The sequence below is a fragment of the Gymnoscopelus microlampas genome, assembly GCF_963454915.1.
Source record: "Gymnoscopelus microlampas genome assembly, chromosome: 3".
NCBI classification, from domain to species: domain Eukaryota; kingdom Metazoa; phylum Chordata; class Actinopteri; order Myctophiformes; family Myctophidae; genus Gymnoscopelus; species Gymnoscopelus microlampas.
In genome coordinates, this window is record NC_139940.1 from 57495082 (window position 1) to 57567170 (window position 72089).

Here is a 72089-nt window from a genome sequence, read left to right on the forward strand (position 1 = left end):
GCAATTCATGCTCATCCCTATTGGTGGTCTAAGTCCACATACCAAATTTGGACTTGGTGGCATGCTGCAAACTGGAGTTATAGCTGTTTAAAATCCCGTGCTCATCCCGTGCTCATACGGGCGGACGTACATAACATACGCTGGGGGTCCCTGGAACCCTGGGTCGGGGCTTCAGCAATTCATGCTCGTCCCTATTGGTGGTCTAAGTCCACATACCAAATGTGGACTTGGTGGCATGCTGCAAACTGGAGTTATAGCTGTTTAAAATCCCGTGCTCATCCCGTGCTCATACGGGCGGACAGACAGAACAAACGCTGGGGGTCCCTGGACCCCTCTTTGATAACTTCAGCAATTCATGCTCGTCCCTATTGATGGTCTAAGTCCACATACCAAATTTGGACTTGGTGGCATGCTGCACACTGGAGTTATAGCTGTTTAAAATGGGTCCCTGGACCCCTCTTTGATAACCAGTGGTACGTGTGGGCAATGAGAGGAGAGATGGCATAGGCAGTGTCCACGTCCGTGTGTGTGTGTGTGTGTGTGTGTGTGTGTGTGTGTGTGTGTGTGTGTGTGTGCGCGCGTGTGCGTGTATGTGTTTCTTCTTTGCCGTGCTCATCCCGGGCTCATACGGACGACGGACGGACATACGGACAGAGTCAAACGTAGAGCGGTTGGCACCGCTAAAAAGTGGAAAAAGGAAAATTAGGAAAAATGTGTAATGAAATATAAAATAAAAAACGCACCAAAAAGAGAAGTGTATTTGAACATTCCCATATGTTTGCAAACGGTCTCACCAACAGAATGCGTCCCGATATAAGGGTGCATATCCTTTTATAGCAATGTCAGAGTGGAGAACAAAGAAGATAAGGAAAACTAAGTACAGGATGAAACATGGTTATACTGCTCTTATTACACAGCCATAAACTATAGGCGGACCCGATCAAAATACTGAGTATGAATGAAGTTCTTTCAAACATACATTGAATTACACAAATTACATTTTAAAATGTGGTGTTTGTTATACAGTATTAACCTAATATAAATAAAGACCATTCAACACCAATCTATTATGTAAATGCCTCAGTGATTATTTCACTCCACATAATCCACAGAGTAACTCGTTTTCAAGCGTTCAAATAATTGCAGTGGCGTAGGAGTACTAAGTACTTAAAAACATTGACATACTCAATTACAGTAAAAGTCCCTCAAAATTGTTGATGCTATAGTTCTTGGTTTACCTGTGATCCTACTAGTTACTGAGGAACTACTACACTGTCTCTCTGCATTTGATGTGTTTACCTTCCTTATTGTAAGTCACTCTGGGTAAGAGCGTCTGCTAAATGCCTGAATTATAAATTATTTGAATTGCAGTTTTTTTTTAAAGGTAGGCTACACATGTAGCAAACATTTTATAACTTTCGGTCTCACTTTAGACTCTCACACTGTTAGTTCAATTATAAGTAATTAAAACCACATTTTTGTACAGAAATATAAACTGACTATGTTCCTCACAATTTTGTGAACCCCTGCAGTACTGGCAACTACCCCTAGGGGTTCATGAACCCCTGGATGAGAACCCCTGTCTTAGCCAGTCCAAAGTGCAGACGTCATGACTGTTTCTCAATCATCAGTGTGTATATGAGGTGATGTGTGTTCCATCTATTCACTGTGTGCTGGAGGCTCTACAACACACTGCTGTCACTCACTGAACATTCATTTTCATTGGTGTTTAATGCAGAAAAACATGAAACCATACAGCGTTCTGCTTTTCATACTTGTATGGATGCAAACTGGCAACTTAGTGAGAGCACAAGGTAGGACCATTCTGTTTACATATCCTTTATTTTAACTTGTCTGTTTGTGATATATCGTCAGTGTCGGTTGGAAAACGTGTTATTTTTTTAAGGAAATGGATCTCTCTTTGTTCTCTTTTTTTATTGTTCAGATTGTCATCTTGCATCGTTTGTATCCAGCGATCATTATGACTCAAAGTTCGACACAACTGGTCTGAAGGACTCCTATACTGGGGTCACAAGTCAGCGTGCCTTGTCATGTCAGCTATGTGGGCTTCTTTAGATTACTGTGTTTTAGTGACTTGGGGGTGAGATGGGTACTTCAAGGTTCTAAATGTGAAAAACGTTTCCACCAATTCTACTACAGTTTGTGTAGAAAATACTATGAATAATGATGTGCTGCTTCACATGTTTACCTATTTAGACCTGGAAAACCTCAATGAATCAATCCGGGAACCCCCTTTTGTAACATTAGCTGTTCCTATATGTATAGCAACATACATATATATGTTTTAATTTGTGAATGAAAATGTGAAGTTTTTCAGAATAACTCAAATCTGACTTCCCTCCCCTTCTGAAAATGTATGTTAGGGCATTTACTAACTATGCTGAAAGTTTCATGCTTCTTACAAAAAGTGCACAATTTGATTGCTAACCGCTGCACTATATGTAGCCTACATTGGCAATATGGAAAATAGCAGATGTACAATCTCACAAGTTGTCGCATTGCGGCACATTGTGAAATTATGGATCTTTTATTTTCAGAAAATGTTGAAAATATTTTCAGATGGGGGTCCGTGGACAAATACACATTCATTTGGGCGTCCTTGACATGAAAATGTTTCAGAACCACTGGTTTAAATAATAATCAAAAATATAATTTGAAGCAAGCCCAAATAAGCAACTACACTTTAAAAACAAGCCCAAAAAACACAACCAATATTTACAAGCAATTTTACAGAAAAACAAGCCCAAAGTCGCTTATATTAAGCAGACATGGCAACACAGGACCACATCACCCCAGTCCTGGCTACTCTTCACTGGCTTCCAGTTTCTTTTAGAATTGATTTTAAAATCCTTTTATTAACTTTTAAGGCGTGAAAGGGTCTTGAACCCCAATATCTTGTTGAGCTCCTGCCCCCCTACAACCCTCCCCGTGCCCTCAGGTCCTCAGATGGGGCTCTCTTAGAGGTCCCCAAAAGAAATCACCTCGTAACCAAGAGAGAACGAGCCTTTTCCGTCCATGCCCCAAAAATGTGGAATGCCCAACCCAAGAGTATTCCACAAGTGGATACCATCACATCCTTTAAATCGCTTCTTGAAACATATTTGCTCACAAAAGCAGTCTTGTAAAGCACCCTATGCAGCCTTATGCCCCTCTTTTACTGTTGAGTGTTTGTGTCAGTTTTAGCCGTTAGATCTCTAAGTTGTTGATTTTCTATGTTGCTATGTTGATTTTCTTTCGTTGCTCTTCTTTAATGCGTAGATTGTATGTGCAGCACTTTGTGACATCAGCAAATACAGCTCATCCCTATGGGTGGTCTAAATCCACAAACCAAGTTTGGTAACTGGAGTTGTGGCTGTTTAAAGCCCAGACAAGAAAGACAGAGGGGGACCCCTGGGGGCTTGTATATATAGGCCTGTGACAAACAGCCAATAAGGGCTTTAGTTTTCGAGATACCCCTCCCGGAGGTAGGACCAAACACAACATAGTTTTTCCTCATCTCTAAGGCCTCCCATACATGAAATGGATTGTTGTATAAAAATATTTTACTGCAAAAGTGGTGAAATTGATATATAAAGTTATATACTGTTATAGTTATAAACTGTCATTTTGTGGGTGAACTATTTCTTTAAAGTTCCATTTAGTGTAACAGAGCCTGTCCAGTGGCCTACATTGGCAATAGCAGCACCCTGACTTTGTTTCACCAGAATGGAACAGAGCCTTAATTAGTATCACTGGCAACAATATGGTTACTGTAGAGCCTAACAGTAACTTTTTTCTAACTTTTGGGTTTTTACAGAATGTAGTGTGATGAACAAACGTTGGATCCAAATTGTTGTATCATCTGTGGTAAACATTTAGACAAAGTAAAGAAGCAAGATGCATAATGTCAAAAAGCCCATAGCAGAAGACCTTCAATTCTTACTAAATGTTGCTCAACAAAATGCAGCTGCCAGACAAAAATAGAATAAAATAATCAGAACACCAGACCAGTATCTTTGACAAAGTTTTTATTAAGCTCACTGAAGTCATTGACAAAACTGTTTTCTCTGAAGAAATTAAAGTGATGACACAAAACTTCTTGACTGAGAGTTATGATGAAGTACTAAACACACTGGTCCATGCTTTTTCTCAACATACTGTATCTGCAGCTCTTGTAATATTTACCTCTCAAAGAGATCTTGACTTGGCTGTTGTGTTTCACAGTCTTTTGTCTATTCTGTTTTTTCTTGGAGATGTGCAGCTTCTCTCATTGCATACTGTACCATGGGCACACCTTCAGAGCACATACCACATAAGACTTTCCAGCTCGTTCTACAAATTGGAATGCTGTATGAGCTTTTCCTTCAGTTGCCAGGATCTTCATTTTGTGTGTTGGCACATCTCATCTTCTACCTCAGACCTCAGTGTCTTCAGTATGTCACCATAACTCTTAGTTTAGTGTCATCACTTTAATTATTTTAGAGAAAACATTTTTGTCAATGACTTCAGTGAGCTTAATAAAGGCTTTGTTATAGATACTGGTCTGCTGTTCTTTTTCTTTTATCATCTGGAAGCTGCTATATTTCGTTTAGAGATGTAGTGTTTAAGGCAGGTTTTATGATATTTGGCATCATACTCAAAGAGACCTGCATACGAGAGCACCCGATGATGTACAACTGCATCAATCATTCTGATGCTACATGATGGACCTTGTCTCTGGTACCCTTACCTGTACCAGTCATAATGGTTGTCAGATGTTCTGGTCTTGTACTGGCCTATTTCCACAAACGAAACAATCTTTTTGTATGTTAAACAATGTTGTATCAACCCTACTCAGTCGTCTTGAGGAGACTGGTGCAGGTATGCTCTCACTATCAACATTTGCAACTGCTCATTATTGTTGGTCTTGCTGGAGTAGTTTGCTCTATCATGATACATGATAAGATATACTACCTTTATTTTGAAGGAAAGTTTATCTTCTGTATATGGAGACAGGGTTGTATGAACATCATCATCTCTGTTGAGCAATATTATTGAAGGCCTTCTGCTGTGTGCTTTTTGACATATAGATCTTGTTTCTTTCCTTTTTATAAATGTTTACCACAGATGATACAAAGATTTGGATCCAATGTTTGTACATCACACTCCATTCCGGTAAAATAAAAAAGATACACTTCAGAATTTGCACAGTATCTATGTTGTACGTACACTACTGTCTGTTAGGCTCTATGTACAGTAACCGTATTGTTGCCAGTGATACTAATTAAGGCTCTATTCCAGGGGTGGGCAGCATTTATTTCCAGAGGGCCATACTGACTTCGATAAAATGAGTGAAGGGCCACACATTGCACAATTGAATTGAAACTTGAAACACATTGTGCTGAATGATGTTAAAACTGCATGAATTTGGTAGACATGCCAGACTACTTTAGAATAAGGTCCTTGCTTTCACAACAAGAATGTTCATCAACAAAATGTTGATCTTTCATTATCTTTTTGTATCACTCTGGTGTACTCTGTACGAGGTTACAATGAAAAGATTACATAAAACAATCCACGTCAATGCCGTATCTTATCTTATATGATATGCACCACTCCATAGGTCACTGATAAAACACATTGCATTCACATTGCATTCATTATATACTGTATGGACTCACGGCAGACTGTTTCACTGTTACATTAAAAATCACACCCTGTGTGAAGGAAGCGGTGCCTTTGGGGCGGGGCTTAACTCATTTCAGTTCGTCCCTATTGGTGGTCTGAGTCGACTTACCAAATTTGTACTTGGTAGCATGCTGCAAACTGGAATGATGGCTTTTTAAAGCCCAGCCAATGGGCAGACAGAGGGGGCGGGGCTTAAGTAATTACAGTTCGTCCCTATTGCTGGTTTTAGTCCATGTACAAAATTTGTACTCCGTAGCATGCTGCGAACTTGAGTTATGGCTGTTTGAAGGCCAGCCAATGGGAAGACAGAGGGGGCGGGGCTTCAGCAATTCATGCTGGTCCCTATTGGTGGTCTAAGTCCACATACCAAATGTGGACTTAGTGGCATGCTGCAAAATGGAGTTATAGCTGTTTAAAATCCCGTGCTCATCCCGTGCTCATACGGGCGCTGGGGGTCCCTGGACCCCTCTTTGATAACGTCAGCAAGTCATGCGCCTCGCTATTGGTGGTGTAAGTCCACATACCAAATTTGGACTTGGTGGCAGGCTTCAAACTGGAGTTATAGCTGTTTAAAATCCCGTGCCCTAAACGGGCGGACTGACATAGCATACGCGGGGGGTCCCTGGACCCCGCTTTGATAACTTCAGCAATTCATGCCCGTCCCTATTGGTGGTGTAAGTCCACATACCAAATTTGGACTTGGTGGCAGGCTTCAAACTGGAGTTATAGCTGTTTAAAATCCTGTGCCCTAAACGGGCGGACTGACATAGCATACGCGGGGGGTCCCTGGACCCCGCTTTGATAACTTCAGCAATTCATGCTCGTCCCTATTGGTGGTGTAAGTCCACATACCAAATTTGGACTTGGTGGCAGGCTTCAAACTGGAGTTATAGCTGTTTAAAATCCCGTGCCCTAAACGGGCGGACGGACATAACATACGCGGGGGGTCCCTGGACCCCTCTTTGCTAACTTCAGCAAGTCATGCTCGTCCCTATTGGTGGTCTAAGTCCACATACCATATTTGGACTTGGTGGCATGCTGCAATCTGGAGTTATAGCTGTGTAAAATCCCGTGCTCATCATCCCGTGCTGATACGGACGGACATACGGACAAAGTCAAGCTTAGAGCGGTTGGCACCGCTAAAAATCGCACCCTGTGTGAAGGAAGCGGTGCCTTTGATGAGTGGCCTCCTGGTGGCGCTATAATAGAGCGGGGCGGGGCTTCAGCAAGTCCACATACCAAATTTGGACTTGCTGGCATGCTGCGAACTGGAGTTATAGCTATTTAAAGCCCGTGCTCAAACGGACATCCGTGCTGAAACGGACGGACGGACGGACGGACATACGGACGGACATAGTCAAATATAGAGCGGCTGGCACCGCTAAAAACATAAAACATTTGAGTACATACGGATGGAGGAATGCAGATGTTCTCAAATGGCAAATATGAATTACTATTAATTGGAGTTAAATTAATTTGTCTCAAAACCATTAACATATGGCATATGACTTGGCGGGCCGGATTGCGATTGTCAAAGGGCCGGGTCCGGCCCCCGGGCCTTATGTTGCCCATGTGTGCTCTATTCCATTCTTGTGAAACAGAGTCAGGGTTCTGCTATTGTCAATGTTCATGTGTCAATGACATGCTCTGTAACACTAAATGAAACTTTAAGCTAGGTCACTCTTCAGCTACCTGATTAAGTGATATTTTTTTGCATTTTTCTTTTTGTATTTTTTTGTTAAAAGGTTAAAATACTATATTCTGATAGTAATCATTGCTACAGAGCATTTGTTCGGTCACAGGGGTCTCTCCAGCTCTTTAGTATACACAATATAGTACATTTTCAGGTAGGTGACAACATTTGAGCCAATCAGGAGAGAGCACTGGAAATGCATTTTCTGTTTAATAAAGAGCTGGAGAGACATGGGAGACTCCTTATATGGACAGCACGCTCTATAGTAACGAGTACTATCAGAACATAGACCCATTTTGCAATTATTTGAATAATTGCAAATCACTTACCCTACCTTTTAACTACTTGATTTGGCAAGGTCCTTCTCATCTTTTCACATTCCAAAATATTTGCAATGATTTACCTGTCAGTTTATGAAGAAGCCCATGTAGGCAATAAGATAGAGCAGGTGGAACCCAATACTGTAGTATAACTTTACTGTAACCAAATATGTTAAATTGTATAAACTTTACATAACTGAATGACTTGCTGTTATGAGGATAACTTTGAGCATCAAATAAATTAAACTAATCGGTGTAGATTATAGATAGTTTCATGTTTTCCCCATTTGGGACACCATATACATTTAGTGGCATAGCTCCATGAGTATTAAAGCTACTTTGGTATTGCTGGATTCAATAGAACCACACCTTTCCAACAAGACATATGTCTTGCTATGACTATCCATGTCAGATTCACTACAGAGTAAAGAAAACAATTCTTTAGATTTACATTTCCGCCTATTGTAAGTATGTGTTCAAATGACTGTATCTCCTATTTACATTCAGATATTGACATTTGATCTTTTCTAGAATGTAGAAGGAAGTCCTGGCTTCAAGTATGCCAAGTTTTAAACATATCAGAGCTTCCATTGTGAATCTACATGAGCTTCTATGCCTCAACCCCCAGACGGACAGGCTTTATTTTTAGTTTGGGGTGTATAACTTTATAAAATCAATTTCACCACTTTTGCAGTAAAATATTTTTATACAACAATCCATTTCATGTATGGGAGGCCTTATAGATGAAGAAAAAACATGTTGTGTTTGGTCCTACCTCCGGGACTCGGGGTACCCCAATTTTTTGAAGCCATTGTCACTAGCCTAATATTGCACTGCACTTTGATAACAAGTGGGATGTCTGGCCAATGAGAGGAGAGATGGAATAGCCAATCTACAGCTCACAAGGTTTCACAAAGCAACTCGTTGTGAGCTTGTGTAGATCATCAATTTTAGTGTGTGTGCGTGCGTCCCAAAATACTGAACTTAACCATTTTGTTGTGATCACGTGATCTTTGCTCTTCATCATCATCATCATCATCATGATTCACATGCTTGTAGATATTTTAAATACAATATCTGCTGGGTCGGAGCCCACTGGTGCTGGCTCTGGGGGTCTGGGACTGCTTCGCTTCCTTACGAGGTGTCGTATAGAGTTCCATACACACAACAAAACCATGCAAGGCACCAACCTGCTCATCGGGGGCAGTTAGGGGTTTAGTGTCTTGTTCAAGGACAATTCAAAACTAACTCGGGGGTGTGTCTGGGATTGAACTACCAGCCGCTCTACCTCCTGAGTCACTATATAACTCTCTCTATATATATATATATATATATATATATATGTGTATGTATGTATGTATGTATGTATGTATGTATGTATGTATGTATGTATGTATGTATGTATATATATATATATATATATATATATATATATATATATATATATATATATATATATGTATATATGTATATATATATATATATATACTATATCACTATATCACTATATCACTATATAACCCTATATAACAAGTTCATTAATGAATAATTATTTTGTCCCTCCGACCACAATGTAATCTCATGCTGTGTCTCCATCTTGTCCAGACATGTTCTCCCAGTGCGGCAGACCTGATCCTCCTGATACAATCAAGATCGCCGGAGGCAGTGAGTCTCCTCCTGGGGATCATCCATGGCAGGTGTCTCTGCAGCGCAGAACCACTGGATCATCAGAACCGTTCACCCATGGATGTGGAGGAGTCCTCATTGCATCCTGTTGGGTCCTCACTGCTGCTCACTGCATGTAAGCTGCTATAAATTATATTTTATAGTAATATGCAATGACAGAAAACTGAACTCTAGTAATCTTACTGAACCCCCCAAGCTGCATGCAGTGATCATGCAATTTTGGAACCCCCTTCGACTAATGATCAATACCTAATGTAAGTCAATAGAACAATTGGCATGGCGGCCTCATTTAATCAAGTACTGTATATCCTACTCACCCTAAAGGACTCAGTTAATCAAGTATATATTCTACTCACCTTAAAGGCAGTACTAGATAGAAATATCGCCCTTTTCACGTTGGCCTATTATAATGCCATCAGCAGGCCAAACTTTGCAAAACACATGCATCAAATCATGAACGCAGAGATTCCACTCACCTGTATAATGACTTAATTCCGAATATTGCTGGCCCACAATAACCTGCCTGGCCTTGTCTTTGTGTTTTGGAGCTTCACTTGTATTTCATGAAACTGGACAATGCTGTTGACATGTGATGACTCTTTTGGCAGTTGTTGATGACGTAGAGGGCAGAGGAAAAGAAGATACAAAATTATATGTGGTGATAATAATGATTATTTACCTTTTTCTTAACGGCCAGCTTCTGAATTGAAAGAAGAAGAAGAAGCTAAAAAAATATATATATACATATAATTATAAATATATAATTATCAACATTATCAGACATTGTTTCGTTAATCCAGTCCACGTATCTGTGGACATTGGCGTAGACACCAGGCTTGGTCCACCTGAATCACCCTGCAAGGACAAACAACCAGTATGGATGTTTAATACAGAGAGGTGACGTAAAGAAACCATGGGTTGACAAGTCCATCTGCGCAGCTCTGAAGGTGTACGGTTTATAACCGTACACCTTCCGTAGAAGCTACTCTATAATTTATTAGATACACTCTCTGGATAAATGACTGACTGGTTGTTTCTTCAGTAACAGTTCCATGGACATGCAGGTGGTCTTAATGACTGACTGGTTGTTTCTTCAGTGACAGTTCCATGGACATGCAGGTGGTCTTAATGACTGACTGGTTGTTTCTTCAGTGACAGGGACAAGGACATGCAGGTGGTCTTGGGGGGAGTGGACCTTGAGAAACATGAAGACTATGACCAGGTCATCACTGTGAGGAAATCCTACGTTCATGAGGATTACAGGGAATCAAAGTCCTCTGATGGTAGTCTCAACGCTCTTCATAATGATGTTGGTAAGGCCGTGAATTTACATACTGTACGTCACTGACACAACATGATTAACTGTCAAGCCAGTTAGCATTGACATAACTATGAAGAAAGTATGCAACGTTGTTCAACATAGGCTCAGGCAGTGAGGTAACCTATTGCAGAATGCGTTTCAGGCCAAATGGTTGAGCTTTGAGATTTGAGGTGTTTTTGTCTCCTTTTTTAATGACGTTAACAAACGTCTCTCTTGGAGGTACTATAGAACAGTTAACTATTACTATGCTACTGTATAGAACAGTATAATAAACAATATAATATAATATAAACAGTATAATAAACAGTATAATAAACAATCCAATTGTAATGTAATGATTTAATTTCATGCATGACATGTATGTTCATCAGAGATGCTAATAATGTACCATTCTGTGTGTCAGCTTTACTTCAGTTGAAAGTCACCTACAGCCCTCTCTGTGCCAGGGAAACCCGCTATGTTAAAACTGCCTGTCTGCCAAAGCAACCCTTCCCTGATGGCGAGGAGTGTGTGATCTCTGGATGGGGCCGCACTAACGAAGGTATGTATACAACTACACATTACCTCTGAATCAACCTCATACATACCACAGACAGTTTAGAGAAGGTTCATACTTCTCTAAACTGAAAACCGTTTATGTGCTATTGATGCACTTGGGCTCATCTATTCCTGTCTATTCTATATGCTATTCATTCATATACCAATGGAAAGTGAAACTTTAGGTTGACATGTGTTTTGTAAGTAACATAATTATTTCAGTGTGTGTCAACTCTTTATGTCTCTATCTGTGTTCTTGACCCTCAGGAGAAAGGAAGCCTTCAAGAAAGCTGTTGGAAGGCCAGGTTCCCTTGATCTCTAAGCAGAGCTGCATGGATGTCTATGGAGACCGACTGGATGACACCATGATCTGTGCAGGAGACGGAGGAGTTGATGCCTGCAGAGTGAGTGTGTGCATGTGTGTGTGTGTGTGTGTGTGTGTGTGTGTGTGTGTGTGTGTGTGTGTTTGTGTGTGTGTGTGTGTGTGGTGTGTGTGTGTGTGTGTGTGTGTGTGTGTGTGTGTGTGTGTGCGTGCGTGCGTGCGTGCGTGCGTGCGTGCGTGCGTGCGTGTGAGCGTTCGTTCAAATTATACAGGTGTGTATTCATGTGTTGATATATGTGAGTGCATTCACGTGCACGTGCATGTGCGTTGCATACCCACACACACGTGCACGTGTTGGGGGGGAGCTAGTCCAACATTTTAAACATGTTGCACAAAATCATAACTTGTTTTCTTCCCCTTCAAACCTGGCAGCACTATTTTGGGCATGTCAAGGGGGGAAATAGTGACACCTGCTGCCCTGGGCCATTAATGAGAACTGCAAGGAATTCGGCATTCACCTTCAGAGCTGGTTATAAACCGCAGTACACCTTCAGAGCTGGTTATAAACAGCAGTACACCTTCAGATACTGGTTATAAACAGCAGTACACCTTCAGAGCTGGTTATAAGCAGCAGTACACCTTCAGAGCTGGTTATAAACAGCAGTACACCTTCAGAGCTGGTTACAGCAGTACACCTTCAGAGCTGGTTATAAACAGCAGTACACCTTCAGAGCTGCGCAGATGGACTTGTCAACCCATGGTTTCTTGCCGTCACCTCTCTGTATTAAACATCCATACTGGTTGTTTGTCCTTGCAGGGTGATTCAGGTGGACCTCTGATGTGTGAACAGGATGGGGTTCACTACGTCACTGGTTTGGTGAGCTGGGGGTCTGGATGTGGTCAGAGACAGAGGACCAAGCCTGGTGTCTACGCCAATGTTCACAGATATGTGGACTGGATTAACGAAACAATGTCTGATGATGGTGATAATGTTGATTACGGTACGGTACTGTAACTCTCTGTACACTTATCTCTCAAAAAAGTCCATCCACAGTCTCCAATTGGTTCAGAATGCTGCGGCCTGCCTTTGAACTAGTTCATTCTTTTTTCATATCTCACCTATTTTAGCATCCCTGCACCCAATGGAGCTCAGAATTGATTTTTAAAATGTTACTCACAACATATAAGGTCGGGTCATATATATATATATATATATATATATATATATATATATATATATATATATATATATATATATATATATATATATATATATATATATATATATATATATATATATATATATATATATATATACACAGGCACACTTAACAAATTGTTTCTCTTATTTTGACGATCCACGGAGACCCACGGTCTTTCTGGGGGGAGGGGGAGGGTCTTTTCTATCCACCGGAACAAAAACATTTTAACCGCGATCGTCTTTGTTCGTTTTCACCAAAAACACAGTCTGGGAGAAGAAACCCAAGCTAGATGTGTTTTTCTAAATCTTACAACATAGGAGTGGACAGAGTTATATTTTGGGGAAAATGTGATTTCCGGTTCTATCGTTCTCTCGCAGTAAAGGGATCATTCATAAGTTGGCAAAGAGCGCCCTCTAGCGTAATCACTAAAAACAAGATTTAAAAAAAATTGACGCAGAACTCCTGTAATGGCAGTCAAGAGTTGGATTTGAAATGGCAGGGAATGTGTTAATTAAGAATTTCAATAGGGCTTTGCACTGTGCAGTGCTTGGGCCCTAATTAAAGCTGCAAGCAACGATGACCGGGCCCTCGCACCTCTGTCCATGTCAGAATTCGGGGCGGGGCTAAGTAACTCAGATGAAGGACAAGCACTCTCAACCAATTCAAGTGACGCAACTCACAAGTCTGTATGACAAACCGTTCAAAAGTTAAGGCAAAAAATAGGACCTATCAAATATCGACCAATCAGAAGAGGGGGCGGAGCTAAGTAGAACCAATGAGGAACTGTGATCTGAGTCCAATGACATCACCCGCAAGTCTGTATGGTAATCAGCTCAAACGTTACATAGAAATAAAAGAAAAATTCACCTTGTAGATCGTCTATTTTCACTTACGGTTTGGCGGTGAAACAAGGACGTTTGATGCTTCGCCACGGTCACGCCATTTTATGAAAACTCAGGTTTTTGATAACTTTTCATCGTTAAGGTCTCTTTTGTACGCTGAGTGAGTTTGAGGTGATTCTGACCATTCTCCGAGGAGGAGTTTGTTAGAGTAGCCCTATCTATCACTTGTGGTTGTTTTGTTACCATAATGATCTTATGCTACTTTTGTTGGTCTGTAGAGACACCATCAACGATGCCTGATGTCACTGCAACCCCTAACACCAATGCAGGTGAGCCAATGTCAGCAGGTGCACACTGTAAACCCTCAGTGTTCAATTAACTCATAGAGCGTACAACTGTAACCTGACATCAGAATCAGAACACTCGCTTTGGATAAAAGCGTCTGCTAAATGACCGTAATGTAATGTAATGTAATGTAATGTAATGTTGATTTGTTACCATAATGATCTTATGCTACTTTTGTTGGTCCGTAGGGTCACCATCGCTGCCTGTCGGGGGCAATACAAGTGAGTCAATGTCAGCAGGTGCACACTGTAAAACCCTCAGTGTTCAAATAACTCATAGAGCGTACAACTGTAACCTGACATCAGAATCAGAAACGGAAACAGGAATCAGAAATAAGAAATCGGAATCACTCTTTTTGGCTAAATAAGTTTGCACTCACAAGGAGTTGAAGTTGGCAGAGTGTTTACATAGGATACACTATTTACAAAAAAAATAAATATATGTTAAAGCTGCAAGCAGCAATTACCGGGCCCTCGGTCCACATTGGGGGCAAATATGGAACATTCAAAACAGGGAGCAGAGCTAAGTAACTCTGATAAAGGACAAGGATTTTCAACCAAGTCCAGTGAGACGACTCATGACTCTGTACGACAAATTGTTCAAAAGTTAAGGCAAAACATAGGAACTGTCAAATATTGACCAATCAGAAGAGGGGGCGGAGTTATGTAACACCAATGAAGGAACAGGACTTTAAACCAAGTCCAATGAGGCTACCATAATGATCTTATGCCCCGGCGTCTGCCATCAGACCTCTGGAGCTTGTTCAGAAAGCTGCAGCTCGTCTAGTGTTCAACCGCCCCAAGTTCTCCCACACAACTATCCTTCTCAGTTCTCTACACTGGCTCCCCGTAGCGGCTCGCATCCAGTTTAAGACCCTGGTGCTAGCCTATAGGGCAGTGAAAGGAACAGTTCCTTCTTACCTCCAGGCTATGGTCGAGGCTTACACCCCTGCCCGACCACTTCGGCCTGCTGCCTCGGGGCGACTGATTGCCTCGTCGCTCAGGGGTCCTTCTGGCCGATCTACACGGTCGCGGCTTTTTTTCTGTTCTGGCCCCACAGTGGTGGAATGAACTCCCCACTGATGTCAGGACAGCAGAGTCACTGCCCATCTTTCGCCGCAGGCTGAAAACCCACCTCTTCAGGAAACACTACCCTTCCTCTCTGCCTTGCCTACTTGTCGTACGAGCTCTTGTCTTATTGGATCTTGTTTATTCAATACACTTATTTGTTTTAGCTCTTGCTCATTTGATTTTCCTATTTTTCTCATCTGTTTAAGAAAGTAGGTAGCTGATATATTGCTCTTTTACCTTAGCGCTAGGTATACTCTTAGTTGCTTGTTTTAGAAGAGAATGCACTTAATACTTCTGGGGATTAGTAGTTTCCTTGCCTACCTACAATGTTGAATGCACTTATTGTAAGTCGCTATGGATGAAAGCGTCTGCTAAATGACCGTAATGTAATGTAATGTATTGTTGATTTGTTACCATAATGATCTTATGCTACTTTTGTTGGTCCGTAGGTTCACCATCGCTGCCTGTTGCCACTGCACCTTGTGTGAACATTAGAAGTGAGTCAATGTCAGCAGGTGTACACTGTAAAACCCTCAGTGTTCAAATAACTCATAGAGCGTATAGCTGTAACCTGACATCAGAATCAGAAACGGAAACAGCCCTATCTATCACTTGTGGTTGTTTTGTTACCATAATGATCTTATGCTACTTTTGTTGGTCTGTAGAGACACCATCAACGATGCCTGATGTCACTGCAACCCCTAACACCAATGCAGGTGAGCCAATGTCAGCAGGTGCACACTGTAAACCCTCAGTGTTCAATTAACTCATAGAGCGTACAACTGTAACCTGACATCAGAATCAGAACACTCGCTTTGGATAAAAGCGTCTGCTAAATGACCGTAATGTAATGTAATGTAATGTAATGTTGATTTGTTACCATAATGATCTTATGCTACTTTTGTTGGTCCGTAGGGTCACCATCGCTGCCTGTCGGGGGCAATACAAGTGAGTCAATGTCAGCAGGTGCACACTGTAAAACCCTCAGTGTTCAAATAACTCATAGAGCGTACAACTGTAACCTGACATCAGAATCAGAAACGGAAACAGGAATCAGAAATAAGAAATCGGAATCACTCTTTTTGGCTAAATAAGTTTGCACTCACAAGGAGTTGAAGTTGGCAGAGTGTTTACATAGGATACACTATTTACAAAAAAAATAAATATATGTTAAACCCTACTCACTTTCAAAAATGCCCTAAAGATACACCTTCATGCGGCCAGAGCTGTCCCCCGTCGCGAACACACAAAAATGTGGTAATAGAGGATATGCGTGTGACATCATCATCAAACCCGGAAGTTATGCAGGAATGCCTACTGAGTGTCAAAAAAATACTTTCTGGCCTTGACAGCCCATGCATCCAAACAGAAAAGTCATATCTGATTGCATTAAACAACATTAAACAATGTTAAACTCATTTTGCATGTTGCTTTGCCACTCGCTTTGCCACTCGATGTGCCATTCACTTTAAGCATGCGCATATCCTCTATAAGGGCGAGTTAAGAAATTGTGTCTTTAAACATCTTTTTGCCAAATGATAAATAAATGAACATGAGTCACAATGGAGGAGTCTGATGGAACTCCTGTCGCTCAGAAGGCTGTAGATCACATTCTGTACGTCTCTGTGCTTTGGTAGTCACATTGTGTGAAAGAAGAGAAGTGTGGCTACATAATGTCCAAAGTGAGCAAAAAACAAATATTTTGGCCAGGAGGACGATTTGTTTGGAAGATTTGCGGATTGAGTTCAGGCTCAGGCTTCCCTTTACTGCCTCTACTTCCTCGTCTGCCGCACTCTAGATTCGAAAGTTGGCTTAAACCACCCAAACTTTGAACTGTGATTGCGGAACAACCGTGTGACATATTCGAATACCATTTGAACCACGATAAAGTCCCTGTTAGCGTGTGCTGTTTCACTTTAAATCATGTTTCTACGTAACAGTATGCCAGAGCAATGTGGTTCCAAAGTGAGATGAGGTTTTCTCATTTGTCTGAACAAACACCATAGTAAGTCAATGATGTTTTTGTGTGCATTACGTTGCCGTGGTAACGCTTAACGGCAAGAAAAGTAATAGATAAGAGTAGAGGGACAAATTTCATGGGAATAAATATTAACTTGAATATTTGTAAGTCTGGGAAATTGCAAGTGTGGTTGCGACGACACCAATCGCGGGTTGCGGACACTGTGGAAATGCTTTTGGGGATTCGTTGAGTAAAAACGCTATTCATTATCGGTAAAATAATAATCTACAATTTATAATAGGGCTTCAAGCTGGTGCAGTGCTCGGGCCCTAACAAGAATGAAATTCGTTTTGTCTCTGAAAAAGTGTTCAAAGTAGTTGCATATGTTATTTAAAACTGCAGTTTTTATCAAAAGCCTAGTAAGCAGTTTATCGTGCCACAAGCTGGTATAAATTAGGACTGTGTCATTTATTTCTTGTTTCATTATTATTTATTTTTTTCATTTTCCCCAAAAATGATATGTTATATTATGTTATTATTATGTTATAATGGATTTGTATAGGAAGGGGGCGTGTCTGTTAAAATGAATAGCAGATATCTAAATACTGAATAAAGCAACTTAAACACTGTCTGGGGTTCTCACAAAAGCCATAGTAGACCTCAAAATGACCCCAAATATAGTTTGAAAGTGAAATATCCCTTTAAAATGTAAGAGACTGATAAACTGAAAATATGTGTTCTCCTATTGTTTTTAGTTTGCGTAGTGGGCTAACTCAGGTGATTGATTGATTGATTGATTGATTGATTGATTGATTGAATACTTTTTTTGTAAAAAAAATAGCATGAAGGTACAGCAAAACATTTAGGCTAAAAGGATAACACAAACAAAGTCTGCGTCGCAAGCGCAGCTCAACCGCGGCCATCTTGCGACGGTCATTCATAACATTATGTCTATGGTGCATGTACTTTGAAATAACCATAGTGTGCTCAATTTTCATCCGATTTTCAAACGGTTTGGTGTGTTGTAAACACCAAAGATGTAGTTATGATACTGCATACTCATAATTATAATCATGTTTTTTTTTTTAAATAACATTAAGTATGCAGTATCATAACTACATCTTTGGTGTTTACAACACACCAAACCGTTTGAAAATCGGATGAAAATTGAGCATGCTATGGTTATTTCAAAGTACATGCACCATAGACATAATGTTATGAATGACCGTCGCAAGATGGCCGCCATGTGGTAACGTCGTACTCCATTGGCCAGCAGCCCGGGTGAGTTATAGCCTTTATATATATCTATGGTCTTAGGGACATGTTTCCATTATGTTCCTATGTATTCAATTAATTAACCAAAGCATATAATATTAACACATTAATACGGATGTCATCAACAAATACAAACTATATTTAGGAGGAGAAAAAAGAGTAATGGCTGCAGTGTATGACACTTCATTTAAATGGGGATTAATTACCCTTCTAGTCTTCTGATAGACGCTTTTTCAGGCCAGTTCTAAAAGAAACCAGTGACACATCATGGTGGCAGAGTAGTAGAATCAGAATTGTCCCATGTTTGTTCTAAATGTGTGGGGTGCCAGATCGTGGTCGCTCCCTCTGGTGTTGTGGCTGTGGGTGTCACTCACTTTGGGTATAGTTTGACATGGACTGTCCCTTTGAGTATGTTAAATACAAGGTATTCAAGGTAATGCCTTGAAACAGAGCACATTTTGATTCATTTATTTAACTCAACTTTGAGATCAATCAATTAATAATACTAACATCAACTACCGCTTAGGTATAGAGGCATACGTTGTATAAGCATAAGTTATATTCTTCAATTTTAAATAATAGACTTACAAATAATTTTCTGAATCTCACAGATCAATAGATCTAGAATATCTTGACAAATGCAAGTAACTGGAAAGTGTTTGGCCCGATCAAGTGTTCATAACACTTACATTACTGTATCATTTTTTTTCATACAGATGGGCAGCACAACTGTTGTTTTTCTTACTACCCAAAACCAGCTGGAATTAACCGCTTCATCGAGCGCTTGAAGTCTTATTACTGTACTGATGCCAGATGCCCCAAGCCAGGAGTCCTGTAAGTGTTGGACTATGTGTGTGTGTGTGTGTGTGTGTGTGTGTGTGTGTGTGTGTGTGTGTGTGTGTGTGTGTGTGTGTGTGTGTGTGTGTGTGTGTGTGTGTGTGTGTGTGTGTGTGTGTGTGTGTGTGTGTGTGTGTGTGTGTGTGTGTGCGCGCGCGTGTGCGTGCCTTTATAGGTCACAAAGCACCACCTATCATTATAGTACAATATTTAGTAAAATAGTTTCTTGTTTCTTGCACAGTATTGCCACAAAGCGGGATAAGAACATCTGTATGGATCCTACTCTCCCTTGGGTCCAGAAGATCATGGAGGCTCTGGATGAGCGTAGATTTTAGAAGCAATCTGCCCATTGATTGATTGATTGATTGAATACTTTATTAGTCAAACATGTAACCAGCATGAGGTACAGTCACACATTAAGGCTAAAAGGATTTTAAAAAATACATTGATTTTATTCAATTTTTCCTCCCCATCTGGTTGATGTACTGAGGAAAATGTTGGTTTCATATTTTAGTATTAGGATTTTTTTTCTGATAATTGAATGTAATCGGTCAATGACACAAATGCAAATTTTGTGTGAATTGGCGGCTTCATTTGATTTCTCCTTTACCTTTTTCTGTTTTAATGTTTATATAACCTATACTGTACTGCACATGCACTATGGGGCATATTAAATACAAATGTTTAGTCCAATATGTTTGTTGTTCTTGATTCTTGATCTTGAACCCCCTATAGACATGCAATACATTACAGCTGAAAACAGGCTGATAACACAAGGGCAATTTGGGAACATATGATGGTAATTGTCTAACTAATGCAGTTGTGTATCTTTTCCCACTTTGTCTCTCCTATTTATTCTTTGTTTCTCTTATTTGTGTGTGTGTGTGTGTGTGTGTGTGTGTGTGTGTGTGTGTGTGTGTGTGTGTGTGTGTGTGTGTGTGTGTGTGTGTGTGTGCGCGTGCCTGCCTGCCTGCCTGCCTGCCTGCCTGCCTGCCTGCGTGCGTGCGTGCGTGCGTGCGTGCGTGTTAACCCAACCCATCGGATTGGCCGAGCTTTGCTTTGTTTATGCACCAATATAAGTGGTAGCGTGCACAATAGAACTCCATTATTTTACATACATGAAATGTCTGTATCTGTCTGTCTGTCTGTCTGTCTGTCTGTCTGTCTGTCTGTCTGTCTGACGGACGTCCGTCCGTCCGTCCGTCCGTCCGTCTGTCTCCCATTTCTGCCAATGTATGTCATCAACACGACGTCAGCAGTTTCTGACCACATCAGGGATCCCAAGATCTGCATATGTGGTCGACTCTGATTTTGGGCAAAGCTTCATGATTGTTCTATCATAGCCTAGCACTGTTTATATGCTGCTGCAATGTCCAAGAAGCTGAACAAAAGTCCATTTTACTGTTATTTACCTTGAACCTTGATCGTTGTGTAGTTCAGGTCATTTGTACTGATTGCTTTCTGTCCCTTCCTCTGTACTCATCCACAAACTAAAGGTCTCACATGTACAGCTCCTAAACTAAAGAACACTGCTGCCCTCTGGAGGAAGAGTAGGGGCGTACACACAATCACATGGAACAGAGAGATCATATTCAGTGGTGGAGAAAGTACTCACATGCTTCTGGGGGGGTCCCCAGATGACAGTAAAGTGACAATTTAAGGACTTTTAAGAGCTTTTTAATACCTAATTAATACCGGTCCCCAGTTCCAATATGATTATTTTGGGCCCCCAGTTCAAATATGATTATTTTGGGGGTCACGGCCTGAAAAGGTTGAGAACCACTGAACTACAACTGAATATTGGTGGCAAATTTAAATTACAAATCACATGTCAACTGCCATTGCATCTCTGTATACAGTATCATATTTATTATTGTAGTCTACAGATGGCACGGGTGGGCCCTAAATGTCTCGGGGCCCGCAAAAAATTACGCAACTGCGTAATTAAATCTTCTCAACATATAGTACAAAAATGCCTTCAAAATTGTATGAAAACTGAACACAAAAATCAGAAGCAGATAGCTTCATTCCGCAAATCTAAATGACATGACAATTCAGCCAAAAACCAGAGATCTGCATCTCTTGGATCTGCAGCCTCATGGCGGCGCTATAACAGGCCGATTCGTGTTTTTACCTACAGTATAACTGCACCGATCTGTGTAGAACTTTTTATGTCCACTCCCTTGAGGCCAAGAAAAAACCTTTGCCCTGCATTTTTCACATCTGCCTTTTATAGCGCCACCAGGAGGCCGACTTATGTAAAAAACATGTTTGGATATTACTCCTTCAGATTGTATCCAAATGACACGCAAGTCGGTACACATGATCTCTATAGACATGTGATCAAGACGGATCTGGATGATTTTTCATATTCCATCCTGATTGGCTAAGATTGGCTAAAGTTTGTAGGAGTGGCCCCTTTTGAACAAAATGATGCAAATCATAAATGCAGCGTCCAATTGCGGTGAAACTTTGCACGCACATTCGCACTACGTTGAGGAACAAATGCCACCCTTTCAACATTGCCCTATTATAGCGCCACCAGGAGGCCAATTTTTGCTAAACAATTATTTTATATTATTCCTACAAATGTTGTCCAAACATCACGCAAATCGGTACATATTATCTCTTTGGTCAAGTGGATCAAGACTGATCCGTCCGATCCGTCCGATGTTTCACTTACCGGACTGATGGCGAATTCCGAACATTGGCCCACACTAACCTATCTGACCTTTTTTTTTACAGTATTCATTCTGTTTAAACATACTGAATACAGTTTATACAGGGTCAATAACCTTAAAGTGTTAGTTCGGATTTGTTGAGTATTTTCTGTAGGAAATACTTACCATTAATGTAGTGGTTGCAAAGGTATTAGTTAATTGCCCGAGTCCCGTGGTCATAGTTCTGGTCGGGTTCTGATGAATATTAGGTAGTTCCGTGGTTTGGTGGGGGCCACTCATTCAAAATAAATTCATCCAAAAAACTAGCGTCATTTGTATTGTTGACCTATTTGCTATTTCTACCATATAGCACAGATTTGGTTCAACTTTGACCCGTCTGTCACATGGTACTATTTTTTGTGTCCAAAATCACTGCCTACTCTCCCAAAACAAGGTGCACTGCTAGTGTTGCCAGATTGTGATAGACTTAAGCAGCCAGGTCTATGAAAACAAGCCCAAAACAATATATATGTGTGTGTGTGTGTGTGTGTGTGTGTGTGTGTGTGTGTGTGTGTGTGTGTGTGTGTGTGTGTGTGTGTGTGTGTGTGTGTGTGTGTGTGTGTGTGTGTGTGTGTGTGTGTGTGGTCAATTAAGGCTTAACTAGACTGCGGGTTACCAGGCCTAGCTGCTTAAAGGAAGAAGAGAAGAGACGTCCGGACCATGTTCATGATCATTCAGTGGTTTATTCAACAACAAACAAACAGCATCATATCAGAGAACCAGGGGCAGGGAGCCCCTGAGCTCCCCCAGCCTCATGGCGTGGTCAGTACTCTCTCACAAGTCACATTTTACAGTCAACCCTCAATACTCTAGGTAGCTCACATTACAATACAGGCGGGGGTCAGTGAGAATCCCCCCACCAGTTGATCAATTCCTTTGATCAGTGTCGCTATCTGTCTGTATCCTGCCTGTCAGGAAGCTAGGCTGATGTCTTCCGGTTAACAATGGAGATGTAAATCACACTTCACAGCTATGCAGACGCTTCTCTTCAAACAGGGAGCATGTGTAGACAGTAAGATTTCCCTTAATGAACTCAAAGATGGCAACAGCTAGACTGGGTCACAACACATGATTCTTCTTACTTAGTAAAATAACTTAAAGGGATTGTAGGCAAGTTCAGAGATTAAAAAAAAAGAAAAAAACTGTTGTCAAACACCGCACCTCCACCTCTCAATTTTTATTTTTAAATAGGCTCTTTCATGATGAATTGACCACATATATGAAGTTAAACAACTAAATTCTATCCAAACGATATCTTAAAAGTAAATTCCGTTCCTCAAAAAATAAGTTTCAGAGCGTTTTAAAACCGAAAGTAAGAAGTATAAACTGCCTATACAGAAAACAATGGCGGCTCGTTCCATTTTTGTCGGCTGCACTCGGTCCCATTCGGTTTCACCCAAACAGTTCACACGGGCACGGACGCGCACGGACGCGTACATGCGCGTCCATGCATTTACGTCCCGGACAAACATAAATAGTAGGGAAAATACGGATTTCAGAAAGAGGACTGTGTTTCAATGCAGGAAAACACCCCAGCATCATTATTTAGTGGCTGATAGAGGGGAAAAAATGCAAATATATATATATATATATATATATATATATATATATATATATATATATATATATATATATATAAATATTCTAAAAATGTAGGCTTAATGTTGCCTACAATCCCTTTAACATTTCTCACTGGTTTTGACTTGCATACTGTTCATAAAATATAAGCAGATAAGGGCCAATATACGACATCTCTCTCTGTCTCTTCTCTATATCTCTCCCTCTCTCTCTCTTCTTTCCCCCCCGACACGGTCGAGGCAGAAGACCGCCCACCCTAGAGCCTAGTCTCTGCCTGACGTTTCTTCCAGTTAACTTTAAACCTAATAAGTTATGTAGTGCAGGCATTTTCTTTTTAAAAATGTAAATATTGGAGGTCATGGTGCCGTTTATAATGATAAAAGACATGATTCCAACAGGGGAAACCACTTTTCTGCTCGACCCAGCCGAGGTGGTCATATATAGCACGCAGGGGATCACTCCGGGGTTGGGAAACTCACTCACGGACACCTCAACCCATGGCCATAGACAGGAATCGAACCCTCAACCCCTCAGACTCACAGGCTGTCACTCTAGTGATTAAGTTAAGGCTTCATCCAGGCTAATGGTGTCTGTTGAAGATCATAGACTCTTGCCTTCTGCCATGAACCGAGCCCCTGTTTCACTAACACTAAGATCAGTGGTTCACAAAGAATTTACCAATAAAGAAATGTGATGTCTCCTCGGAACCAAAACTAGTGAAAGTAGCCTACAAGCTCACAAAGCGTTGCTATCCTAAAGTGGTGACCTTGTAGATCGGCTATTTTCCCAAGGAAGTAGGGTATACATTGAAAATAACTACTCTCAAAAAGGCATTTCATGCTATCTTTAAAAATTGCATATGCATTAATTAACATGGTCATGTTTTGTGCAATGCCCCCCCCCCCCCCTCACCCACCCTCACTAACCTTAACCTCAGTAAAACAACGCCTAAACCAAACCTCAAGAAACACTATTTGTAAAACTAAGAATTCCAAATCATGATCACCTCAACATGTTGTCGGGGACAGGGATCGAACCAGCGCCTTTTGGACTCACAGGCTGCCTCTCTTCTCATTGAGCTAGAAATATGGCCTCCCTGATGGTGTCTGTTGATATCTATTCCGTCTATATATATATAAAAAGTTAGCGCACGGTTAGGCTGTGACAGAAACAAAGGCGGAAGAATAATGAAAGTGTAGAGATACAAAGAGGGTCCATGGCCCTTTGGCCTTGGCCCCTCAAAAAGTAAAGAAAAGAATAAAGACAGTAACCTAATTTCTTTAAAAAACATAATGATTCTCTTAGCACATGATTTGTTCCTCTCGTTTTCTGTTTTATTTTTCATGGTTTCCCCAACAAACCTGGCAAGACAGAAACTACAAAACTGACAACTACAAACTATTAACTTTATCGTTTCTATGCTTCTTGCCTTCAGATGTGAAGAAGCTGTGATCTCCTTGAATCCAGCAGGTGGCATCCAAACCTTTCAGTTTAAAGCAGTGGTTTTCAACCTTTTTCATATCAAGGTCCATTATGCATTCGATGATATTTAGACTGTCAGACCCAACACTTTAAATATTTCTTCTACATTCTCTAATTATGTAGATTCTTGTAAATTAAGTCATGCCACTCTTGAGAGTTAAATGAGACCAAATGGACACTTACGGGTCCATTTGGTCTCATTTTACGCTCTCAAGAGTTAAAGATCTATAAGGGTCCATTTGGTCTCATTTTACGCTCTCAATCATTTAGCATGGGGACCACCTGGAACCCCCTCAAGGACCACTGATGGTCCCCGGACCACTGGTTGAGAACCACTGGTGTAAAGGACTAGAGGGTGGTTTAGTCAATATTTTCATTCCTGGTAAAGTAGAAGTATATTGAGATCGTTGAAACATAATCATTGTTAGTGCTATTATGCTTAGGGTTTTGATGGTTGTCTCCAATGAGTTTAAAATGTTCTAAATTCTATCTAAAGAAGAAAGCATAAGCAACCATAAAACATGTTTTTGTGTGAGTAAATGATGTCCTTCCTCGTGTTCTGGTAGATTTCAGATTGCATGTCTCCTTATTGCTGTAGGAGTTCTGACTTTTCTTCAACTATTATGACATAATTTTAAATTGTTATGTAATATCGGTATCAATTATTACTTAATGCATTATTTATGCGTTAATTAAGCATTAATTCATCATGTATTAAATAACTTAACTAATGATTAACTAATGATGTTAATAATGATGAATTACAAGGAATTCATGATGAATTAATGCTTCATTAATGCTTAATTAACACTTAATAAATGCTTAAATAATGTATTAAGTAATTATAAATGAAGCATTAATTGCGGGTACCTTATGAGCAAGTGTTACTAATGTGGTATAAAACTCCCCGAAGTCTGATTTAAACAAACTAATAATAATGTCACATCAGGCGTTGACTCGTCCTGTTTCTAAATACATATTTGACACGTGTCATGTCCGTTTGTTATGTCAAAATCCTCACCATTTTCTGTTGATCCATAAGCAAGTATGATTGTGTCTCTGTAGGAAAGACTTGAACCGTACGTAGCTGAATAAAACACAGGGAGGTTTCACTTGAGAGAGAGAGAGAGAGAGAGAGAGAGAGAGAGAGAGAGAGAGAGAGAGAGAGAGCGAGAGAGAGAGAGAGAGAGAGAGTCTCTGTTTATTCACACTGGAAATGCTGCCATAGGCATATGGCACATGATGGTACAGGTTATGCATACTGTATGTCTAAGATTCTGAAGGTTAAATCAGTGGTTCTCAAACTTTTTCATGTCAAGGACCCCCAAAATGATACTTTTTTGTCCACGGACCCCCATCTCAAAATGTTTTGTTCCAGAGACCCCCCAGATGCAAAGATTTGAATTACAAATGTTCGCTTTAAAGATATATACATTCAAAGGTCTGCACACATTTTCACGATTTTTCAAAAATAGCAGATCTACAAGCTCATAGTGCGGCACTCAGTGCCGTACTATGAGCTTGTATATCTGCTGTTTTTGGATAGCCAAAGTATAAAAGGTTAAAGTGGTTAAAATGATTGTGATGCTATATTAACACATTTTGCCCCCCAAGGACCCCTGGGGGTCCCTAGACCCCACTTTGAGAACCACTGTTTTAAATGGCCTTTCAATATACCATGAACACATGACTTTATATCCAATGACAATGATCCAATGACTTTTATTCTCTCTCACACACGCAAGCGCGCGCGCACACACACACACACACACACACACACACACACGCAAGCGCGCGCGCACACACACACACACACACACACACACACACGCGCGCGCGCGCGCGCGCGCGCACACACACACACACACACACACACACACACACACACACACACACACACACACACACACACACACACACACACACACACACACAGTATAAATGATAGGCTTAATACAGCCTATTTAAAAACCAACAAAAATAAAACTGTTACTTGTATTAATAACTGCAAGGCACTATACTTGTAATTAGCTACACTACTCATTACTGGGGAATGCAGTAATAGTACAGCAATAAATTAGTAACACGTACAGTACAGTATTGTACAGCCCAAAGTCTTGTTATAAGCGTGTTTGTGTGGCACCAATGGATGCACAGTAGTGTGTTAGCTAGGTAATGAAGACCATGCTAACATTAGACACTGCCCTCATCTGACAACAACGCCTTTATCTGTAAACAGTTAAAGTCCTGCAATAAAACCACAGACTACTAGTAGGACTGCAAAATCTAGTGTTTGGTGATCTAATGGTATCGTTGTTGTTTAATGGCGCTCAATTTACCCAATATATTTGCGGCAAACACAAACTCACTAAACATTGCAATTTGTGCAATTTATGCTCTTTGAAAAACATTAATTACAAGAGTTATTATCCTACTATAATTCTAGTAACCTCTGTAGTGGTGTAGTGGTGTCACAACCCGGTTCTCCTGGACCAATTGCTCTGATTTTGCACACAGCCATTGACCATTACCATCTGAACGCAACTGTGAAGCCCGTTTTTCAATTTCATCAAATCTCAGCTTCTTATTAGCGTTTATGTGTCAAACAATGTCGCCTCCCGGGTTGCCAGATCATGTGCGCATATCCCCCGACGGATGCGTCGACCGGGTATGGTCTAGTTATTATTAATCACCCTTGCCCGGAAAAAAAAAATTGTACTTTGAAGGTACAGTAAGCACATAGCTAACCTGTATTTTCCATATCTTCCCTAAACTATTTACAGCACATAAGCTCTTATCTTAACACATTCACTACCAGGTATTATTTAATTAATGCATCCGCTGCTGCCAGTGTGTTTCACCTTGTTTTGACGATCTTTGGAGAGCAGCAAAAGCCACGACGTGCACACGGATGTAAACAAAAAGTGTTTGTCGATCGCGCACTTTACCGCGATCGGCAATTTTGTTTGTTGCCTGTTGAATATGGCTCATTTTCACCCACAAAAAAATTATCCGAGCTAGTTTTTTTCTACAAATCCTAATATAGGAGTGGGCGGAAGGGACGTTCTTTGTGATGACGTCACATCCGCCCATTCCTTCTAACAGAGTGGCGGGATCATTCCCAAGTTCCTATTTTTTTTTTCTTTCTTTTTTTTTAAGACGGAGATCTACGTCCTTGGCAGTGAATGTGTTAACAATACTGATCCAGAACACATTACAGATGTGCCATTTCAAAACTTCAAATGTCCTGCCATCGGCAAGACAGTAAATTTTCAGGGGATTCCCAGGGCAAAAAGAGGGACAAAGAAGGGCATTTAAAATGCTGAATTATTTTGATGATCACTGCTTTTATGATGCTAATTAATTTGAGCAACTGGTCAAGGACCAGTTATAATGAGTCTGACACCTTCTTCAACACACATTCTTTTGTTCTCATGTATATGGATGTCTGTTGAAGGGAAAAACGGGGGTGTGTAGTGACAACTTCTTTTCAGGGGCAAAACAGTGCATTTTTAAGGGCAGAACAGGGAGGAAAAAAATGCATTTTCAGGGCACTTTCAGGGAAAGAACAGTAACGTGTGAAGTTTTGAAGTGGCACATCTGTATGTTTAAACAGTAAGTAAGTAGTAAGTAGCACAGTAAACGAGTGCATCCAAACCAATGTTAATGCATACAATAGGCTCTATGCACAGCAGCCATATTGGAAAGAAATTGGGCCTCTTCTTACTTCCTTCACAGGTGTTACCAATGATACTAATGAAGGCTCTGTTCCATTCTGGTCAGGGTGCTGATATCGTGCATGTTGGCTCACTAGAAACACTCCATTTTGGTTCCCAAATGGCCCCTTATGGTGGGTGTGTAACTCTGAGAGTGTACAAATGGAACCAAATGGACCTGTAAGGGTCCATTTGGTTCCATTTGTACACTCTCAGAGTTATGGAAAATAAGACTTGATAAGTAAAAATAAGACAACCACTATGCCACACTAAATGGAAGCCTTAATTAGTATCATTGGTAACACCTGTGAAGGAAGTAAGGAAGGGGCCCAATTCATTCCCAATATGGCTGCTGTGTTTAGAGCCTATTGTATTATGTTCCACATCTGAATGGGCTTGGAATGCTGCCATGACTCAAAACAACTCAAATAGTGCTGTGTCTCTCCATATCCTCTTTGTTGTTGATGATGTTAGCAGGTGCTTTGCTCATTTCAGTGGCTTCCACTGCATTTTCCGTGGCCTGGTTCCTCAGGGCTAGCTTCTTTTGCCTCTTCAATATTTTCAAGTTGAGGAGTGCCCAAATTGCCCAAGTCGCAGAAAAGATCCCGTATATCAAACCAAGGAATGTGAATCTAAAGTGGAAACACCGATTTAGTGACGTGTGTGGTCATTAGTCATTAGTGACACACTTCATTGGCAGCCAAAGCCAACACATCGCATCGTGACGCGTTGTGAGTTTGTAAATCTGCTATTTTCAAACATTTTGGTACTTTTACTTTTGGTACTTTAAGTACATTTTGATGCCAATACTTTTGTACTTTTACTCAAGTAGCATTTTGAACAAAGGCCTTTTACTTGTAACAGAGTAATATTTTTACATTGTGGTATTGTTACTTTTACTTAAATAAAATATCCAAGTACTTCTTCCACCACTGAAGCATTGCAGAATGACAGAGGTGTATAGTACCTGAATGCATTGGCGTCGTAGAACCTGCAGGCCCCGCGGCCTCCACACGGCTTGGTCCCCCACTTCAAACACGTCAGGTCAATCAGTGCCCCAAAGTAGATAGGAGGAGGGATCCCACCTGAACACACACACGCACGCACGCACGCACGCACGCACGCACGCACGCACGCACGCACGCACGCACACACACACACACACACACACACACACACACACACACACACACACACACACACACACACACACACACACACACACACACACACACACACACACAAACGTATGCACCCACATATATAATAGGCTGTATGCACAGCAACCATATTATGAAGACATTCACAGGTGTTACCAATGATACTAATGAAGGCTCTGTTCCATTTTGGTCAAACAGAGTCAGGGTGCTAATATTGTGCATGTTGGCCCACTGGACACACCAGTAGGTCTACAGTTGGGGTCCAGGGACCCTCATGGGCTTCCAAATGGCCCCTTACAGGTGTGTAACTCTGAGAGTGTACAAATGGAACCAAATGGACCCGTTAAGGGTCCATTTGGTTCCATTTGTACACTCTCAGAGTTATGGGGGTCGTGGAAACCACTGTGCTACACTAAATGGAACAGAGCCTTCATTAGTATCATTGGTAACACCTGGGAATGTCTTCATAATATGGCTGCTGGGAATACAGCCTATTAGTATCAATTCTTGTATGGGGGACCTTGGCACAAAATATGTTCAGATGGGGCTCCACAGTCAAATACATTTTAATACGATCCAAATGGTTTCTCTTTGGAGCAACCTTTTTAGTCTGTCGCCTCCCCTGCTGTCACTGGGGATAACTTCTATAGCTGTAGCTTTTAGAGAGGAAGGGCTCCCATGTCCTTTTTCATGGTGATTACTGTGATCTTGTTTTGGGCTTACAGTGTAAACATGTACTACATTAAGAATATATTTACTCTTCTTCTTCTTTTTTTTCCCAGTATGGTATTTGAATTGTTTATTTGATGTTGGTCACTCTGGGTGTTGCCTTGTTTCCTTTTTGATTGTTTTGATTTATTTGGGGCGTTTGTGCTCACTTTGAACTGTTATTTAAATGTCATAATGACATAATAACATACAGACATGATTGGAACATCACCCAAGGCTGTATTTAAGTGTGACTGATTAGCCAAAATGTTAGACAGACCCTGATAAAGACCTTCTAGGTCGATACGCGTTGGTCATAATTTGTTGCCTTGCTCTAGTCTAAATAAATCTATTTTTTTTTCACTTAAGACAGAGTGCCTTGGAATTATTTTCTTTGCAAGAGTGAAGTTCACACCTTTTTGGAATCAAGCAGTAGTTCTTTGGAACCCCCTTTTTTGTTCATATATTACCTGTGTCACCTATCTGTCAGAGCCACTGAAGGATCCCGGCAGCGCTTCTCTTTTCTCTTTTTAAACATTTTCAAGATTTCTCTGGCTATTCAAAAATAGCAGACGAGCAAGGTATGTCCAATAGTTGTTCCATCGATTAGAAATTGACAATTCATAATACTCTCCTCATTGACTTATATTGCACAGTGAAGCAGCTATCAAAGTCACTCATTTAATAGCACATAAAGAAAGCTGATTAAGACAATGTTTGACATCACAAAACACAGCATGTCTTCCCCCCTCCCTCCTTTGTATGTATTTGTCTTGTATGGATTTAAATTTTTAATCAACGGAGCAAGATATGTGGCCAATATGTGGGGTTACATCATGACAAGGTAACCACACAACCCAAACACAACCCACAATGGATAGCAGCTAGAAAAGGTTTTCTCTTTCATACAGACTTTCAACTTTGTTGTTTCATTGAGTTTGCCACATTGTTGTTGACCAAATCAATTATCTGTTACTGCCAATAGTTTTTTTTCCCCCTTCAAAATAACACACTAACACAACTCTGTCTTCAATGGCTCAATACATAATAATAAATAGCACATGCACGCACGTGCACACATACACACAGGTGGACACATACACGCACGTGCACACATACATGCACACCATCTTGCCTGCTTGTGTACTCACCCAAAGTTCTCACTACCAAGGTCTGCATTCCCAATGCCAGTGACTTCAGGTCGGGCTGTATGCACCTAACATTGTACACAAACATTCACACATGGCTTTGTAACAACGGCACCATGTCAAAACACTAGGCGTGTAGCCATTTATCGTAAATCGATTCGATTTTAAATCGATTTAATACAAAATGAATCGCCATGCAAAAAATAGCCAGAAGAAAAATGTGGACAGGTGAAAACTTTGGTTAAACTTGTCCCTGCGCCCTGTGCCCTGTGCGGATGGCAGCGATAGGCTCTATGCACAGCAGCCATATTATCACTTCCTTAGGTGTTACCAATGATACTAATGAAGGCTCTGTTCCATTTAGTCTAACACAGTGGTTTCCACGACCCCCATAACTCTGAGAGTGTACAAATGGAACCACATGGACCCGTACGGGTCCATTTGGTTCCATTTGTACACTCTCAGGAGTTACACACCTGTAAGGGGCCATTTGGAAGCCCATGAGGGTCCCTGGATCCCAACTGTAGACCCACTGGTGTAACAGAGTGTTTCCAGTGAGCCAACATGCACAATATCAGCACCCTGAATCTGTTTGACCAGAATGGAACAGAGCCTTCATTAGTATCATTGGTAACACCTGTGAATGTCTTCATAATATGGCTGCTGTGAATAAAGCCTATCCAGGAGTCCCGAGTTGGTGCTGGCTAGTCTGCAATATCGCATCGCATAATAATTGTGTCTATCACTAATAATTACAATTATGTTATAATTGTGACAGGCCTATTAGGCACAAGCAAGATATTTATGTCTGTACCTGAGCAGGATGATGTATGCGGGCGTGGCACCGCATGCGTTGATGAAGGACGCCAGCACAGCCAGGGCCATGTAGAACTTAAACATGTGGTCACAGTCACTCTTCCTGGGACACTGGCCCAGCACTGCTGACATGTTCACACCTGGACTCATCATCTCCCTCACGCACGTACAGTTACCATACATCTGAAACCAGTGGTGTAAAGTGACAAAGAACATTTACTTAAGATTTAACTTAACGATTTTGAGGTATTTTTACTTTACTTAAAGACGGGGTGCCGTGATTTTCAGTGATTTTTTCCCCTCCTAGAACATAATCATCAGGTATTATGGTGATACTAGGAGGAAGATTTTTTTCCAAAAAAGTGCACAGAAATGGTTAAAATTATGTTTTTATGTGGACACGCCTCCAGTTCATTAAGTATACCTGGTTCTCACCTTAGCACCTCCTCCACCACCTTAGCACCACCCACATGTCCTAGTCCCTCCTCCTTTTCATGCCCACACCTGTTGTGTTGTGATAATGAGGGGGAGGGTATGTTTTTACTATGTCACTAAAGGGCTGTTTTTCTATTGGCACGTTTGACCCACAAGGTTTCAGCCTCCAGGTAAAAACTCAAAATAGTCAGAGAAGACATAAAACACCATAAAAACACCAGGGGGCTTAATGAAGTTCTATCAACCTCATAGACATGAAAAACAGAAAAAGTGCAAAACCGTGGCACCACCTCTTTAAGTACAAAATGTAAGTACTTTTTCCACCACTGGTACCATACATCTGAAACACGCACGTACAGTTACAACACAGGCAGTGGTGGGAGACGGACACACACACACACACGCACACGCACACGCACACACACACACACACACACACACACACACACACACACACACACACACACACACACACACACACACACAAGAGTGCTACAGATTGTGGAGATATGTATAGGAACCAATGTGTGTAGCTACGGGGGAACACATTAGGTGAGACACCCATTCATTCAGACTTGTGAGTCATTCCAGTTGTCAATAAAGCTACCTAAAAGGATACACGACCGTCTCATCTATATTAGTTATAAAGTATACTAATAGAGCTTGTTGCATGGTGTCAGAAGCGGGAAATGTGCCATTTCAAAACTTCAAATGTCCTGCCATCGCCAAGACAGTACATTTTCAGGGGATTCCCAGGGCAATAAGAGGGACAAAGAAGGGCATTTAAAATGCTGAATTATTTTGATGATCACTGCTTTTATGATGCTAATTAATTTGAGCAACTGGTCAAGGACCTCTTCAAATCACCTTTCGCCTCATAATGAGTCTGACACCTTCTTCAACACACATTCTAAATTTGTTCTCATGTATATGGATGTCTGTTGAAGGGAAAAACGGGGGTGTGTAGTGACAACTTCTTTTTAGGGGCAAAACAGTGCATTTTTAAGGGCAGAAAAGGGAGGGAAAAATGCGTTTTCAGGGCACTTTCAGGGAAAGAACAGTAACGTGTGAAGTTTTGAAGTGGCACATCTGTACTTTTACATAAGTCAAAGTAGCAGTACCACAATGCAGAAATACCCTGTTACCAGTGAAAGTCCTGTAATCAGAATTCTTTAAGTATTGGCACCAAAATAGTACCCAAGTGAAAGCACTAAAACTTGTCAAAATGTGTACAAAAAAAATCCGATCTACAAGCTCACAACGCGATGCGACTCGTGAGCTTGTAGATCGGCTATTTTTGAAGCATAAAAGAGGGCTTCATTGGTTAACACTCGCGTGACTAAGCAATCAATGGGACCGATTTTGAGAATTGAAAGTGGCTTAACTTCTCTCAGGAAGCTCTGAGAGAGTTCCCCTTTCATGACTTTTCCTAAATATATGTTTCAAACCATCTCCGTTTTTTTTTTTTTTTTTAACTCATTATAAATATGAAATACATACCATGTATCCCATCCCAGCCGTTTTATTTCGGCTAAATTGATCGCTCTCCCCCTCTCTCCCCCTCCCTAGAGCACTTTACACCTCGAGACCCCCCACAGAGCGGCCCGCAGCGCACCAGAGAACTGATGCGCTGCGGGTCTATGTTGCCATGTCTGCTTATTATAAGCGACTTTGGGCTTGTTTTTCACGTCTTTCTATTATTATTATTATTATTATTACCCATATAATTACATTATAATGGTAATAATGTTCTACTCCACTACACCTCAGAGGCAAATCTTGTACTTTTACTCCACTACAATTATTTGAAAACTTTAGTTACTATACTCTTTTTCGAATTCAGTCATTGTAAAGTCACTTTATAAACAAGGTCGGCTATAGTAACTTTAGTTACTAGTTAGTTTGCAGATATAAATAAAATATATAAAGCAGTCAATAATAAAACCAATCACATCACTTTATAAACAAGCACTGAAAATAACGAATGAAAAAACGATTAATGTACTTTATTTAATAAGACAAAAAAACTGAAAAACAGTACATGGAAGTAGTTTGTAGATCAGATATTTAGCGCAGGAGTAGAGCATGAATGAGCATATTTGTGGAACATAGCGATGTGTTCACTTGTTACGCTGAGAGGAGAGGAACAGAGAGGGACAGAGAGGAGACGTTTCTGTCAGCGTGGACAGCTGATAGAATGAGAGCTTTACGCTCAGACAATTATGTGAATATTATATAATATAATATAGGTTTGTCAAGAGATATCCATGTGTTTTGGACAATGGAGATAGTCACGTAATTAGACCGTGGCTTCAGCGTTCATATAGGCTCCATGTTTCACGTTAGTGAGTTCTCTCTAACGCTCTGGAAGACCCCTCGCTCTGCGCTTGTACAAGGAATTCCACTGCCCTGCCAGCGCTCAAGTGTAGTGAAAATAAACTAAACCATTTCGCTACTCACCGAAGCAAAGGCTGTTTTGTGTTGTTGAAAGTTTATTCTCGGAGGTGGGAAGCCTCTCAGCACCCCACCTACTCTGTAAAATACACTTTTTGGGCAGAAAATAAAATATGTCAGCGAGACGGAAATTTATTTTATTTACTCCACAGTGCCCTCTACAGATCTGGAGTATTTGACTTACCATTAACCAAAATCTGTAGAGGGCACTGTGGAGTAAATACAAATAATTTCCGTCTCGCTGACATATTTTATTTTCTGCCCATAAAGTGTATTTTACAGTGGGTGCTGAGAGGCTTCCCACCTCCGAGAATAAACTTTCAACAACACAAAACAGCCTTTGCTTCGGTGAGTAGCGAAATGGTTTAGTTTATTTTCACTACTCTTGAACGCTGGCAGGGCACTGGAATTCCTTGTACAAGCGCAGAGCGAGGGCTCTTCCAGTAACATTTTCATAGACCTGCCTGCTTATTTCTCTCTCAAGATTTGGCAACCCATTTCAACTTTCACAGTGGCTTCAGCGTGCATATAGGCTCCATGTTTCCCTCAAGAGTTTAATGTGACGCTACAGATTGCACTGTTTTATACGCTTTTTTATAAACATTTTACAGAATCTGCAGTTACCATGACTACTAAATTATTATTTTATAATGTTTCTGCCTGCAACAACATGTGAGTGAGTGAGCTAACTGACTGAGCAGAGTGGAGTTGAATGGCTATTTAAAAGACAATGGGGGCCCCCACTGGGTGGGTGAGAAGGTGTCAGTCAGTCTGGTGCAAAGAGGTGAGACAGTAACCAATCGTAGAGCTTGATTTCTAGATCAAATTGATCGTTTAGCAGGCTGTGTGTAGGATAATGAAACCCCAGTCATGCCAGTGTTAATGGATGTTTTGTAAGAACATAACCAGTGGTGGAAAAAGTACTCAAATGTTTAACTTAAGTAAAGTTACAAGTAAAAGTCCGGAATTCAAAATGTACTTGAGTAAAAGTACAAAAGTATTGGTATCAAAATATACTTAAAGTACAAAAACTAAAAGTACGAAAATATTTCAAAATAGCCGATCTACAAGCTCACAACGCGTCGCGATGCGACACGTTGTGAGCTTGTATCGGCTATTTTCAAATAGCCTAGGTACAAAATAGGGCTAAAGTGGTTAATGTATGTTTTATAATATAAACATTTATATCTGAAAAGTAACTAAAGTTTTCAAATAATTGTGGTGGAGTAGAAGTAAAAGTATTGGAAATTGGAAATACTCAACTAAAGTACACAAATACCTCAAAATTGTACTTAAGTACGGTACTTAAAGGGGCTACACCATGAATTTCATTTTTTTTTAGGTTTTTTGTATTTTTTGGGCTCCCCAGTGTCTCTTGTACCCCAAAAAATATTTTTTTTTAACATTCAGTCATTCATGCTCATTTCATGGATTTCTTGAATGGGCGTGTCTGAACAGGCCATTTCAGAATGGCAGGGCAAGTGATGTCACTTGCCCTGATTTTGCATTGATGATGGCCAGACAGAATTGCTCAGTAGCTCCCCCCTGCCCAATAGGACGTTTTGGTATTGCAGCTGAAAAAGCTTGGAATGACAGACAGTCAGATTGTGAGAAAAAAATATCTGGATGTTTTTTAGGCTTACAACCTGTTTAAAACGTATTAGGGGGCAATATTTATATATAATATATTTTTTTTTAATTCATGGTGTAGCCCCTTTAAGTAAATGCACTTAGTTACTTTCCACCACTGAACGTGACTCACCGTGTCCTTGCCGGCGCCTGTGATGGTCTGGCATCCCGCCAGGCAGGGGGAGGCGTAGGTCAGCCCGTTGTAAGAACACACCGGATCCCACTGGCTTACCGAGCACGAGCACCGGGCGTTACACTGAGACACCATGGTCTCCGGCTGGTGCGACACATGTGGCTCCCTGATGTGCACACGCGCACACACGCATGCACGCACACACACGCACGCACACACACACACACCCACACATGCGCATGTGCACGCACACACACACACACACACACACACACACGCACACACACACATGCGCACACACACACACACACACACACACACACACACACACACACACACACACACACACACACGCACACACGCACACACGCACACACGCGCGCACGCACACGCACACACGCACACGCACACACAAAAGGGACACAGTGATGAAGTATAATGAGCTATTTTGTTTATGTATTTATAGATAGTTGACCCCCCGCAAAAAAACGTTTTTTCCTATCTATTAGTCACCCCCATGGAGCACTTTAGGCCATGCTGCTCCCTAATCGAATCGAAATCGAATTGAATCGAGTCAGGGGGTCTGCCATGAGAACATGGTCACACCAGAGACACAGTAAACTGGGTTGTTCAACATGGCCCTTGGTGTGACTATCATCATGGCAGACCCCCGTGTTTGTTAGCCTGGCGTAGCTAGACTATATCACTGCGTGGATATGAGTCTGGTGCTTCCATGAGGACGTTTTGTTTTCCAAGGGGCGGGATCAAAACAATGTCCCTCGACGCAATTGGTTAGACCTACAACCAACTACCAATTACAGTCGCCCATATTCGAATACTGGGCCCTGATTGGTGCCCCACGTCTTCTGGGACAGGAAATGGATTCTCTATGGAGCGGTGCCAGACCCAAATCCCAGAGTGCAATTTTTTTTTGCACTCGCAGATTCGTCTGGTCCCAGGCTACGTGTTTGTACCAAGTTTGGTGTGAATCTGAACAAAACGGTGCGCCTCCTAAGTTCAGATGTTACGTTTGTGACGTCCACCAACCATCTAGGTCATTTTTATATAATAAATCATTTTTCAGTATAGGAGCCCGGAACTCCCTCTTTCTTTGGTGTTTCACCCTGGTGGGCGTGGTTATATGCCTAAACCTAACCATAACCTCACATAAATATATGCCTTAACTCAATGGTTCCCAAACGTGTTTTTTTTTTAGCAAAAGAGAAATGTTATCTTCCCGGGATCCAAACTAGTGAAGAAGAAAAATAAAAATAAAAATCCGTCCAACCACAACCGCTCACCCCTGGTAGGTGACGGTGAGCCCTGCCACCTGGGTGTTGTCACAGTAGAGGAAGAGCTGGACCAAGTAGAGGCAGGATGCCAGGAAGGTGGCGCCGACGCAGATCCTGGATGCTCCCAGCATGCCCAGCTTGAAGCGCTTCAGTACAATACCCCCTGTGATGAAGCCCGCCGCCATGGCAGGCAGGGTCATCGTGCCTGCAGTGACAGAGCGTGACACACAGATCCATGTTGTCAGGTTTATAATAGGATTTAAAGGAGTAGTTCACCCACAAAATGACTTGTTTTCTATCAATCGCACACCCCATGAAGTCTTGAATTCATGGATTTTGTTTTTGTTTTTGTTGCATTCCTAAGACAATAATTTGATTATTGTCTTAGGAATGCAACAAAAACAAAAACAAATCTCCTTTGTGTCTCCTACCGGAAATACACCCGGTCATCAAATTATTGGCTTAGGAATGCGACAAAAACAAAAAAATCTCAATGAATTCAATGCTTCATGGGGTGTGTAATTGATAGAAAATAAGTCATTTTTTGGGTGAAGTACTCCTTTAACTTAAAAAAAAAATGTTTATATGTATCTCATGGTCACATTTTAAATAGCATTTTAAATAGCAGATATACAAGCTCATAGCACGGCAGAGAGTGCCGCACTATGGGCTTGTAGATCTGCTATTTTTGAAAAATCGTGAAAGATTTGTTCAAAAACATTTTTTAAAGCGAACATTTGTAACTCAAATATTTGCTTTGGAACAACATATTTTGAGATGGGGGATTTAGACGACATTTGTAGAATCCCCCAGAAGCAAATTGAGTTACAAATGTTCATGATTCAAAAAATAGCAGATCTACAAGCTCATAGCGCTATGAGCTTGTAGATCTGCTATTTTTGAATATCCGAAGTATAGGTTAAAGTGGTTAAAATCTAAATCGTGAAAATGTGTGCAAATCTTTAGTTCGAATATATATATATACTTTTTTAAAACAAAAGTTTTTAAAGGCATTGTAGGGAACATTAAGCCTAAATTAAAAAAAATATTCATATATATATTTTTAGCATTTTTCCCCTCTATCAGCCACTATATAATGATGCTGGGGTGTTTTCCTGCATTGAAACACAGGCCTCTTTCTGAAAACCCTATTTTCCCTATTGTTGTTGTTGTTGTTATATTTGTCTGGTACGTAAGGAAGTCTATGGAAGTCTATGGAGGCATCACCCCCTGGTGGCCGGGAAACGAACTGCACAAACAATAACAACGCAGGGAAAATAGGGTTTTCAGAAAGAGTACTGTGTTTCAATGCAGGAAAACACCCCAGCATCATTATATAGTGGCTGATAGAGGGAAAAAAATGCAAAAAATATATATATAAATATTTTTTAAATTTAGGCTTAATGTTCCCTACAATGCCTTTAACTCAAATCTTTGCTTCTGGGGATTTTACAAATGTCTTCTATTTTTTATTTGACTTATGTTGCTATATTATCAATGGTTTTCAAACTTTTTTCATTTCAAGGACCCCCAAAATAATATGTATTTTGTCCACGGACCCCCTCCCATCTAAACATATTTTGTTCCAGGGACCCCCAGAAGCAAAGGTTTGAGTTAAAAATGTATACACAAATTTGACTAAAGAATAGCCAAAGACATCTCGAAATGACACACATGCGTTCCCTTCCCGGCCTTAACATGGGTTAACATGATAAAGCTGGTGCTACACTGTTAACCGTAGCCTACCTATCAACATGATGGTCTTGGAGGAAGGCTGGCCATAGACTTGCTCCATGAACTTGGGTTCGTACGTGAGCAGGCCGATGAAGCTGTTCAGAGCCACCAGGGACACCAGGAGCACCAGCCTGTACACGCCGTTACTGAACAGCCTCTTCAGAGACGGAAGGAAGTCTATAATGAGAGACAACAGCACACCACGACAGTCAACACCAATGGGCTCTATTCACAGCAACCATATTGGACCTTTTCCTTAATTCCTTCAGAGGTGTTACCAATGATACTAATGAAGGCTCTGTTCCATTTCGTGTAGCACAGTGGTTCTCAAACCTTTTAATTTCTAGGAACCCCATAACTCTGAGAGTGTACAAATTTGTACACTCTCAGAGTTACACACCCGCAAGGGGCCATTTGTAACCCCCTCAAGTGTTTCCAGTGAGCCAACATGCACAATGTCAGCACAGTTTCCGTTTGACCAGAATGGGACAGAGCCTTAATTAGTATCATAGGTAACACCTGTGAAGGGAGTAAGAAGAGGCCCAATTTCTTTCCAATATGGCTTCTGTGCATAGAGCCTATTCTACTTAAGAAGAATCAAGATAACATTTTTGGGTGTCAAAAGGATTAGCAAAGTTTCATTACATTTGCTTGTTTTGGATTGAACTCTTACGCCTCATTGCTGTGTCACTTTAAAGAACTCCACATGTAGCAAAGTGCTGTGGGTGCTGTGGGTGTGGATTGCATGGATATATACACGTTTGGACTCTGCTCTGTTACAAAGGTTACAGAAGTTCACTCTTCTAGGACCTTCCAGGACAATGATTTGCAAACACTTGCTGTAAAGCATGTCACTTGTTTAGTCTGAACTGAGCCTTTATGTTACTTTTTTCTCTTCTAGAGAGAGAGAGGGAGAGAGAGAGAGAGAGAGAGAGAGAGAGAGAGAGAGAGAGAGAGAGAGAGAGAGAGAGAGAGAGAGAGAGACACACACACACACACACACACACACACACACACACACACACACACACACACACACACACACACACACACACACACACACACACACACACACACACACACAGACAGGCAGGCAGGCAGGCAGGCAGGCAGACAGACAGACAGACAGACAGACAGACAGACAGACAGACAGACAGACCGAAAGCTAGACATAAAGCTAGAGACAGACAGAAAACTAGACATAAAGCTAGAGAGACAGACAGAAAACTAGACATAAAGCTAGAGACAGACAGAAAACTAGACATAAAGCTAGAGAGACAGACAGAAAACTAGACATAAAGCTAGAGAGACAGACAGAAAACTAGACATAAAGCTAGAGAGACAGAGATATGTTTTATCAACAAAAAAGCAGATCTACAAGCTCACACAGCGTCGAATCGTGACATGTTGTGAGCTAGTAGATCGGCTATTTTCGTTACCTTTGCCACTTGGGAAAAAAAAAACTTTCGTTACTTTTACAAAATCACTTCCGCTCTATTTAAACTTTGGCAATTTGAAAATAGCCGATCTACAAGCTCACAACTGAGCTTGTAGATCGGCTATTTTCAAGTAACACATCTTAGTACTTTTTTTTCCAGATATAAAACGTTTATATGACTGACAAAATTGAACTCAAGCACCTTTAGCCAGGTCAGCAAAAGTGACAGGCTTGTCCTTGTCCTTGTGTGTGGGCTGGTCGTCTGGTAGGAAGTCCTCCTGCTCGGGCTCCTTGGTGGACGGCTCCACATTGGGACTCTCCTGGCCCTGCTTGGGAAGAGACTTTGGGAGGAACCAGAATGGGATTCCGGCCACCAGCATGAGAATGCTCGTCAGCAGGAAGCCCAGCCACCAGGCTCCCACCCAGCGGTAGTCCTTATGGTTGATGGTGATACTGTCTGGGAGAAGGACACACATTAGGAGGGGTTAGCGAGAGCAGGAGTGAGCTGGGCGATATCCCAGTGGTGGACAGTAACAGGGTAAATGTACTTGAGTACTGTACTTAAGAACAGATTCTGAGGGTCTGTACTTTACTTGCGTTGCTATTAGAGTGTTTTGATACTTATTACTTTTACTCGAGTAGCCTACATTTCCAAGACAAATATTCTACTTTTACTCAAGTACATTTCTAGGAAGGCTTTTTTTTAGTAGGTAACTAACTAGTTACCTTTTGAGAGCAGTAGCCTAACTAGTAACTAGAAATAACTATTGTTACTTTTGTAAAGTAACTTGGCCAACACTGTTTGTAAAGTTATGAGTTATGAGTGAAATATTTGTCGCCACTTCTCCAGTTGACCCCTTGCTTTGTTAGGACACTGACACAGGTCCTTAGTTAATCCATTGTTAGGACACTGACACAGGTTCTTAGTTAATCCATTGTTAGGACACTGACACAGGTCCTTAGTTAATCCATTGTTAGGACACTGACACATGTTCTTAGTTAATCAATTGTTAGGACACTGACACATGTTCTTTGTTAATCAATTGTTAGGACACTGACACAATGCTCTTAATCCATTGTTAGGACACTGACACAGATCCTTAGTTAATCCATTGCCATATTACTGAGAAATGCTGTTAAAATAGGACCAGATCCAAGGTGAAGGCAGCTCTGGTGCGTGCGTGCGTGCGTGCGTGCGTGCGTGCGTGTGTGTGTGTGTGTGTGTGCTGTTTGTGTGTTTTGCTGGTGTCCATGTTTGTTGAAATAAAGTTATAAATATCATATGTTTGTTGTCACTGTATATTTTTCATCCTAGGAGCAGTGAGCAGCTGTTGGTTGTAGCGGCTCGGGGAACAGTTAGGGCTTTAAGTGTCTGGCTCAGTCTGACGCTTTGACACATTTCTGAGGCCTGGAATCGAACCTGGGACCTTTACCTTCCCAGGCGGGCTCTCTAACGATTCAGTTATGGCCGCCCCATGTTGCCATGGTTACCTGATGTGTCACACACGCTGAGGAAGGCCTTTGAGGCCGAAAGTCTGGTTATTGAGTTGCTGATGGGGGCGATAAGACAAGATAAAAACAAGATCCTAAACGGATGAAAGTGAGTGCTGGTATTCTTTTCAAAGTACCTGATGTGTCCAATCACAGTATGTTGATACCGGTCTGGAGTCACGTGGAACTCATTTTTTGGGAAAATTACGTCATATTTGATGAGTCGAGGTTTGAGGAGCTGGCTTTAAAGGCTGATTCCACACAGTGTGAGGACAATAGTGAAAGAGATGCAAACGTTACATCCTCGTATTGAAACCAGTAGAGCGCCGAGTGAAAGTCAAAACTGACCATTCCTGGAATCGTAACTTGAGACGTTACTGTTTGGGTTCTTAGACATCACTGGGACAGTTCTAGACAGCCGGAGAAGACACTCCGGCTGTCTTGTGATGCTGAGATGAGGAGGATCCAGCAATATGTGGGAACCGTAATGGTACAAACTCTGCTCCTCTGATCATCTCTCCTGTCATTCACACTGATTGACAGGATAAATCCTTACATTTACAATGAGGGTTGCATTAACAATAGAATGTGTAAATAACACAGTATAATTGTAACGCTTAACAACCCTGCTTATCTGCAGCAGTTAGGGCTTCAGTGCCTTGCTCAAGGGCGCTTCATCCAGTTCAAAACACTGGTGACGACCCACAAGGCAGTCAAGGTCACGTCACCTCCTGACCTTCAGGACATGATCCACCCCTACACCCCTTCAAAAACACTTGCAAAAAAACAATAAGTGTTTTTGTTTTTTTTGCATCAGATATCTTTTTTTTTTTTTTTTTTTACCAAATTAGTTAGAAACGGTGTCGTGAGTCATCAAATGAGCATCAAACAGGGTTCTGATACTCCATACTGTTTGACCGTAATTGGATTCATAAATGTGTGGTCGGGCTGGGACCTATTTCTTAACCAAGAAATCATTTTCACGACGGAAAGAAATAGCATGAGTCCCAAACCCACTTATAGGAGCGGCTACACCGCTCAAAAAACTAAACATATCACGAACACTACATCCAATCAACCCCACATTAGAATCACATAGAGCACACCTCCAAAAAGCTAATTTCAATGTTTTTATAGGTGTTTCTGCAGGCTTTTTATAACATAGTGGTTCTGCAAGTACAGCAGTGCATGCGGTGCAGGTGATTTCAGAGAGTTACTTCGTCCACCACTGACAATATCAGTGATTCTCTTCTTGTCTCTCTTGTTGAGGGTGGCCGCCCACCGGGGCGGAGCTCTGACATCACACTCATGTCACCATAACTCATCCATAACCAGAATAAGGAGTTCTCGATGCAGCTACGCCCAAATATGGAGTGTGTTGTCTAACCTCAATGTGTCGTCAAGGCATCGGGCGCAAACAAATCGGTCAGCTCCATATATGGCCACAATAGGGGCCATGCCCATATATGGGCATCTACTGATGACATCAGGGATCTCCATACATGGGCATGAAAGGGACAAGGACTGACAGATTCAGAGATCTCCATATATGGGCATATCAGTCGGCTTGGCCGTGCAACGTAGGTGTCCGGGGCGAATAGCGGGCCTAACCTCTACTTTGATACAATTGCTTATCTCTGGGACCTTAATTTACACTGTACAATTTAACTCTGAGAGTACACCGACAGGGTTACAGACCTGTAAGGGTCCATTTGGACCTCTGTTGGTCCCTAGGCTCTACGTTGAGAACCAGAGGACTGTAATTATCAACTTTCATGCCACCATTATTATAATGTCTGTGAGAACCTAATCTCTCAAGAACAGATTCTGCTCTGCGTTTGAATCTGTCTGGGGGGTTCGTCATATCGCGTACGCACTGGCCTACAAGTGGGCGTGCCTTCAGATCAGGAAGCAGGCCACGCTTTACCCAATCAAATGTAGTGGGCGGGATTTACATGTCCGCCGATCCTTCCCCACTCAAAACAAACCGAAACTAATTTAACAATAGCGTCCTCGGAGCAGACAAACCCACGGAAAGATATTCACATTTTAACTTGCTCTTTCATCATAGAAACAAGTGGGCTTATAACCAAAACGATCCATGTTCTCTGGGAGAAGTGGTGTTAGTGTTCCGTGTAGAAATATTGTTAGTGGGAATGAAAACATAGTCACACCACCGGAAGTGATGCGCTGAAGGCAGACCAAAACCCTGGTTTCCTTGCGCACGGGTGCTACGTCTTCTTCCTCCCAGAGCCAACTGAGCTAGTCAAAAACAGCAGAGGGCGCTGTTTTTCCTTTTCATTTGGCGATGGGTTCCCAGATTGGTGAGAAACAAATAACCAGGCCAGTTGTAAGGTTTGTCTTTACTGTTCAACTGCAAACGTTACAAGCTGAAGCTCCCTCATAGGCCTACTGATAAGCCACAATCAAGTAAGACACCCCCCCCCCCAGCCCAGCACTTAAAGGAACAGAGACACAAATAGCCAATAACAATAACTGTGTGTAGTTAATACACAACAATTATTGTCACTCCCAACTTCAATTTAAAAATGTACGTATTCAAATATTTGGAAATATGTTCATGATTTTTCAAAAATAGCAGATCTACAAATTGAATTGGTTTAAATACACTGAAAAATGATTTACCTAAATCCACAGTGTCAATGTCCACGTAGATCTTAGCACAGAACGAACCCATCATGTACCCTGCAATGGGACCGAACATTCCTATGGTCTGGATGCATGCTGGAGAGAGAGAGAGAGAGAGAGAGAGAGAGAGAGAGAGAGAGAGAGAGAGAGAGAGAGAGAGAGAGAGAGAGAGAGAGAATGAAGCCAAGTATTTGTCGCAGTCACCAATCTACTATCTACTATATAATCTGTGCTGTCTCAAGTAATATATTCCATCCTACATTTCGGCCAATTGAAAAACGCTGATCTACAAGCTCACAATGTGTCGCGATGCAACGCATTGTGAGCTTGTAGATCTGCTATTTTCAAAAGAGTTTTATACATTTGAAGAATTGAAATGGGACATTCTGCATAATGAGTACTTTTACTTTTGGTACGCCTCTTTTTTTTTTTTTAGGTATTAAAAAGGTCTTAAAAGTCTTTCAATTGCCACTTCACTGTCATCTGGGGATCCCGACCCACAGGTTGAGAACCACTGGTTTGCATAATCAAACATTAACAGGAGCAACTTTTTGAAATGTGGAGTCATGAAATATGTGTGGAAAACTGATCTGCTCCTTTTAAAAACAAATGCGGATATTGTTCTGTGAAAATTGGTTAAAAAACGTCAAACGTCCTTAAAGGGATTGTAGGCAAGTTCAGAGATAAAAAAAGAGAAAAAACTGTTGTCAAACACCGCCCCTCCAGCAGTTTGTTTCCCCGACCACCAGGGGGTGACGCAGGGGGGACCTCTAAACGGGCCATGCCCAAAATAGGTTGCTTTATTCGGATACAATGCGTGCCACTGCACGCCCTTGCCGGTTCTCTGAATTTTTATTTTCAAATAGGCTCTTTCATGATAAATTGACCACATATATGAAGTTAAACAACTAAATTCTATCCAAACGATTTCTTAAAAGTACATTTTGTGCCTCAAAAAAGAAGTTTGAGAGCGTTTTAAAACCGAAAGTAAAAAGTTCACACGGACGCGCACGGACGCGCACATGCGTGCGTTAATTTACGTCCCGGATACCCGGATGTCAAAACATAAATAGTAGGGAAAATACGGATTTCAGAAAGAGGACTGTGTTTCAATGCAGGAAAACACCCCAGCATCATTATATAGTGGCTGATAGAGGGGAAAAAATGCTAAATATATATATCTAAATATATTTTTAATTTAGGCTTAATGTTGCCTAGAATCCCTGTAAAGGTGGTGTGTTAGTTTGTTAAAAATAAGTGTTAAATAGCTCTATGTGAGAGTAATCATTGCTATAGAGACTTCCTTAATAGGGGTCTGTCTCTCTAGCTCTTTAATAAACAGAACATACATTTTCTGGTTGGGATACCAATTGCATCCAATCAACAGAGAACTCATACAGGATACAGTATTAACAAGGGACGATGGAAGTGATGAAACTCATAAATTAACAGACAATCACTTTAAAAGTGAAGCAAATACATGGATTATCTCGACTGATAGGATGACATGTGTAACCCGTGCACCTGAAAACGTATTTTCTGTTTATTAGGTGATTCGTTGATAATTAGGGATGCATATGTGGCCGATACCGATACCGTCTTTTAAAATAACAATTTAGCCGATAGCCTACAGATATTTGTTTATTTTGTTTTTGGTGTTATCGTTCCCCCCTTTTGTGCAAGGGAAACAAATACATCTTCATTATAAGAAATAACTTGTAATAATTTAGTAAAAGTACAGAAAATTGGAAATACTCCAGTAGCCTAAAGTAAAAGATTCCTCAAAGTTGTACTTAAGTACAGAACTTGAGTAAATGTAACTCACCTATGTAGAAGGCAGTGTTCTCCTCTTTGGAGAAGTCGTCCAGGTAGGACACTCCTAAGGAGACCACAGGAGTCTCCCCGATGCCTCGGAGCATGTTCCCCACGAACACATACACCCACATGGAGGAGCCCGCCTCCTTCTCACAGTCTGAGGGAAACATAACACATTGGTGATTTATACTTTGGCTAGTCAAAAATAGCAGATATACAAGCGCTATGAGCTTGTAGATCTGCTATTTTAGAAACATCGTGAAAATGTGTGCAAACCTTTGAATATATATATATATTTTAAAGCGAACATTTGTAACTCAAATCTTTGCTTCTGGGGGTCCCTGGAGCAAAATATTTTGAGATGGGGGTCCGCGGCCAAAAAACTTATCATTTTGGGGGTCCTTGACATGAAAAGGTTTGAGAACCACTGACATAAGAGACATGTAGACTCACTGTTAAAAAATGTGTTTGAAAAGTCAATTGTCTAGGTATATTTTCTGAGATAGCATTGTATAGAATTAGATAGAGATATATATAGACTAGACAGAGAGACTCACTGCTGGAGTATTTAACCACTTTCAACCTGGCCTCGACCCATGTTTTAGGCATGTTTGATTTTTTTTTTTCCAGAATAGACTCAACCCGGGACTGTAGTTCCGGGGTCCTAGGATGTGGAATGCATATTTCCTGTTTGATTGGCTCAGCAGCCAGTAACAAAGTTATGTGAAAATGAACTGGAACAGAAAACAGGCGTGCCACCTGCTAGAAACCCGGGACTACAGTTATGCACTATTTCCAAGAAATGGCAAATATTAGTTCTCAATTTCACAGAGATTGCAATTTTTGAAAGGTTTTGGAAATACAAAATAGGGATAAAGTGGCTAAAGATTAGAAATACAATCTCACAGAATCAGGGTTAATATAGTCAACTAAAACTAAGGAAATAACAAAAACTAGAATTGGAAATTGGTTATCTGAAAGGAAAATTAAAGAGGAAAATCTCAGATAAATCACAAAGAAAATGTCCTTAGTTTTAGTCCTTGTCAAGAATCTTAAAAAATATAAGCTTGTAGATCTGCTTTTTGGCGGGTTATTTTTCTGACCTTGTTGGATCTCGCCCCTGACTAATACATATTACAAAGAACGTTTATAAATAAAGATAAACTAACACTAAAACAAATTACAACTAAACAAAAACATTATGCTTTAAAAAACAAATAAACTAGCAAACCCGCTTTAAAAACAAATCAAAACTAAACTGAAATTGAAAACAAACAGTCAAAACAAAACTAAAAACTAAAAACTAAAAACTAAAAACTAAAAACTAAAAACTAAAAACTAAAACTGATGAAAAATGCTAAACTATAATAAACCGTGCGCAGAATATGATCCAAAAAAATGTGGCTGTCATGTCACCTGCTTTATTTCCTGCAGATGGCAGCTCATCATCACTGTTGGACGTGCACGGCACAATGTTTGAAGCGTTGGCATGTGTGTTTTGAGTCACACTGCTCTCAAATGTATACCTAGTGACATGGAGACAGTCATAATAACACATGATCATATCATATCGCTAGAGAAATGGAGACAGTCATGACACATGATGACAAAATCAGTCGTGGGAAGTAACTAAGTATATTTAGTCAAGTACAGTACAATTTTGAGGTACTTTTAGATTACTTGAGTATTTTCATTTTCTCGTTACTACTCCACTACATCTCAGGGGTAACATTTAACTTTTTACTCCACCACAACTATGTTACAAGTTAGGCCTACTGTGTGAGTTGAGATTACTATTACAAACCATACATTAACCTGTGAAGCCCTCTTTTAGTTTGTGTATATTTGAAAACAGCAGATGTAAAAGCTCTTCACCGTTCCATGAAGAAGTGAGGCAGGGCACTGCAAAAGGCCCCGGCAGCCATGACCAGACAGCCACCCGCGATCAGCCTGGGACGATGGAGCTTGCCCCCAAAGTAGCTCACAAAGGCTATTACTAACAGGTTGCCTGGGAGAGACAGATGAACGAATGAATGAATGAATGAATGAATAGGCTCTATTCACAGCAGCCATATTATGAAGACATTCACAGGTGTTACCAATGATACTAATGAAGGCTCTGTTCCATTCTGGTCAAACAGAGTCAGGGTGCTGATATTGTGCATGTTGGCTCACTGGAAACACTCTGTCACACCAGTGCGTCTACAGTTGGGGTCCAGGGACCCTCATGGGCTTCCAAATGGCCCCTTACAGGTGTGTAACTCTGAGACTGTACACTCTCAGAGTTATGGGGGTTGTGGAAACCACTGTGCTACACTAAATGGAACAGAGCCTTCATTAGTATCATTGGTAACACCTGTGAAGGAAGTCATAATATGGCTGCTGTGCATAGAGCCTATTAATCAATGAGTTAATGAGTGCATGAGTGCATGAATGCATGAATGCATGAATGCATGAATGCATGAATGCATGAATGAATGAATGAATGTCTTTGTCGTTTGGAATATCCCTGGCCTCTACCATATTGCAGAGTTTCGTAAAATAAACAACTGCACTGTTAAAGGGTTAGTTCACCTCAAAAAGTGCCTTTTTCCTATTGATTAGTCACCTCATGGACACTTGAATTTATGGATATGTTTTAGTTTTTGTCACATTCCTAAGCCAATAATTTGATGACCAGTGGACCGGTAGGCAGCGGTTCCGGTAGGAGATACAAAGGAGGCTCTTTGTGTCTCCTACAGGAACCGCTGCCTACCGGTCCACTGGTCATCAAAGTATTGGCTTAGGAATGCGATAAAAACAAAGGCGTACCCATCTCAAAGCTTCCGTTGATGACTCCTATGAGCGAGCTGGGAATCCCAAACCTCCTTTCAATCTGGATGATGGAGCTCTTCATGTAGGCGTCCCCAAAGGACTTGGCAAAGTATAAGTAACACATCGACGCAATGAAAATCTGCAGAACACACACACACACACACACACACACACACACACACACACACACACACACACACACACACACACACACACACACACACACACACACACACACACACAGTTCATATTATGCTCATGTATGTATTGTCTCGTGATTTTTTACTGACATTTAATGCCACTTCAAATGAAAAACCACCCAAGTGGAAAGAGCGGCACTCCATAATAAATACTGCAAGACTGGCTCAGATGTAGTTTCTCATTTTATTGAGAGAATGCTTACGCGTTTCGGCCGTAGACTTCCTCAGAGCAGATTATATAAAAAAAACGTTTTAATCTAATCAGCTCTGACCTTTTTTTATCTAATCTGCTCTGAGGAAGGCTACGGCCGAAACGGCTGGCGGAGACCTGTGCTCCGAGGAGCACTTTTTCTATTTATAATATGGCACCATTTTTGTCTGCTTAGTCTGTGTCTCAGTGGAGGGCTGTGGGTAGTTCAGAAACCCGTCTACCAGTGACATCATCGATGGGGACTCCAAGCTAATAGAAACTACAGGCTTTCTATTCCTGGAAAGTTAGCATGCTATAATTGAAGCCATTGTTCTCGTGTTAATAAAAATAAAAGAAAAAATATTGTAGAAAAAAAAACCTTCCTAAGGATGATGTCACTGGTAGACGGGTTTCTGAAGTGTCCACAGCCCTCCTATGAGACACAGACTGAGTAGAAAAAAATTACACAGTTTTATCAGGAGCATTAGTGAGGATCTATTATATGAAGATAGGTTGAACATTGGTGAAGTTGTCCTTTAAGTAAGAAATGTGAGTACAGCACTTCCGCATTGCTGGAGTGCAGAAGTGCCCGAGACAGTGCCAGATGACTGGAAGGGGGGGTCAAACGTTTGACCTTTTGTCCCAATAAGTCACGATTGGCTGTTTTGGGAGAGAGAGTGTGTTGACTCAGCCGTCACTAATGTGGTGCAGGTCAGACTGGGCACTGCACTGGTGCGTGCTAAGGTGAAACCATGCATGTTACTATAGGACATACATGGGCAAATGGCGGCCCGGGCCCCCACCTTCACGTAATGCGGCCCGCAGGTTAATATCGGATTACTGATATATTACTGATTTAAGCTGTTTACAATTCCAAACATGACCCGCTTTAATTCCTTCAGTCTATATTAGTAGCTTAATGACTAGTATTAAAATGTGTCTTTTTTATGTCCAATGTATTTGTATATTAGTTCATAAAGTTAACATAAGTATAAGTATAAGTAACTAAATGCATTTGAAATTAAGTAAAACATTTACTTTTCAGGATTCCAATTAAAAAATAGCAAGAAAAAAATCTGGATTCCAATTCCAAAATAGCAAAAATAGCAGATCTACAAGCTCAAAACGTGCGTCGCAGTGCTTTTTCATGGGTTGCACCCATGACAAAGTGTGACAAATCTTCTCTGCAGTGACACACAGTCTTATTCTGCTGCTGCTACTGACTCTTGTTTGTTGTTGTTTGGTGGATTGGATGATTGAAGTACGTCAGTAACCACGAAGAACACAGACATATTGGCAATTTTACAATCTAATCATTTAAACCAAGCACTAATTTACAGACTTTTTTTTTCCCGATGATTATATATACGGTGATGACAAAGGTGCTGACCTTGAGCTTGGAGCAGCACGCCTCACGTGGCCCCGCCTCCTTGGTGTCAACACTCATGACGTCACCGTGTGGCCAACAGACACAGGAAGATCAGAGATACACCAGATCTGTTAAATGCAATGAAGTTAGTCACTAATAGGCTCTATGCACAGCAGCCATATTATCACTTCCTTCACAGGTGTTACCAATGATACTAATGAATGCTCTGTTCCATTTAATGTAGCACAGTGGTTTCCATGACCCCCATAACTCCCGTAAGGGGCCATTTGGAAGCACATGAGGGTCCCTGGACCCCAACTTTAGACCCACTGGTGTAGCAGAGTGTTTCCAGTGAGCCAACATGCACAATATCAGCACCCTGACTCTGTTTGACCAGAATGGAACAGAGCCTTCATTAGTATCATTGGCAACACCTGTGAATGTCTTCATAATATGGCTGCTGTTAATAGAGCCTATTCACATGTACTTTATGTTCCTAACATGTATCAATGTAGTTAGTCACTAATACACATATACCTCATGTTCCTAACATGTATCAATGAAGTTAGTTACTAATACACATATACCTCATGTTCCTAATGTGTATCAATGAAGTTAGTTACTAATACACATATACCTCATGTTCCTAACGTGTATCAATGAAGTTAGTCTCTAATACACATACCTCATGTTCCTAACATGTATCAATGAAATTAGTTACTAATACACATAATACCTCATGTTCCTAACATGTATCAATGAAGTTAGTTACTAATACACATATACCTCATGTTCCTAATGTGTATCAATGAAGTTAGTTACTAATACACATGTACTTCATGTTCCTAACATGTATCAAAAGAGTTGTTTTCACAGTGTAGATTAGGGTCCATTGTGTAAAGTTTTTTTTTTTTAAAGGGGGTAAATCAGGGTATGTGGCCCAAAGCATATCAAACTGGGGTCCTTTAAAACAAGCTTAAGAATAGAATAGAATATAAGTTAAGAAACACGTACGTTTTCTCAGAAACGTATGTTTTCTCATGCCAATAAAGCCCTTTGAATTGAATTGAAACAGAGGGATAGAGAGACAGAGGAAGAGAGAGAGAGAGAGAGAGAGAGAGAGAGAGAGAGAGAGAGAGAGAGAGAGAGAGAGAGAGAGAGAGAGATATTGTCACTTTACTGAATAAAGCCAAGTATTTGCCGCTGTCACCTGTCATATCTACTATCTACTATAATCTGTGCTGATTTGCGGAGGAGAGCCTGATTTAACCCTTCCATCGTGTTTTCAAGTTTAAATAGGTAAAAAGTACCCTTTACATTTCTATATTGGAACAAGGCTTCATGATATCCTCAGAAACAGCTATTTGAACGCAACAAAATGAATTACCAACATTTTAGTTAATTCTGATGTGACACTTGTGGGTCTAAAGTTGGGGTCCAGGGACCCTCATGGGCTTCCAAATGGAGTGTGGCTCAATTCCCCCCAAATTGTCAATATTCAATGTTTACATGTTTAAGAGTGAGAGAGACTTGTCCTCAATTAGCATTTGCTATCAGGAGTAAAATAAAGTAAGTTTTGGTTCATGAAAAATAAATTACTTTTTACCTTCTATGGTATACGGGCAATTTTGACCCGCTAACACCACTAGTGTCACTATTTTTAATAATATAAATAAAAATAAAACAATTTTTTTTTTCTTTTTTTGGTGTTTTCTAATTATTATAATTATGTTGTGTACTCTAATTTTGTACTTAAGTAAAAGTATCAATACTCCACTACAAGTAAAAGTCCGGGATTAAACATTTACTTGAGTAAAGGTACAAAAGTATTGGCATACAAATGTACTTAAAGTAACAAAAGTAAAAGTAGTCATTATGCAGAATGTCCCATTTCACAAGTTTTCCAAAGAAAATACCTCAAAACTGTACTTAAGTACAGTACTTGAGTAAATGTACTTAGTTACTTTCCACCACTGCTCCCAAGGCCCTCACCATACAGTGTGGTGTATACATAAAGATCTGTTCATTAAATTATGGACTATCCGTGTTAAATAGTAAAGCCTTTACACACACATTTTGTAGAGTTACTGATGGGTTGAATCTTGTATTGTTTAATTTACGTAAACTGCAATGTTCTCTGCACATACTCATATGTGTTTCCTGTCCGTTTTTCATTGATTTTGTCTTTACTTGTGTACCAAGCATAACCTTTTTTTCTCCAAATGAAAACAAGATCTGAAGCCAACACAATTAATTACGCTTGAAATACCGTATGCTTTGTATTACTGCTGTCCCCAAAATAATGAACACAAAATATATATATATAATAAAAAATATATATAAAGGTGAAAATAATGACTGTTTTTTACCTTCACGGCAGTCCTGTGTGGTAGAAGCAGGGCTAAAGTTGCCACTGGCAGGACTTTGAGCCTCACATGTAATCAGTAACCCAATGCCATGCCATCTGATCATGTCACCAGCAAAAGATAGCATATGGCATATAATATATGCCATGGATCCCCATTGCAATGGGTGGACTGGGGGCCAATTGCGGCCGGCCAAAGCTAAGTTCCTGGCCTTCACTGACAACATGTTATGAAGTTCAGGAAGTGAACAGGAAAGAAAGACATAAAGTGTTAGGGTTAGAACGAAAGGTTAAACAAACAGAACAACATGTCACTACAGTCTTGTTTGTGTTGAATCCATTTCTAATGGACTTTGAATCTGAAAATAAGGTTGGCCTGAACTCATTAACGAAGTTGCCAGATGGCTGCTGTGTGTGCTGCACGTTTACAACCACTAACCTTTGTTCAAAACAAAGCCAGTCTGTCTGTCAGTCCCTGTCCCACATGCTCTGTGTGTGTGTGTGTGTGTGTGTGTGTGTGTGTGTGTGTGTGTGTGTGTGTGTGTGTGTGTGTGTGTGTGTGTGTGTGTGTGTGTGTGTGTGTGCGCGTGCGTGTGTGCGTGCGTGCGTGCGTCCCTACAGTGGCTGGGGGGAAGCTACGCAACCTGGAAAAGCTGTTCATTTTGTATAAAGGACATACAGGATTGATCATTAGTGGCACTATAGACCCCTTAACAGACGACGTCACACTGATAAGAACCAGTATGCGCACAATGAAACCCATTCTGTCAGGTCTCGCTAGGACACGCCTCACCAGCCAACACACAAGCGGGGGTTGGGGTGTGCTGAAACCAGCGCACCCCGAAACAACAGGTTGAGAATTGATTGCGTGAAACAATCACCTGTGCGTCCAGTCTCAATGTTAGTAAACAAATAATTGGTCTATAGCAGTGACTTCAAGGTAGGGTAGCCTAAGTGATATGTTTTTTGGCTGAAACAAAAAGGGGTTTATTCTGATAGTCATCATTGCTATAGTGTTTGTTCGGCAACAGCAGGGGTCGTAGCAACTCATAATGTAATAACGGTTCATAATGTAATAAACTGAATGCAATAAAAGCTCATGATGTAATAATAAGCTCATAATGTAATAAAACCATGAGCGCGTAACGTAATAACGGATTTCTGCATGATGTAATAATGTGTTGCATTAACTCTTTGACTGCCAGAAATAAACAGTGCCCTTGAAGCTGTGTGGGTCGAGATCATTTTTGAAAATGCTAAACCTGTGCTAGTCGGTACCATATACAGACCTCCTAACCAGACTGATTTCTATGATAGACTTGATGAATGTTTAGCTAAAGTGGACAATGAGGAGACAGTACTTCTTGGTGACTTTAACACTGACATGCTCCGTAAGGAAGCGTCAGTGTTTAAGTCATTCAGGGGGTTTTGTAATCGGCACTCACTCCACCAGCTGATCACTCAGCCCACAAGGCTGTGTGTTTCCACTCAAACTATCATAGATCTCATTCTAACAACGGACAAGGACAAAATCCTCAATAGTGGTGTTACTACCTGTGGCATATCTGATCATAACATGATCTTCTGCACCAGAAAGAAACGTAAACCTAAGACCGGTTACCACCAAACAGTCACGATCAGAGACCTCAAAAACTACAAGAGTGAGGACTTAGATCACAGACTGGAGGAACAGGATTGGTCCGACGTACTAAACAGCACACAGGTAGACGAATGTTGGCTTGGTTTCAAAACCAAATTCATTCAAATTTTGGACAGTGTGGCTCCCATGAAAACCATCAGGGTCAAAACCCGCTCGGTTCCATGGATGAATTCGGATATCCTTACTACCATGAAAGTCAGAGACAAAAAGTGTTCTGACTATCATAAAAGTAGGATCAAACTTGCCAAAAGCTTCAACAAAGGTCTCGAATCCCACGTAGCGAAACTCAAAAAAGAGAAAAACATGCTAAGAAACAAGGTTAATGGCATGCTGCTGTTAGCAGAAAAAAGCTACCTCGATGGCAAAATTGAGGAAAATCAAAACAAACCACGTGAGCTCTGGAAGCTATTCAACAACCTACTAGGCTGCAGCAAGAAATTGAAAACCAGGTTTACAAACATAAACCTCAAGGTGAATGACACTCTCATTTCATCCAAACGGGAAGTGAGTAAAATCCTCAACATATTCTTCACGACCGTGGCCTCAGAGTTAGTTGAAAAACTACCCCCTCACTCTGGGAGTCATGGTGGAGAGTATGTTGATTCATTTTACGATAAACAGGGTGTACGCAAAGATGATTTTAAACTCTCCCCTGTGTCAACAGATGAGGTGTTTAAAAAATTGAGTGCACTCCAACAACACAGAGCCACAGGTCCCGACAACATCCCCGCTAAATTTCTAAAAGACTCAGCCGCCTCCATTGCCCCAATCATTACCCACATAATAAACCTCTCCATCATACAGGGACAGGTCCCTAACGACTTCAAAAAAGCAAGAGTGACCCCTCTGTACAAAAAAGGAAACCAATTAGACCCTGGCAACTACCGCCCTATTTCTATTCTTAGCTCCATCTCGAAAGTCATGGAAAAAATAGTCTATGAACAGGTTGATAAGTACCTTGCCGAAAAAAATCTAATTTACGAATTCCAATCTGGTTTCAGAACAAACCACTCCACTGACACATGCCTTCTCTATTTGAACGACTCTATCAAACAAGATGTCGACAAGGGCAAATATTGCGGCATGGTCATGCTGGACCTCCAGAAGGCTTTTGACACCGTTAATCACCCAATTATGATCAATAAGCTCAAAGCAATAGGCTTCGATGACACGTCGGTGAACTGGATGAGATCCTACCTGGAGGGGAGGGAGCAAGTGGTGGAAGTAAACGGCACCCAGTCCCCTCCTCTCCCAGTGACTTGTGGTGTTCCTCAAGGCAGCATACTAGGACCACTACTGTTCCTGATATATGTGAATGATATGTCCTCAGCTTGCGACTGCAAACTGTTCCTGTTCGCAGATGACTCGGCTCTGCTGGTCTCGGACAGGGACAGGCTGCAGGTTGAGAAAACTCTCAGCACTGAACTCAACAAGATCTGCATCTGGCTCTCCGACAACAAACTCTCATTACACCTGGGTAAAACTGAATCCATCCTCTTTGGGTCCAACCCTAACCTTAGAAAGGCTGAGAGTTTCACGATCAAAGTGGGTGAAAATGTTATCACAAGAAAGGAGGAAATTACCTACCTGGGTTCCATCTTGGAGGCAAACCTCTCAGGTGACAAAAACGCTGAAAAGACGATCAAAAAGGTCCACAAAATAACACGGAGGATGTGGAGGCTTGTTCGTAAAGTCAGTAAGAATACTCTGAAGATTCTTATAGGGGCCCTCATACAAGGTCATTATGATTATGCATGCACTTCATGGTATCACAACACCTCCAAGGCCCTAAAAACAAGGCTCCAAACATCCCAAAACAAACTTGTAAGGCTACTTCTTGGCCTCAATTACAAAACCCATCTAACCCCTGATCATTTTGCTAGGCTTGGATGGCTTAGGGTTGAGGACAGAGTACAGCAACTTGCTATGGGCCTGGTCTTCAAGATACACCACAACATTGGGATCCCCCTGTATTTGTCAAAATACTTCCAAAATGTTAATCAAGTCCATGATCATAACACCAGAGGCAGCTCCACAAACCATGTTCAACCCAGATTTGGCACAACAAAGGGAATGAACTCTTTCTCATGCTATTCATCTAAAATGTGGAATGCCCTACCAAAAGGAGTAAAGGAGTGCAAAACCCTACTCACTTTCAAAAATGCCCTAAAGATACACCTTCAGGAGGCTGCAATTCAAAAATGGCCCCTGTCCAAGTCCTAACCTACCCCATGTCCTAACCTAACCCCCCCCCCCCTCTCTTTCTTTTTTGTACATATTTTTCACCCTTCATACCAGTAACCTGTAAACTGATTGTATGACATTCTGTATAGTAGTGTGTATATCTGTCTGTCTCTTATATGTCAACATGATTTGTGTGCATGGGGATCTCATCTTAAACAAGCTACGTGCTTAACTGAGCTATCCAGTTTAGTAGACCTTGTATTGCGAATTTGTACTTCCATGTACTGTTATGTACTGCCATGTACTATTCTCATGTCTTACTAAATAAAGTACATCAATCAATCAATGTTCGAGTGTTTTCACTAACCTTTAAAAAATCATAGAGTATTCATCTCCAGTATGATCGATCCCCCGATCGCTTTAAAAGTTCCATTTAGTGTAGCACAGTGGTTCTCAAACTTTTTAATTTCAAGGACCCCATAACTCTGAGAGTGTACAAATGGAACCAAATTGACCCGGGAGGGTCCATTTGGTTCCATTTGTACACTCTCAGAGTTACACCCTCTCATGAGGGTCCCTGGACCACCCTTTGAGACCCACTAGTATTTCTAGTGAGCCAACATGCACAGTATCAGCACCCTGACTCTGTTTGACCAGAATGGAACAGAGCCTTCATTAGTATCATTGGTAGCACCTGTGAAGGAAGTAAGAAGAGGCACAATTTTTCTCGGCGATCACGTGACCCACTCCTTCTCTCAGTCACAGGGAGCTAAGCGGTGACCTATAGGCGAGCAAACAGCGCCATCTAGTGGAAAAACCACTGAAAACGCAAAATCTCGTCATTCTCTTCATTGGCAGTGTGGGCCATAGCAAAATATGATCTTGTCATTGGCAGTTGAAGAGTTAACTCTTTAAATGCCAGAGTATATACATTAATAAACTCACCCACTGCCAGCGTTTTCGTGTTATTTAACCTTTTCAATTGGTCACAGAACATTTTGATCCATAATAATCTATCGTCGGACTGTGTGTAGCACACAAACAGGATAACTTTCCATGTCGCAGGCGCTGAAAACAGCATATACTGTACCGTCAAAAATGCACGTCTTTCCCACCTCCCCAACTGTCCACAAAACATTTATATACATTATGATTGCTTGTCAGACCATTGGTAAACAGAAAGGGTATCACTGTTTGTTGTCTAGAGAAATAATATAACCGGAGCTGTCCATTCATTTGTTTAGACCATGTTGAAAATAGGATGTCTCGCGTAATACAGTGTAAAAAAAGATTTAAGCATTTACAGGAAACCATTAAACATTTCCACATCCGGGTGAGTGGAAAGTGAACCTGATCACTCGGGTGATACAGAACAGCTCACTCTTTTATAAGATAATTAAAGAATGAAAACTCGTCCAAACTCGTCGACGGCAGGCTGCGCCTTAGCAGAATTTGAATTTGTGCAAAATGTCACGGCAATCGCACGCTGTGTTCATGATTTGAGGCATGTTGTTCAAAACGGACCACTCCTGCAAACCTTCAAAGCCAATCTTAGACAGTCAGGATGGAATATGAAAAATCCGACTAACCCGTTTAGTTTAATGACTGTAGAGATACTGTGTGCCGATTTGCGATTTTACAAAATCTGTAAAAATGTAAAAAGAATGTTTTGCAAAAATACGCCTCCTGGTGGTGCTGCCGATCTGAAAAATTTGGGGCAAAGATTCTGTGCTGGCAACCAGGGAGTTTCGCTGCGATCGTAATCCATATCATTTTATACATTTTATCAATAATATTCATCCACATCTGAAATTTGAATGCATTTATGAGGATTTAATATGTTCTTCCACTGTGGAAAATGAAATAAGTATAGATGATTCATCAGAATATAATTTCCCCTTTGAGTGTGTGCGTGCGTGCTTGCTTGCGTGCAAGTATGCACGCGTGTGTGTGTGTGTGTGTGTGTGTGTGTGTGTGTGTGTGTGTGTGTGTGTGTGTGTGTGTGTGTTTTCATAGATAAACACCCAGGGCATGTGTACTCACACATTGTGCCAAATAATGTAATTATTAATTACAAAGGGCAAATGTTAAAATATGCCAACGTCTTTATTTTCCCAGTACAGTCAAACAATGCCCAGAGGAACTGCAGTCAACTTGTTTTATTCTTCAAACAGGTCTAAACAGGTGAGTCAGTTGAGGTGACGATCCTCTGCGTTCAAATAAACTGGATAAGGAGGCTTATTTGGAGGAGGGGGAAAACAACAAAACATTGTATATCTAAATAATTATAGATTTTTGTTTTGTTGAGATTTGGCTGCCAAGTAGCCAAAGTACCAGCATGTACTTTAACAGTAGTTTTCTGTTGTGAAATACATTTGCTATATAGAACGGTAAAAAGCTGATGTAGACAGTTTTGCAGTGTTGCTGTGTTAAAAGTGACGCATTAAAAACAAATATAACTAGAAAAGTGTACAGGTCTCCGCCAGGTCAAGTAGGTTAGTGTGGGCCAGCAATGTACGGAATTCACCAATCAGGCTGGAATGTGAAAAATCGGACGGATCGGACGGATCGGACGGACCCGTCTTGATGACTTGACTTGACTTGACTGTGGACCAAATTGCGTGATGTTTGGACAACATTTGTAGTAGTAATATAAAACAAATTGTTTTTCAAAAATCGGCCTCCTGGTGGCGCTATAATAGGGCAATGTTGAAAGGCTGGCATTTGTTCCTCAGCGAATGTGTGTGCAAAGGACGCATGATTTGCGGCATTTTGCTCTCCTGCAAACTTTAGATGTCATTCTTAGCCAACCGGGATGGAATATGAAAAATTGAACAGGTTTGTCTTGATCACATGACTATAGAGATCATCCGATTCGCGTGAAATGTGGATACAATCTGAAGGAGTAACCTTCAAAAGATCCTTTTTTTTTTTTTTTTACATTAGGCGGCCTCCTTGTGTTGCTATAAAAGGCAGATGGGAAAAATGCAGGGCAAAGGTTTTTCCTTGGCCTCTATGAAGTGCACATACAAAGTCTTACACAGATTGGTGCAGTAATAGGTAAAACCACAAATCAGTCGGCCTGTGATAGCGCCACCATGAGGCTGATTTGAACATTTTCAAGTGGCATTTCTTCCTCGGCCTAGTGGGAATGTGGCGTGCAAGATTTCACAGAAAGTGCACGCTGTGTTCATGATTTGAGGCATTTTGTTCACTCTTGCAAACTTTGGACGCCATTTTAGCCAATCAGGATGGAATATGAGAAATCTGAAAGACCTATTTGGTTTAATGACAATAGAGATACTGTGGTCCGATGCGTGATGTTTGCACAGAATCTGTAGGAATACTGTCATTTTTTCTTTTTGCAAAAATCTGCCTCCTGGTGGCGCTATAACAGGCCCATGTGAAAAAGTTGGGGCAGAGGTTCTGCTCTGTCATCCTGGGAGTTTGTGTGCACAGTTTCGCTGCGATCAAGACAACTGTGTCGGAGATTAGCTGTACACAGACGGACGGACAGACGGATGGAGGGACGGACGGAAGGACGGACGGACGGATAGGGTGCAAAACATAGTCTCCGCCATGCCTTTCAGCCTGGCGGAGACAATGATGGACATAGCTTGCCTTTATTACAATGGGTTACTACTGTAGAAAATGCTCTACTGTGGCTCTGGGCATTGTCTCATTATGCAGCACAAACAAAGAAACCGGGCAATTATTGTCTCCGCCAGGCCGAAATGCATGGCGAGAGAGTATGTTTTACCCCCTGTCTGTCCGTCCGTCCGTCCGTGTGTCCGTGTGTCATTCTGTCTGTGTACAGCAAACCTCCGGCACCGTTGGCTTGCTCGCAGTGAAACTGTGCACACACACTCCCTGGATGCCACAGAAGAACCTCTGCCCACATTTTTTCACATGGGTATTTTATAGCGCCACCAGGAGGCCTATTTGTGCAAAACATATTTTTTGACAGTACTCCTACAGATTTTGTCCAAAAAACCCGCAAATTGGTACACAGTATCTCTATAGTCATTAAACGAAACAGGTCTTTCAGATTTTTCATATTCCATCCTGATTGGCTAAAAATGGCTTCCAAAGTTTGTAGGAGTGCTCCGTTTTGAACAAAATGCCTCAAATCATGAACACAGCATGCAATTACCTTGACATTTTGCACGTACATTTCCACTATGCCGAGGAAGAAATGCCAATTGAACATTTTCAAATCAGCCTCATGGTGATTCGTGTTTTTACCTATAACTGCACCGATCTGTGTAAAACTTTGTAAGCGCACTCCCTAGAGGTCAAGGAAAAACCTTTGCCCTGCATTTTTCACATCTGCCTTTTATAGCGCCACCAGGAGGCCGACTTATGTAAAAAAAAAAATATATATATATTACTCCTTCCAATTGTATCCACATTTCACGCAAATCGGTACACATGATCTCTATAGTCATGTGATCAAGACGGTTGTGTTTGATTTTTCATATTCCATCCTGATTGGCTAAGATTTACATCTAAAGTTTGCAGTAGTGGCTTGTTTTGAACAAAATGCCGCAAATCATGAACGCAGCATCCGATTGCGGTCAAACTTTGCACGCACATTCACACTATGTTGAGGAGCAAATGCCACCCTTTTAACATTGGCCTGTTATAGCGCCACCAGCAGGTCTAATTTAGCAAAACAATTGTTTTGAACAAAATGCCTCAAATCATGAATGCAGTGTCCGATTGCCGTGCAAGGCCTAAGAAGAAATGGCACCCTTTTCACATTGGCCTATTATAGCGCCACCAGGAGGCCACAAAAACCTACCTGACCTGACCAGCACTTTTTCTAGTTTTATTTGCTTTGACATATTTATGATATGACAGACAGTACACACCCTTCAGGTCCTCATGTTGTTCACTATAAATGCTGGCTCATTACCTTATACATAGCTGGGGGGGTAATTCAGTTGGTACATCAAACAAGATAAAAGATAGAAATAACAAAACCAGAGGCCCACGATCCAAACTAGAAGGATCTGGTTATTCATCACAATACATGCACTTTGTAGCATTCAATTGTTTTCTTTACAGTCTATTTTCTTGACCTCATAGTTCATGTTAGAAAAAAAAGGCTCAGTCTTTATGTTTACAATACACCCTATCAGAAATGACGCAAATATGACGGTGATAAGAGTGCTTTTTCTGGCCGAGCAGAGCACTTTTTAAAAGTTTAAACTAGTTAAACCTTTGACAGTATCATGGTCAGTATCATGCAATATCATGGTCAGTATCATGGTCAGTATCATGCAATGTCATGGTCAGTATCATGTTCAGCATGGTCAGTATCATGCCAATATCATGGTCAGTATCATAACAGTATCATGTCAGTTTAATTTCAGTATCATGTCAGTATCATGGTCAGTATCATGATCAGTATCATGTCAGTGTCATGGTCAGTATGATGGTCAGTATCATGTTCGTATCATGTCAGTATCATGTTAGTATCGTGGTCAGTATCATGTTAGTATTGTAGGTCAGTATCATGTTAGTATCGTGGTCAGTATCATGTTAGTATTGTGGGTCAGTATCATGTTAGTGTCGTGGGTCAGTATAGTGGTCAGTATCGTGGTCAGTATCATGTTAGTATCATGGATCAGTATCATGTTAGTATCATGGTCAGTATCATGTTAGTATCGTGGTCAGTATCATGTCAGTATCGTGGGTCAGTATCATGATCCTGACTATCCTTAACCTGACTGTGGCCTATTATAGCGCCACCAGGAGGCCACAAAAACCTACCTGACCTGGCGGAGACCTGTGCTCCGAGGAGCACTTTTTCTAGTTTCATTTGCTTTGACATATTTATGATATGACAGACAGTACACACCCTACAGGTCCTCATGTTGTTCACTATAAATGCTGGCTCATTACAGTACCTTATACATAGCTGGGGGGGTAATTCAGTTGGTACATCAAACAAGATAAAAGATAGAAATAACAAAACCAGAGGCCCACGATCCAAACTAGAAGGATCTGGTTATGCATCACAATACATGCACTTTGTAGCATTCAATTGTTTTCTTTACAGTCTATTTTCTTGACCTCATAGTTCATGTTAGAAAAAAAAGGCTCAGCCTTTATGTTTACAATACACCCTATGAGTATGAGAAATGACGCAAATATGACGGTGATAAGAGTGCTTTTTCTGGCCGAGCAGAGCACTTTTTAAAAGTTTAAACTAGTTAAACCTTTGACAGTATCATGGTCAGTATCATGCAGTATCATGGTCAGTATCATGTTCAGTATCATGGTCAGTATCATGGTCAGTATCATGGTCAGTATCATGCAATGTCATGGTCAGTATCATGTTCAGCATGGTCAGTATCATGCCAATATCATGGTCAGTATCATGACAGTATCATGTCAGTTTAATGTCAGTATCAGTATCATGGTCAGTATCATGATCAGTATCATGGTCAGTATGATGGTCAGTATCATGTTAGTATCGTGGTCAGTATCATGTTAGTATTGTAGGTCAGTATCATGTTAGTATCGTGGTCAGTATCATGTTAGTATCGTGGGTCAGTATCATGTTACTATGGGTCAGTATCATGTTAGTGTCGTGGGTCAGTATAGTGGTCAGTATCGTGGTCAGTATCATGTTAGTATCATGGATCAGTATCATGTTAGTATCATGGTCAGTATCATGTTAGTATCGTGGTCAGTATCATGTCAGTATCGTGGGTCAGTATCATGAACCTGACTATCCTTAACCTGACTGTTGTACTGTGCTTTATCGACTTCAAAAAGGCATTTGACTCGATCCACAGAAGCACGATGGTGAAGATCCTTGAGGCCTACGGTGTCCCTCCCAACCTACTCCGGGCATTATATTAGATGTTTTATTATCCACAAGGGAAAATTGTGTGGCTCAGGTCAATGCATTCATTCATGACAAGACAATACATAAATATACAGCACAATTAAAACACCCAGCAAAGTACTTCAATTATATAAAAGATACAATTCTAAATTTAAAAGAAAAATAATGTTTTTAAAAGAAAACAATGTCCTCTCCACACTTGTGGAGCGCCAAGAGTGTGTTTGTGTATGATTTCATGTGTGTTTGTGTGTGTGTGTGTGTGTGTGTGTGTGTGTGTGTGTGTGTGTGTGTGTGTGTGTGTGTGTGTGTGTGTGTGTGTGTGTGTGTGTGTGTGTGTGTGTGTGTGCGTGCGTGCGTGTATGCGTGTCCATGGAGCATAAATATTCACAGACTTTATTGGAACACTGTTGTGTGAGTTGTATTTGGTATGAGCGAGGCGCTGGGCTGTTCACAAGTACCCAGAGGCCTTTTTTTTTGTACTTATGAATAAGCTTATACATAGGGGCGGGTGAGCTTGACAATTGGGAAGGCTGGGGATCGGCCGCGCGCGAAGCGCGCGTGCGGAAAAAAATGCGGTTTCTGGTTGGATTCTGTTAGTTACTGTTGGGTTTTTGGTTACTTTATTTCGGTTATAGGGTTAGGGTTAGGGTTAGATTAGGGTTAGGTTTTTTAATTCATATTTTTGATTTTACTGATTTATTATTAATTCCCAGAATTTCCCAGCAGAACGTTTGGGAAGGCTTAGCCTACCCTAGCCTTCATTACCCGCCGCCTATGAGCTTATATTATTGTCACGCTCTGTGTCTTGTTCTGTATTACTGTTGTGTTTTCTTGTGTTCTTTGTTTCCTAGTTTTAGTTATTGTTTTACATTTCAGTTGTGTTCCTTACAATTTTAAGTAATGTAGTAGTCTTTGTGTCTTGCTTTACACTTGCATACCTTTATTGTGTAGTACTGTTTCAGTACTGGTTTCCTCTGTTGCTGCTGTTACCTGTCTTGTCTCACCAGTCCTGTGATTAGCCAATGTTTTTCACCTGTGTCTTTTTGAGTTGTAGCCTATCCCTGTGTTGATTGTCAGTTTAGTTCATCTTTGTATAGTTAGTGTGTGTCTATTTATAGGCTACTCCCCTGCATCTGCTGTTGTCAGTCAAGTTGTTGAATATAATCGCTGTGGTCAGTGCTGTTCCGCAGTGGGTTCAGTGTTGTTTCTTAGTGATGGCAAATTAAGCTTTTATGAACCACTGAACCACTTGGTTCACAAATGTGTTCATTGCTAGACGCTTCAGTGATAATGACATCTCCTGGCGAAGTGCTAGACTGCAGTCAAATATTAGGTTGGCCAGTTGGAGGCTTTTACTGTGTGTGTGCAATATACTCATGCATACAAAGACTGAATATTTTGTTCTTTATACAAATACAGATTGATGTGTATTGTGTTATTATGGCAGAGTGTGCTTGGGAAACAGATGTGGTGGGGAAATATGGCACAGCTAGGGTATGCTTGTGTAATTCAAAGATTTTTATTTAGGAAACTATTTTTTCCAACCATTTTTGGATTGAGACGGTTTCTTTTTTTGTTCACAACTTCTCCACATTTAGAGAAAACATGCTCACATATGAGGCTAGCGCGCATAGACATTTTTTTTGCAAGTACAAACAGATGAGGGTATATCTTTTTATGGTTTGTCCAGTAAACCAGGGGGTCTTATGTTCTTTCCAGTGGTGGATCTGTCATGTACCGCTGCACCTCCACTGTTGCATTTGCTATTCCTTGACCTCCTTGCTTCAGAAGCAACTGTCCAGAAGTTCCCAAAGGTTCACATCTGAAAGACAAACAAACATACAGTAACAGTAATCAGTACTGAACATGTTCAATTTGTATAATTAACATGTTGAATTTGTATAATCAAGCGTTGTGAGCTTGTAGATCTGCTATTTTCAAATAGTCTAGGTATAAAATAGGGCTAAAGTGGTTAATTACTTAATTACTTCAAAATTGTACTTAAGTACAGTACTTAAGTAAATTTACTTAGTTACTTTCCACCACTGGTCAATTTGCCTTCAATGCCCCATTCTATCACGAGACATCTCTTTGTAGAGGCTATATTATCAGCTGCATGAGCTTTTGGGTAATGGCAGCACTCCCCAAACCTCATCCACAGAATGGCGTGTCACTGCCAGATAGGCATCAATGGAGGTCCACATATCTGGTCAGGCTCACAGCCTCTACACTCTGCATGGCAGCCTTGGCCTCGATCTTCTCCTCCTCATATCTCTGGACCACCATGTTCTTCAGAGCCTTTCCGGATGGAAGAGTGTATGCGGGATCAGGCAATGCCACTAACTCCTTGAAGCCACAGTCCTCCACCATGGAAAAAGGCTGAGAGTCTTAAACCACCATATTCACAAGAGCCTCATCTAGCTTGTGCTTCCGGTCACCTAAGACAAATAAATAAATGACAATACGTAATATATGGATTTATGTGAAATTTCATTTAAATGAAGCAGGCCTTGTGTTATGGAATACAATACAGTCATATTATAATGTATAATGTAGTGTGTTTAATCAATAATAATATGATTTGTTTATCAATGACAAATAACAGTTTATAAATGAGCAAACTGTTATTAACAAGGAACTTACTATTATATGCTGAACACAAAAGGTAATGAGGAACCCGTTTAACTATACACCATCAGTTAATGTCTGTTCTCCTGGTTAACAGAAGCCACATGCCTGGCGTGCTTGGCAGTAAAGTGCCTATTCATGGAGGGCGTATTGCCGTGATACTTCAGCACCTAAGTACACACCAAGCACCGGACCTGAAGAGAAAGCCATTTGATAATAAATTAAAACTAAATTCAGTCTATATAGCATAGCCTACAGTAATTACATATATGCTATACTTATCATATACATCATTTGACTGTAATGATACGTAATAGAGGCTTAAGATAGACCATAGAATGAATTGCACATACAGTAGAGTGACTGGCTGTTAATGTACTCTAACTTAACTTTTCTTATGCTATACATATCACCGAGACACTTAGCCTATAGACTTTGTCCCCCACTGCAAGCATCCCCTGCCTGCACACAGGCTACGCTGACCACTGTGAATCCTGTAAAACAGATATGGTGCTTGCCAACGTGTCGTCACCACGGGGGGCGTGGCATAGTAGCTGCAGACATACTGGTAGGGGGTCAATGTTAAGTCAACCTGTTTATGCCCCACCAAGACGTCCGTGCTACCAAATGACACTTGTTGACGCCCCCTTCAGGATGTTTTGGTACGCACTAAATATCTTTTTCAAAAACAGCAAATCTACAAGCTCACAACCCGTCATAGATCAGGTATTTTCGCTCAATGTTCGACCCAAAATAGGGATGGATGGATGTGGTTATATATGGACTAGGTCTATTGGCATTAATTAGACTTCAAAATGTAAAGTGTTTTAAGGGGATCTCAGAATGTAAAATAGTCAAGTATATATATATATATATATATATATATATATATATATATATATATATATATATATATATATATATATATATATATATATATATATATATCTGTAACACATTTTCCTGACAGTAAATTACATTATTCACACTAAACTATGCATTCAGACAATTCAAAAACTCATAACAAAGCAAGGGTGGATAGTTCATTATTGATAATTACAAGTACCTTTGTTACTGTAATTGTCACCTTTTCAAGTACTGAAAAGTAGAGCAATTCCACATTCACATTATATCTTATACTTTTGTTTTTCAGCGTCGGTTGATAGGATGTATTCATATTGAAAGGTGCAGGGTGACATCTAGTGGCTGAATGTTGTCATATGACCTTTCATCTGGACAGACCGGTGTAGTAGAACAGTGGTTCTCAACCCTTTTCATGTCAAGGACCCCCAAAATGATTATGTATTTGGCTGTGGACCCCATCTCAAAAAATAGTTTGTGCCAGTTTGCTTTAAAATATATATATTTAAAGATTTGCGCACATTTTCAGGATTTTTCATGAAAACACTTTGAGATCATGGGTTCTCAAAGTGGGCTCCTAGGACCCCCACTTTAGGACCCCCACTTTGAGAACCAATGTAGTATAGTATATTCATATAAGGAAACGGTTATGGCCAGGATGAAGGATTAAAAATATATACCACAGGGCTACCCTTAAATAGGGAACCACACCATGGACTTGAACCTTGAAGGCCCCATTTAGCTCATTGTTATTTATCAAACGGTGTACCTTTGTGGTAGTATTAAAGCAATAACAAGGACCTTGACTATGGTAAAATCCACAATATACCATGTATGTACTGTATACTGAAAGATATTCAATACATAGCTCTTAGTCCAAGGGCACAATCTGACTCATCATTGCATCCATCTTTGTCGTCTCCACCACCATTGCCATCTCCACGGCCTTCGCCATCTCCATCGCCTTCATCGTCTCCACTGCCTTTGTCATCTTCATCATCCAATGATGAAGATGACATCCCTCCGGGCCAAGTTGGCCTCCTTATATGTGGGGATACCACTTGGAGGAGGCGCTGGATCTCCGCGCGGGGCAGCCTGTACTTAGCTTGGATAGCTCGATCCGACAGGACGTTTAGGGGGCTAAAGTGTTGTCAGCGAAATGCGTGTACATAAGCCAACCGGCTTCGCGCACAGCAACGCTGGTTAGCAGCAAGAATATGCTGTATAGCAGCCATGGTATCTCACACATGTATGACTGGGACATCATCACACCCATGTGATGATGTCCCAGCATGCAGAGCGCTCTGATGTTTTCCTTCTCCAATTTGATTTCCTTCTTGATTCGTTCCCTGGTTTTCTTTCCTGGTTTCACTCTTTCACCCTGGAAGAGAGAAAGTCTACACCGGTGCTGAGGGAAACCCTGTAATGACTAGGCTGAAATGTAATGATCTAACACATACTAACCTTTTTGAGAGTTTTTGCTGGAACCTGGAAGAGAGAAATGATACAACAAAATGTAGTGTTTGTGATGCAGTACTTACACTTTATAACAACACTCACGGAGCTTCTATAGTATTACAACTATCTGCTGTGCAAGTACTTTTTTATTTATTCATTTTTTGTCAATAGGGTGCATTTTTATTTGGCCACTTGCTTGCATTTCTGTTCACAACACACTAATAATAAAATCTACAACATATCATTATGTTTATTATTACTCAAACATACTGTGTAAACAGCCTTATTTTGAAGTCCATTACTAGACGTCCCATTTTCATTATTGGATATGTCAGTCAAAGAGGTTAACAAATTATTACTGTGGCATTCGCATTTGTCCTTTCAGTCAAGGTTTCCTATTCAGGGTGGGCTCTGCGGGAGCTCTGCGGCGGGGGCTCTGCGGCGCCATTTTCATCATCCGATTCATCATCAGATTCATCATCAAGGAAAGGTTTCTGAGAAAGAGGGAGAATTTGGACATTATTGATTCACACCGAAACTACGACTGAGTATGACCCTGTTATGAATAGTGATGAAGGCCCTCACAGTTGCCACTGCGCTATCCATAGTTTGAGAACCGCTGGTAAAGAGTGTACACATTTAACTAAAATGGACCTGTAAGGGTCAATTAGGTTAAATTAGCTGTGCAGTACCTTCTTGTAAGAAACAATCTCGTCGTACTCTCTGTTGTAGTGGTGGATCATAATGCGGAGCGTGCTGAGCGCTCTGATGTTTTCCTTCTCCAATTTGATGTCCTTCTTGATTCGTTCCCTGGTTTTCTTTCCTGGTTTCACTCTTTCACCCTGGAAGAGAGAAATTATACACCGGTGCTGAGGGAAACCCTGTAATGATTAGGCTGAAATGTAATGATGTGGTGCAATCTAACACATACTAACCTTTTTGAGAGTTTTTGCTGGAACCTGGAAGATTCGGCATTGGTTCGATGTTGGAATGTTAATATCTGTTATCAGTATCACAGTGTGATCAGACACCAAATATTTTGGGAATAAAGAAATACACAACTTTTTTCAAATTCACAATGTTTACATGTGTTAATATTAGGGCTGCGGGATATATCGTTTCAGCATAATCATCGCAACGTGCACATGTGCAATAGTCACATCAGAACGTGCAATGTGAAGTAAGACAAATTAACTCATAACATACAGCAATGCACTGCCTCTCTGTGATGTTCTAAGTTTTTTACTACTAATAGACAGTACCTTTAATCACTTCCCATCCTGCAACTCACCTTGTCTGTGGCTAAAAACATTAATTTAGTCAAAGGAACACTGGAAGCTGGCCAGTACAACCACTTGAGCGGTTGGGGTTTTGGCGCTCAAAACCTCAGTGTGAGGAAGAGGCCCCAGATTTATCCTGGTGGTCGCACTGCGGAGATGCCACAAGAGATGTGTGTTTTTTTTCAATAACAAGGACCTTAAATATGGTCCTTAATCCACAGTATACCATGCATGTACCGTATACTGAAAGATATTCAATACATACCTCTTAGTCCAAGGGCACAATCTGACTCATTGTTGCATCCATCTTTGTCGTCTCCACCACAATTGCCATCTCCACGGCCTTCACCATCTCCATCGCCTTCATCGCCTTTGTCATCTTCATCGTCCAATGATGAAGATGACATCCCTCCGGGCTGAGGGCTGAGGGCGAAGTTGCGCCGAGTTGACCTCCTTATATGTGGGGATACCACTTGCAGGAGGCGCTGGATCTCCGCGCGGGGCAGCCTGTACTTAGCTTAGATAGCTCGATCCAACAGGACGTTTAGGGGGCTAAAGTGTTGTCAGCGAAATGCGTGTACATAAGTCAACCGGCTTTGCGCACATCGACGCTGGTTAGCAGCAAGAATATGCTGTATAGCAGCCATGGTATATCACACATGTATGACTGGGACATCACACCCTTGTGATGATGTAGGTGCTGTTTTCATCATCTTCTTCAGCGTTGTCCCACTGCTTGTCTA

At 41.0% G+C, this 72089-nt stretch overlaps 1 protein-coding gene across 1 annotated transcript; it reads right to left on the reverse strand.

Moving 5' to 3' along the window:
- Positions 1 to 22754: 22754 nt before the first annotated feature.
- On the reverse strand, positions 22755 to 50413 carry LOC311038937 (solute carrier organic anion transporter family member 1C1-like; the record flags this gene model as incomplete). The annotated part of the gene is made up of 13 exons (XM_084048568.1): positions 22755 to 22851; positions 29541 to 29658; positions 31593 to 31657; positions 32404 to 32588; positions 37057 to 37222; positions 38358 to 38553; positions 40095 to 40259; positions 41723 to 41977; positions 45658 to 45756; positions 47486 to 47632; positions 48892 to 49001; positions 49351 to 49483; positions 50287 to 50413. The coding sequence occupies 13 exons, from the start codon at positions 50411 to 50413 to the stop codon at positions 22755 to 22757; spliced, it is 1863 nt and encodes a 620-aa protein (XP_083904694.1).
- Positions 50414 to 72089: the final 21676 nt, after the last annotated feature.